Source organism: Pinus tabuliformis, chromosome 7, assembly GCF_031772625.1.
Source record: "Pinus tabuliformis cultivar Carrire ecotype Pingquan chromosome 7, CPIR1, whole genome shotgun sequence".
Taxonomy (NCBI): domain Eukaryota; kingdom Viridiplantae; phylum Streptophyta; class Pinopsida; order Pinales; family Pinaceae; genus Pinus; species Pinus tabuliformis.
The window spans coordinates 370,648,320-370,720,408 of NC_142293.1; positions in this window are offsets into that span (position 1 = coordinate 370,648,320).

The window sequence follows — 72,089 nt, forward strand, 5'->3', positions numbered from 1 at the left end:
CTTATTTTATCTCTTCACTGAAGTTCTTCATGCAATTAAAAATCTCATCTATACGTAATAAGTAATTAGCTATACTTTCATCATTGTGCATTTTGAGAGTTTCATATTGAATTCTGAGAGATTGCAGTTTTGCACATTTTACCTGATTGTCTCCTTCATAGCTTAGAATGATATTGTTCCATATTTCTTTGGCGGTTTTGAGCTACATAACTTTGACAAATTATGATTGCGACAGACTCCCCATTAATGCATTGACAGCATTGGCATTGGTTTCATATTGATTTTTACCTGTCGTATCTATAGGAATTGTTGATGGAAATGTATATCCTCCTTCCATAATCTCCCAGACATTTGTTCCAAGAGATTGAAGATAGGTTGTGTTTCTTACCTTCCAATAAACGAAATTGCTCCCATCAAATATTGGTGGTCTAATGGATCCCTCTCTTTCATAGTTACTCATGATGATAGATTTTCCTTCAAGTGATCAAGCTTCTTTTGAAGGACCTGCTCTAATACAAATTGTTGGAAATAATACTGAGAGGGGGGAGGGGGGTGAATTAGTATTAGCATGTCAATAATATTTCATTTATGATTTATATACGCTACTTCAATTAATCAAGCTTGCGTGTATATGAAACTGTATTTAAGGCAACTAGCGTATACCCTTCAAACTTATAACTTAGTTAATTCATCATATGTTGATCTTTAATCTGTGCATCAGAATTATATAAACAGTAACCAGGTGCAGCAAAAATAGAACAGACAATCACACATATGAACACAAGATATAAGGTGGAAACCCAATGTGCGTGAAAACCACCTACTGCAATCGTCTCTATCTTCTTTTAATAAGAAACTTCTTTTACAATTTTTGTGCTGGTGCAGTATTATACCAGTACGTAGGCTTCTACCTGCAGAAGGCTACAACCTCCTTTCGTTCTCCAGCTTCTCTTGGAAGGGAGCTACAAATCCATAGCTCTTGTACAAGATGATGTGTTTACTAATACGTAGGTGTTGGCCTACAGAAGGCTACAACCTTCTCTTTTCTTCCAGGGACCACATTTCATAAATTTTCAGACTGGATCCATCAATAACATCAATCAAACATCAAATATATTTGCATCAATCAATCTCCTTTGCACCAACCAAAACTGAATCAATCAATCACTTCTCAGAATGTTGTAACCAGAATATAGTAACAGTAACCAGAACCCAAGCTAGAACCCAGAACACTGCAACAACAAACAGAAGTAGCTAAAGCATATTTTATTAGGTATACACTACTTCAATGTGTCGAACCTGCGTACATACACCATTTTCTCAAGGCGAACCTGCGTATACATTGTTTTGATATGCAGAACCAACATGTATACGTGCCTTTGCTAAAGTGAACCTGCATACAGATCTGTAAATGATGATTTAAATTTTACAACAATTCCAGACATTAGTTATACCCAGATCATCATATTTACAGATTACAACACACGCCAGTTATTAAGATAAAAGATCAACACCACACAAAGATACTTCTCTTCAAGCCTTAAGATCTTGACCCATTAATAGAACTTATCCTTCATCAAGTGCTTACGTTCATCCTTGCTTCAGATCCAGCTGTGCACCATAACCCAATAACCTGTATTCTAGATCTTGCTCTTTGTTATATATTCAATTCATTGGTGCCATTGCCTAATGATCTTCTCCTCCTTTTATAGTCTTAGGCCTTACCCAATACCATAGTCCAAAACCACCTAGAATCGGACCGAATACCTAGGGTCAACACTTCAGAAAAGATACCTTGGACCAATACCATGGATCAAAATACCATGGACCAAATACCACGGATCAAAACTAAGTTTTCCAACATGTATGCACCTTTCCTTCCGTGAAAGTGTGTGTGTACGCTATACATGCCTTTTGGTATGCGAGCCTACGTGTACATGTAGCTTGGTCAATGGGGAACCTACGTATACTCTCTTTCATCACTCAGTGAGCCTGAACTATGATCTGTCATCTGTGTGAGTTTCCATCAAGGACAACATCTATGTCATAGTGCCAAATCTATATCATAATGCCAACAATTCACACACATCTTCGTGGGCTAGCTAAGTCACACTCTAAAATGTGAGAGATACATTATGTTGTTTTTTTATTATTTTAAAAGAATGACATGGGTTAGTTTTTTTAAATAGAGACATGAAGCCTTTGAAAAGTTTAAGAATTTCAAGGATATTGTACAAAATGAAATAGAAATGAGGTTTAAATTCTTCAGGACAAATAGAGGAGGAGAATTTACCTCCCATAAATTGAATCAATTCTAGGAACATCATGGAATTAAAAGAAATTTCACTATCACAAGGACACCTCAACGTAATGGTGTGGCTAAAAGGAAAAATAGAAAAATTTAGGATATGGAAAGAACTCTTCTTTTTTAGCTCAATTGTTGGATCAATTCTCAGGAGAAGAAATAGATACAATTGTGTATACTTTGAAAAAGGCTCAAGATATAAATTATGAGTTATGGAAAGAAATACTATCCATGACTAAACATTTCAAATTTTTTGGAACCAAATGTTACATAAAGGTGAATGAAGAAAAACTTGGTAAATTTGAAGCTAGGATGAAGGTATCTTTCTAGGATATTCCTATCGAAGAAATGGGTACAGATGGTATAACAAAATATCATGGGAATTTATTAAGCGTATTGACATAAAATTAGATGAATCACTTCTACATAAAGAATCTCTCCCTAAAACTTACCATAATCTTGATATCTTTCAAGAATCCACATTAGAAGAACAAGAAGATGAATATTTTGAAGAAGTTCAGAAAGAATAACATGAGCATATGCACATAAAGACTCCATCAGGTATGTATGGAAAAATCATTTGGATGATCATATTTTAGGAAAGAAATATGTAGGTGTTCAAACTAGAAGAAAACTTGAAAGTACATCATCTCAAGAGAACATAACATTTATCTCTCTTGTGGAGACACAAAATTTGCTCAAACTAGCATGGATGAGTACTGTGTTAAAGCCATGAATGAACAATTGAATTTTATTGAAAAGAATCAAACATATGAATATGTACCAATAATAATTAGAACCAAATGGGTTCACAAAATCACATTTCCTGAAAATGGACAAGTACTAGGAAATAAAACTAGACTTGAATGCAAAGGTTAGGCACAAGTAAGAGGCATTAATTTCAATTAAACATTTTATCTCATGGCTCATCTGGAGGAAATCAACATATTTTTTTCTTTTTATTATTTCAAAGGGTTCAAGGTATATCAAATGGATGTAAAGTCAAAATTTCAAAATGGAGAATCCAGGGAAGAAGTCTACATGGAACAAATAGAAGGATTCCAATTAACTAAAGGCAAATATTTTGTACTTAAACTAAATAATGCATTGTATAGTATGAAGTAGGCTCCTAAGCATCGTAATCTATACTAGATAGTTTCCTTCATAAAAAAGGTTTCAATAGAGGCTCAAATGATACTAATCTCTACATCAAGTTTAAAGGAGGTAACATTATGATAATTGTAGTCTATGTGGATGATATCATTTTTGGTAGCGATGATGATTTTGTGAGCATGAAGTTTCATAATAGTATGAAGAAATAATTCGAAATTTCCATGCTATGTGAATTATCCTTTTTTCTTGGACTTCAATTTAATCAATCCAAGTTAGGAATATTCATATCTCAATCCATATATCTTAAATAAATATTGAATAAATTTTTAATGGAGACTTGTGCCCTTGTGAGCACTCCTACAGTTACAAGTTGTAAACTTAGAAAAGAAGATGAATCTACTTAATTAGATCATAATATGTATATCTCAATGATTGACAACCTTCACTATTTGGAAACATAAAGACCTGTCATTGTGTAGGTTATAGGATTGGTAGGAAGATTTCAATCATCACCTAAAGAATCCCATGTAAATTTGGTTAAAAGGATATTCAGATACTTACAAGGCACTGCATATTATGGATTATGGTATACTGTAGAAATATATCTTACTCTTAAACCTTACATTGATGCATACTAGGCTAGAAGCATGGATGAAAATAGAAGTATTGGTGGACGATCATTATTTCTTGGAAAATGTTTGGTTTCTTAGCTTAGCAAAAATAATCTTCTTTTTCTCTATCCACTACTGGTGTGGAGCACATTTTTGCGACATGTTGTACTCAGGTAATTTGGAGGAGGAAAACCTCTAAGGATATTTAGGAACATAATTATTTTCCTATTGCTATCATTTAGAATAATACACATTCAATTAATATCTCAAAAAATCCTTTCATGCACTACAAAAAAGCATATTCAATTTAATTATAATTTTTTGCGAAAACAAGTTGCAAATAATTCAGTTAGACTAGAATATATTCCAACTAAGGAACAAATTTCTGATATATTTACCAAACCTATACCAAGGGAAATATTTGAATATCTTAGAAAAAAATATGGGAGTGGTCTTTTCCTCACTAGAAGAGTTATCTCACTAGCATTACAAAATGTTATAGACAACTTCTTCAAACTTATTGTTTGTTGAATTAAAATTTGAAGAATCCATTGTATGTAGGTGCAAGGATCTCTTTGAGGAAATTAGATGCATAAGAAATGGAGAAATATTTGGTGAGAAGTAATATTTATAGCAGGTATGTACTAATGAAGGAAGATTTTCATCACATCCATAGGATCATAATTAGAAAATGTAGGTATGACAAACACTTACGAAAGAAGGAAGCATGATATTGGGGGGCTATTTTAAAAGCACAAGAAAAATTATGAGTATCATTAGAAGTGTGACCTTAAGGGGAGGATCTCTTACAATGGAAGCATGGCAGTATGAAGAAATCATGGTTTAGTTACGTTCATAGGATCATATAGGAATAGTTATCAAGTTTTATGAGATACATAGAAAATGAAAGATCAAGTTCACCCATAAGCTTGAAATTTGTGATAGAAATCCATGACCCTTTGTAATTGATGTAAATTGGGGACAGATTACAAACAATGATACAAAACTTGACATTAATCGAGGAAGGGATTTTTGTAGGGGAGTTTTTTATTTGCTGGCATCAGTGACCATCAATGTCTAGTGGTGTTTCCATCATTAGAGAAATTTAGAGGTATAAAATGGGCCTTCTAAGGAATATTATAAAATAATAGTGGAAATAATAGAATAAGATTAGATTGCCTAATCACGTTTTGGAGGGGAAAAGAAGAAACTACTTTTTCAACTCATATTTTCAACTTAACTCCCTATGATTTTACTCAAATTTTGAGCGGGAGAACTTGTTGCATGCAAAATATAATTTTAAATTCAAGGAGTACCCACGTTACCTTCTTCTAATGAGCCATATTACGAAAAAATGTGAGAAACATGAAAAAAACATCGCTGCAATCACATTTTTCCACCTATTCCACATTTTTTCTTCTAGTAGGGTCCATCAAAAGTATGCAACATGGGTTGTCCTTATTGAAAATCATAACTAGGTTTGGTATTCATTATGATGTAATTGTAATTATTGAATTGTATGTTATTTATAATGAAATAAGAATAAATTTTATTTTATTTTTGGAGTATCGATTTCATACTCAAGTTTGAGTCAAAAGCATGTTCTTCATGCTTTTAGGTGTTTTAGGTCTTTCTAGATCATTCTAGAATAAATAATAATATTTTTCATGTGTCATAATCACATTTGGACTCATTCTAATGAAGAAAAATATTTATTTTGTCAAAAAAATTCCATGGATAAACCCAACGCCAAGTCATTCCAAGGAGTAGATCAAGTCAGCCTAATGGGAGGGAATTTGACCATCAAGAAAAGCTATATAAAGGAGAGTAGTTCGACCCACTTAGCAAACTCAAGCAATTTTGATCTGAATTAGAGAATAAATAAAAGAGTGTCTAGAGGGACAAAGAATAATGATAAAAGTAGAAAAATTTCTAAAGGTCATATTCTCTTGTTTTGCTCTAGGGTTTGTGAACCTGTTAGTTTCAGAGGGCCAAAATTCTACAAAGTAGTTGCAGAGGGTTGAAATTACAACATCAAAGAAGTAGTATCGAAGCTGTGGAGGTTGTCTCATGGAGGATCTTGCTAGGGGCTAGCTTGGAGCTTGAAGGGTTTGTTGTCGTTAGTCTTTCGGTCTTGGAAGTCTCTTTTGTAAGTATATTCTAAAGAAGAAGAGAAACACTTTCCAGGCTTTCCCCTTATAGGGGTTTTGTCATGGATTGGAGCCTATATCTTATGTACTTTGTCTTGTTGTCATATTCATTCTTTTGGTAATTTCTTGTTGAATAAAGATATAATAAATTAATAAAAGGGAAACACATATCACAAGTAATTATCAAAGTTAAGGAAAATGATCTAAAAATGCATAAGTCTCCTGATTTTCCAAAATGGTATCGGAGCTAAGGTTCAAGAAGGAGACTGAAGATCACATCTTTGTTTGCACTATGGAAAGGGTTATAAGGAAGGGTTTCAAGGTTCTTGGAAATATCACTACATATTTCAATAATTTTCTATTGAATATCATCTCCAAGCTCATAAAGGAAGTAGTAGATGGAAGTTTGTTCTTCTCTTTACAAAGCACATTCAAGGATGAGAATGTATGGGTTATTGATAATGGTGCCTCCAAAAATATGAAGGTAGAATGTAGTAAACTCAAAGCCTTATCTGAGGGTAAATCATCTCATTCAATCAAAATTGGATACAACAACATCTATCTAGTGAAAGGAATTGGATCTACTTCATTGGAGCTCATGTCTGGTGCGAGAATTCACCTCAATAGCATTTTATATGTTTCAGGTTTGAGGAAAAACTTAATTTCCATTTCTTATCTATAGGATAATGGTGTTATGATTTCTTTTGTTGATGTCAAGGGTTTGGATTGGGGTAATGGCTTAAGTATTGATGATTCTAGGGTAATTGGGATTTGTGAGAGGACATTGTATAGATTCTATACACCTCTGGTGTAGGCCCAAGTTCACTTGGATGTGAGTCCTTCTGAACTATGGCATAGAAGGTATGGTCACCTTCATTATAAGATTTTTCCATCTATAAGTCAAATGGTCAATGGCATAAATAAGTTTAAGGAAGAAAATGAAGGGACATGTAAGGGATGTTCTCAAGAAAGAACGTAAATAAACCATTTGCAGGTACTGACACCTGATCTAAGGAAATTTTAGATATCATACATTCAGATGTATCTGGACCTATGGTAGTCAAGTCTCTTCATGGAAATGAATATTATGTAATGTTAATTGATGATTGTTAAAGGAAGACTTCATTATAACTTCTCAAGAATAAAGATGAGGTATTCAAAAAATCTCAGGAGTTAAATAACTGAGGGAAAGATAAAAAAATCCAAGGTCCAACAATGGTGGAGAATACACCTCCAAGGAATTAATAGCTTTTTGTAAGGAAGTAGGGATTAAGAGGGAGCTCATTATTCCTTATAATCCTCAAAAGAATGGTGTGCTAGAAAGGAAGAATTGAACTATTGAGGAATGTGTTAGGGATATGCTACATGATCAAAATATCCCTCAATTCCTATGGGGAGAGGCATGCATCACAACCTGGTTTACCTACAAAATTGAAGTCCTCACAACATTGTCAATAGTATGACATCAGAAGAAGCATTTACAGGAAAGAAGCCAAGTGTGGATAATCTCCATATATTTGGGTGTAATGTATCCAAGGACAAGAGAAAGGAGTTAGATCCTACCAATATAAAGGGAAGCTTTATTGGGTATAGTACTTCATCAAAGGCATACAAAATATATATTAAGGAGGGTCTTAGAATTTAAGTAAGCAAGGATGGCATATTTCATGAGATCATAACTTGCAAGTGTTCAAAGGAGCTTCTGGTTGACTCAAATGAAGAAGGGAGACCTATATTTGAGGATATATCTAAGGAGAATGGTGGTCACGATTAGACATCCTCTTAAGATAATATTAAAGGTTCTTGTGAAACTATACAACAAGTAATTATCCCATAAAATTATAAGAGGTTTTTTTGGTTGAAAACTACTCTTCAAGAAGCATAAGGACTGTTGGGACAGGGTCCCCTAGAGATAATTTTGGGGTTAAAATCCCAAATTTTGGGGTAGAAATCTGAAGTTTTCTACGTAAAGTGTAAAGTATCCACAATTTGTGGTCACGTAGTGCATATATGTAAAGTTTCCTAAAGGGTTTTTACCCTTCTGTTTATGTAAGTTGTTTCAACTTTAGAAGATCTATCCATGGTTCGCAGACCATGGGATTGTATAAAAAGGAGAGTCTTAGAAAATTCTAAGGTAGATCAATCATAGATAGAGAAGATGTTATTAGGCACCAAATTTGCTTGTCTTTTCCTTACATTTTCACCTTTCCTTTCATCCTTTTTGCACCAAATGATATGTGTTAATTGTGATAAATGTACAAGGTAAACCTCCCTTCTAACGTCTCTTGGAATATTTAATTTATGAAGTAAGGTCACAGGGGTTTTGCCTATCCGAACTACTAAACATTGTTAATTCCACAGATTCTGGTGAACATGTATTGTATTCACAGCATGCAGCAGTGGTCCCGTGTTTACAGCAACTATTTGGCAATGCTACAACAACACAACCAACTCTCAGCTACTCCCAGGCTTATTTTGGATCCTTCTTGTTCTCTGTCTCTCAGCAATTAATTGTTGTTCTAAATAGTTGTATATTTTTGGGCATTAGTTGCTAGATCTGGGGAATATGTCATTCCCATGTATTCATGTAAAAGAGGTTTTATTCCTGTGCGAAGGGTTAGCCATGCATAGATAAACATTGTAACAATTTCTTATATATTAATCGAATGCGAGAAAGTTTGTTATTCTCTTCTTAGCTGTGAGTTAACGCAGCCTTGACCAGAGAACTGGGCCTTCTCTTCTGATCAGGTGCTACGTATTTTCTGTATGCGTGTTGTTTCTATTATTGTGTGCTAATTTTCTATTTTTGTTACAGCTCTTTATTTAATTGTTGTGAATGCCTTTTTAAGTTCTACAATTTATTTCTAAACACTGTTAGAACGATGCTTTGTTTTTGTAGCTGTGAATCCTTGGTTTATGTTAGATTGTAGACTTTCCCCTACATATACCTTGTGCATTACCTTGAAAATTGTACACACCTCGATTGATAAGTTAATGTGGAAAAGGGTGGAATAGTTATTCACACTCGGACACCAACATTTTGGCGTCGTTGCCAAGGAAGGCTAACAAGGTGCAAGACATGATTTGTATTAACCAAAGGATCAATATATTGTCTTAGGGATGGAAATGCTACCATGCTATAAGCGTCAAGCCTAGTATTTTGATTTCTGTTGCTATTTATTGTATTTGGGCTGAATCGCTTGTTTTGGTTAATTGTTCTAAATTTTTCTAAGTTGTTAAAACCCAATATCTCATCTTGCAGAGGAAATAGTATTTTAACACCCTGCTCTAGATCCTGAGCTTTAGATTTGCTTTATGCGTTTTATTTTCTTGTTTTGTGTCTTGTCTTGGGGAGGGAATGGTATTTTGACACCCTGCTCTAGGTCCTAAACCTTAGATTTCCTTTCAGTCGGTCTTTTTTTCTTGTGTTAAAACCCAACCTCTTGTCTTGAGTAGGGAATGGTCTTTTGACACCCTGCTCTAAGTCCTGAGCATAGTGATTTAATTTGGATGTTTCCCTCTTACCAATTTGCATGAACATATATTCAAATAAGAGGGGTAGAGGAAAAGCCCTGAAGAAAGGAGGACAAGATTTGGGAAGGAACACTTATATCTAACAAATCATCACAAAAGCTGAATCAGAGGCATCTTCTCGTGCTGCTGTGAGGGCAAGGACTCAAACGAAATCAGAGTGACAATCTGTTGAATAGGAAATGCTATCCACAACACCTCCTATTGATTGGACACAACAAACCCTTCTAGTAGCGGAAGAAGTATGCAACAATGTACCTAATAAAGGAATACCGGTGTTGGTAATAGAGGAAGAAGAAGTTGCAAGAAGAAGGTCTGAGGAACAATCCCATTCCAGTAGGGAAGGAGAAGTTGTAAGGAAGGGGTCTGAGGAATCAATCCATTGTGACAGAAAGGAAGGATCCATAAGGGTATTCATATCACCCTGGGATAAGGGGAGTGTTGTTAAAGCAACTCAAACTTCCTTGACAAGACCCCCTCCATCATTCCTTGCAGAACCTGTTGACATTCCCAGTGATTATTGTAGGATATTCATGGCACCCAAAACCTCTATGATTGACTTCCCAATTTGGGATCTTGGGACTGGTGCACCAACAAAACCCATTTCTTTGACAGCTTTACCTAACTTTCATGGGTTGACTACTGAAGACCCTGACACGTTCATTTTTGAAGTTGATATTGTGTGTCGGGGATATGACTACATAACTGATGCTCAAAAGCCAAAAATATTCCCTGCTACATTAAACAGGACAACCCTGCGATGATTTATGGGTCTAAGAGGAAAGACTATCTCCACATGGGATGAAATGAAAACCTTTTTTCTGGAGAAGTATCAAGATTACTACAAATCTCGGGATATTAAGGAAGAACTTTTTAAGTTCATGAAGAAAGAAGATGAGAGTGTTGAGGATTGTGTGGAATGTTTTAAGTACATGCTACAGAGGTCGGGCCATTCTAACCTTGATAAGGACATTTTGAAAATTATCGTACTTCGGGCTTTTCCAGAAGACTCTCTGAAACTGTTAAGCATAGTAGGAAAGGGAGATATATCAAAAGCGGACTTTGACACCATCTGTGAGTTGTGCATCTAGTACTTGAGGGGAGTTGCATGGAATAAAGAAGCAATTCAGCTAACAAAAGTATTTGGTGGCAGTGTCATGATAGCAGAAATTGTAAACCTGATGGATAACTTAAGGACTTATATCTTGAGTACCCTGTCTGCACAAATGGAGACATTGCAAGTAAAACATAAACAATTGGAGTTGGAGAAGACTATGGCTATATTTTTCCCGAAATGCAGAAGGAAGCATCCACCTAGAGAATGTTAATTTAACTCCGTGGAAGAATGTGCAATTTGCAAGTTGAGTCATGCAATAAGTTCATGCCCGTCCTTGCCATGATTGAAGATGGTATTTCAAGGGATAGGTGAAGAGGTGGATCAACTATATTTCATGGGATACAAAAATCCATGGAAACCTCAGCCACCAACCGTAAATCAAGGTATGTTTTAGGATCCATCTCAGTATTTTAACAATCTTAATATGGGTCCTCAGTTCATGCCTTATCCACCCATGTGACCTCAATATCCGTTTCCACCCTAGCAACAGTGGGCTCCTCAAACTATTTTGAATTCTTCATGGGCCCCAAACTAGCATGGGCCCTCTCCTCCTGGAAAGTTTCCGCAACCAATGTCACAACAAAAACTTTAGTTTCCCTCTAACATACCTCTTGGTAATCCGCCTATTCGCCCTCAGCTTCCTATCCATCTCAATCTAAATCTTAACAATAAAGGGTCTTAGCAAGCTAACACCCTCAACCGGCCTTCATACAATATCTCTACCGTAGAAATTTATGAGATGAACTTGAGATCCGGGCGGGTAGTAGATGCTCATCCCTCCCCTATTATTATTGAACAAGTTTGCGGTGAGGTTAAAGAACCAGAAACAGTTGAAGAGAAATCAAAACAAGCTAGTAAAAATCAAACACCACCTCAACTACTAATTACTCAAGAACACCAAGTTGACTTGCCTTATCCTGATAGATTGGCCTTGAGTAAACAGATCCCTCAAGCTGAGTTTGACTTGTTAGGGGAGTTACAAAATCTTTGTTAGGATTCCCATGTTACAAGCTATGAGGGATGTAGCTATATATGCAAAACATCTTAAGGAATATTATGCTAAGAAGCCTAGAAAGAAATCAAGGGACCCACTCACTAGTCATGTGATGGGAAATTTATCATATTTTATGATGGGAAAGGTTATGCCTGTGAAATATGGGGATCTAAGGAACCCAATTCTAACTGTACAAATTAATGGAGTAGAAATTCAAAATGTATTGGTAGATTTGGGTGTTGTTATAAATGTCATTACTGCTGAAGCCATGCATACGTTAGGTCTTCAAAACTTAAAAAATACACCTACTGTGTTAGAACTGGCAGATAGATCTACAGTCAAACCGATAGGAAAGTTATAATACATTACAATATCAATTGATTCATGGCATTACCTTGTGGATTTCCTAGTGCTGCAAACATAGTTCCTAGTTGGTGGTCATCCCTTGATTCTAGGAAGGCCATGGTTGACAACCGGATGCACTTACATTGGGTGTCATTGAGGGAATATGGTTATCTCGAATGGGAAGGTTACTCAAAACTTTGTTTTATACCCTCCTGCAAAACCTAGCCAGTGAATCCATCTAGTCGTAAAAATCCTCTACCAAAGGAAGAGTCTGAATCAGAAGATGAATAATTAAGACTAGTTCTTACCATTGGATAGGCCCTTCAACTAAAAACAAAAACAAAGAATGATACAATTACTACCTTCATTAGCGACCCCTGTTCTATTTCAGATTCAAACCAGCAAATTCTAGAATCTGTCTTGAGCTATTAAATGCAAGAAAGTATCGAAACAACATATGGATTTAAAGAACATCCTACAATCATGTCCCATGACAGCATTTCTATAGAGATAGAGCCAGGAATGACCCTGAATATTAACCCAAATCTGTCAAAGTCCCAAATAAAATAGCTTCTAGATGTTCTCCAAAGTCACAAAGAAGACTTCGTCTGGAACTATATAGACATGAAGGGGATTCCTGCAAATCTATGTACCTATCATATATACATCAAAGAGGATTTTCGTCATGTGAGACAACCTTAGAGGAGAATGAACCCCACCCTGAAAAACATTGTCAAGGAAAAACTTCAAAATCTGTTGGATGTAGGATTTATTTAACCCATTTCGGACAGCCAATGGGTCTCCCCATTGGTGATAGTTCCCAAGAAAAATGGTAAATGGCGGATATGTGTAGATTATGGAGAATTAAACAAGGCAACACATAAAGACCATTTCCCTTTACCGTTCATTGACCAAGTCTTGAATACTTTGGTTGGGAAGAAGTTCTTCTCCTTCCTCGACAAATTTAGTGGGTACAACCAGATCTAGATAGCTCCCGAGGATCAGGATGAAACAACTTTAACGTGCCCTTGGGGAACTTTCACATACCGATTCCTTCCATTTGGTCTCTGTAATGCGCATGGAACATTCCAAAGGGAAATTTTAGGGATTTTATCTGATCTAGTAGATGACAGTGTTCAAATATATAAGGACAATTTTACTCCATACAGGGACTCATTCGAAGAAGAGCTAGAAAATTTGGAAAAATTTCTTGAAAGATGCAAATAGACGCACATCTCTTTGAGTACAGTAAAGTGCCACATGATGATGGAGGAAGGAATAGTTATGGGACATTTTCTTTCAGCTGCTAGAATTCAGATGGATCCAGCTAAGATAAAGGTAATATTGCACTTTCCAATACCCAAAGCACCCACACAGGTACATAGCATTATTGGTTCTAGTTATTACAAGCGCTTTATAGAAAATTTTGCTAAGATAGCACATCCACTTTTTCAATTGTTGACAAAAGATGCAGATTTTGTGTGGACATATGACTGTGATGTAGCCTTTGTGAAGATCAAGGAACTTGTTTGTAGTGCTCTGATCCTTCAAGGGCTGGACTAGAGATTACCATCTCATATCCATGTTGATGCCTCTTAGATAGCAGTTGGGGCAGTTTTGGGATAGCAAGTAGACAAGGTTCCATATGTAGTTTACTATGTTAGTAAGAACTTGGCTCCTGCCGAGTTAAACTACACAGTGACTGAAAAATAATTCCTTGCTATCATCTACGCCATCAACAAGTTCTGGCATTATATTACCGGGTATCCTACCTTTGTACACACTGATCATGCAACAATCATGTATCTAATGAATAAACCCATTACTCTTGGTCGTATTACAAGATGGTTGTTGTTTCTTCAATAATTTGACATCACCATAGTAGATAAACCAGGAAATGATAATGTGGTTGCTAATTTTCTATCTAGGATAGATTATAATTCTGAAAGTACACCCATAGAAAATAATTTTCCAGAGGAACATCTTTTTGCAATTTCTACTAACACTCCGTGGTATGTAGATATTCCGAACTATCTTGCTACAGGGAAGGTACCTTGTCACTTGTCATACAGGGAACAGCGGACAATTATTCATCATAGTACCTGATCTTCATGGATGGTAGGATACCTTTTTCACACACGAGTTGATAAGCAGATTTAGCACTACGTATCTGAGGATGACATTTATGAGATATTGAAGGCTGCCCATGATGGCCCTTGTGGAGGAGATTTTGTAGATAAAAGAACAGGCCACAAGGTGTTGCAAATGGGATATTATTGGCCTTCTATTTTTTTGGATGTTTGAGATTATGTCCAAAGATGTGGCAGTTGTCAGTGCATGGGGCAGCCTGGAAAATCGGATGAAATTCCATTTCATCCCCAGGTAGTCCTCGAGCCCTTTGAGAAGTGGGAAATTGACTTCGTTGGACCTTTTAACCTACCTTCTCATCAAAAGGTTCACATTCTGGTCTGCACTGATTATGTGACTAACTAGGTGGAAGCCAAAGCAATTGCAAAAGCAACAGAACAGGTGGTTTTAGATTTTCTTTTTAAGGATATTTTTTCTCGGTATGGTACTCCAAGGGAGGTTGTTTCAAATGGATGAGCACAGTTCACATACCACATGATAGCAAAGCTTAACCATAAATATGGAGTCAAACACAGTGTTACAACTCCATACCATCCCCAGGCGAATAGACAGGTAGAAAGTAAAAACAAGGTGTTGGAAAATATCTTGACAAAGACTTTAGAAAGCCATCGTCAGGATTGGTCCCAGAAACTTCCTTAAGCTCTCTGGGCATACATGACAACATGGCAGAACACAACCGGGATTTCACCATTTGAGTTATTTTATGGGAAAACCCCCTGTTTCCGGTAGAATTTGAGATCAGCATGCTCAGGATAGCTTTGGAAGTAGGATTGGACTTATCAGAGGCCCGGAAACACCGGTTGGAACAAATAAATGAGTTAGATGAAATTTGTTCAGTGGCTATCTAGAAAACTACTGTTATCCAACAACAGAGAATGAAATGGCATGATAAAGTTATGAAGAATAAGGTGTTTCATAAGGGAGATTGGGCACTACTCTATGACTCCTGTTTTAAAGATTTTAAAGGGAAGCTTCACACTCATTGGATGCGACCCTATGAAGTGGACGTTGTGTTTGAAAATGGAGCATTCAGATTGGTTACAATAGATGATACTCATGCTTCCTTCTTAGTCAACAAACACCGTATGAAATTATACCACCGTCCAACTTCTAAGGATGCCTTCATCAAACATCTCTTTGATAAATCTAGTTTGAGGGTTGTTGGTGCAAAGAATTATTCCTTTGCATTCTCTTCTTAAAAAAAAAAAGAAATATATGTTGTTACTACTTACTTGTTTGTCTTCTTTCAGGAATAATGAGCGATATCCGATGATGAGTAGTTGACAAAATTTTCCAAGTAATAGTTGATGTTGTTACTCCATTGTTGTTGTTACACTACTGGTGTTGTTACTCTACCGCTGTTGTTACTCCTGAACATTTTCTAAGTGTCAGATGTTGTTACTTTGCCACTGTTGTTACTCCACTGATGTTGTTACTCCGCCACTGCTGTTACTCCTGAAAATTTTCTAAGTGTCAAATGTTGTTACTCCGACGCTGCTGTTACTCTGCCAATGTTGTTACTCCACCACTACTATTACTCCTGAAAATTTTCTAAGTCTTAGATGTTGTTACTCTGTCACTGCAATTACTCTGCTAGTGTTGTTACTCCACCACTACTGCTACTCCTGAAAATTTTCTAAGTGTCGGATGTTGTTACTCCGCCACTACTGTTGCTCCGCCACTGTTGTCACTCCTGAAAATGTTCTAAGTGTCTGATGGTGTTACTCCACCGTTGTTGTTACTCCACCACTACTGTTACTCATGAAACTTTTCTAAGTGTCAGATGTTGTTACCCCTCACTACTGTTACTCCGTCGGTGTTGTTACTCTACCACTTCTATTACTCCTAAAAAATTTCCTAAGTGTCGGATGTTGTTACTCCATCGCTACTATTACTCTGTCTTTACTCGACCACCAGGTAGTTCGCTAGGTACATCTCCATTGACTTTTACGAATTCAATAAAAATATTCCATCGATGAGACATTTACGTGTCATGGGAGGCTACATTTAAGTTGGATGGGGTCCTGTCATAGGTAAAGGATGAAATATTTAGAACCACAATAATGACATATCACATATCATTATTAAATCTTGTGCAAACGGTACACCCATAAATTTTGTGATTTCGTAATAGTTATTTTGATGCATTGGAATTTGAAGTATGTACATTCGATAACCAATCATTCTTTTCAATTCATACAAATTAATTATCGTAATCATTTCATTACACTTACCATGATTTGCCATAATTATTTTCATTTTTCAAAAAATTATGGGTCGCTTTCACTGCCTTTTACCCTACATTCCACCATGTTGTTAACAACACTGTTAATTTGGTTGTTGTTACTCTCTCCCAACCAGTCGATTGTGTCCAAGTGCTATTACTGTTTCTACAGCAATGGGTGGGTTGGTTGTGTGTCATGAGCCGGAGGATGCCACCTTGGTCTGTTACAATAGAGAGGTGTGGTAGATTTTTGTCAATGTAGGCTGGGATGTCTACTTTAATAGGTTGCAGGTATTCAACGAGGGGATTACAGTGGAACTCACACTCAATTTGAATGAGAACTGCTCTTGGGTCAGAGGGATAGAAATCCCTGTCATGGAGGAAGTTATTGTAGAAGTCAATGGATTTCCTTAGCAAGGACAGAGTTAGTTTTCACAAAAAACTTCCCTCCCAGAATTCCCAGATTGATTTTTGCAGGCTACCAAGAGCATCATTCAAAAAGGTTGGGGTATGACCTGAATTCTTTGCAGCATCCGTGGGGTGATGTAGGAATTTTTGCTATGAAATACATAACTTGCAAAGGATGGTTCACCAGTGTGTTCAAATACCATTTCAGGGTGTTAGTTTGTCTTCGATTTCCATAGTCAGAAGTCTTCTCTTTGAACATACCCCTCCTTTTGCTAAAAAGCCTCCAATTGATGGTACAGTCTCCCCAGCATTCGCGACAGGTTGTAGTAGTCATCACCAATCACGGGCTGGTTCGAGTACTAGTCCTCCATGCATTGACCCGATTTCAAATTCCTGGGGTGGTGTTTCAGGAATCAATAGAAGAGGAAGTAGTGGCTGCTACAGCTACTAGAGAAGAAGAACCAGAGAGAATGGAGGAAGAACCAGTGTAGGAGGAACCAGCAGAGGACAAATATGTAGACCAAGAAGAGCTTGAAGAAATGGAAATGGAAGAAGAAGAACTGAAGCAATAAAGGGATCTTGAAGCGGAAGAAACAGTCAGTGCTATAGCCGAGGTTGTTACACAAGAACCAACCTTGATTGTGGAACCAATGGAAGAGGAAGAACTAGAGCAAGAAAATCTTGAAATGGAAGAAATGATTAGTGCCACAGCTGAGGTTGATACAAAAGAACTAGCCTTGACTGTGGAACCAATGGAGGAGGAAATTATGGACACAATGGATGGGGTTGATACGGTGATACAGGAATCCACTTTCATTAATGAAGTGCAGGAGGAAGCAATGCCAGTATCATCTGTTAAGGAAATGTTGGATATGGGTGGTGGTGCCACACAAGAACCACCACCAACCCATTTGATCCCTGAAAATTTAGAAAGAATGAGCCTTGAGGTTGACACTGCCCCACAAGAACCAATGTCAACCATGGGACAAGACCAAATACATGAAGGAGCCTCAGACTAGGGTAGAATTATCATAGATAAAGGGAAGGAACTTGAGGTAAAAAACAAGACTTGTATAGACTAGGAAGAAAACATATTTCATTCTCCTTTTTGTGCCACCATACCAAAAGGAGAGAGAGTGTCTCGTTCTCCCTGACACTCAGAAAAGGAGGTTGTTGTCCCTCCCATTTTGAAGTTTGACGGTTCAATAAAAGGTTTAGCTACTGCTAGTTTGTTGGTTGTTGATTCTCAACAAGGCCATTTTGAAGAATAGATTGAGGAGGAACACATGGCAGGGTAACGAGAATAGTGAATCGATGGAGCAGGTGATGTTCAAGTAACAAATGTCTCAGAGCCCAGAATGGAGGAAAAGCAATTACTTCTGAGAAAGGGGAACGGGGTAAGGAAAGCCTAATAGATGGACTGGTGGATACTCCTCCAAGTAATCCACTGCCTGCTGAACCATATGCAGGGCCAGCTAAATTGATTGTTAAGGAAGAAGCAATTTCTTTTGAGAAAGAGGAGTTGAGTAAGGAAAGCCAAATAGGTGGACCAATTGATACTCCTTCACATAATACACCAGCTGTTGAACCAGCTGAAGAGCTAGAAGAATCAATTATTAAGCAGGAATGGATAAAACTGTGTGAGCAGAGGAGGCCGCCCCTTAAAAAGAAATATCAGCTATAGTTCAGAGACACGATGCAGTTGAAAATAGAGGTTTGAAGGCTGAGAAGATAGGTGCATCGACTTAAGAAGTAGGTGAGAAAGTATAAACGATGGGCTAAGAATCCTAAGGTTACGGTGGCCGAAGCAGCAACACAGATGGACGATGTGCCTACAACCTCTGCTACCACCCAAATGGATTCTATCGAACATTTGTTTGAAGGCCATGAATTTTCTTTAACAATTGGGATTCAAACTTGGAAATCCACCACAACCCATTATGAGAATGAGGTGAAAAAGGTCCAAGAACAATCGTCCCAGGCTATCTTTGAGTATATAGAATGAGTGGATATATTACAACTGAGGTATGTGAAGCAGTAACTCAAAGTAGAAAAGTTGGAAGGACAATTACTGGAGTTGAAGACAAACAAAGAACATATGTTCAGTTTGGCACAATAGGTAATGGGATGCCGCCCTCCTGCTTCTAGTTATGCAATGTTCATGCATGAGCAATTTATTTTATTTTGTTTGGAAAGTATTAAGAAGGAGGTCAGTCATGAGATCGAAAAATTTGTACAGTTCCTCCATATACTGGGAAACCATGACTTGGTAACCCAACATCTGATGTGCGAGATTTATCTACATGGATACTTCCTATGCATGGACAAAGAGTTTAATCTAGTCCCATACGTGGGGGCCATTCATTTAAGGCCTCTTAGCTCCTATACTATCAACCAGATAAGCTGGTAGAAGGCTTCTAATATGTTTGAACCAAATCAAACTACGAAGTCTCTTATGATGAGAGGGGAACACAAATGGTCCGTGACTATTTATAATAAGCACACCAACCTTTTAGAGATTGAGGGAAATAAAGAATGGATGTTGAGGACACAGAAGTGGTGTATTGACCTTTGTGTCAAAAAAATAGTCACGTTTCAAGATGAGGCCCTTGATAGTTGTCAGAAGAGGTGAATGATGTCACTTACAACTGTCCAAAACAGGGAACCTTTTGGGGCGCCAAATTTTTCACGATTTCTAAGTTGGGTGCCAAGATATGTAGCATGCATCCAAACATGCAGGGTCTGGTGGATGGGACTCCGGTTCAGGCTCCCCATCATTTGGTTGACAACATAGCATTACACCCCAACTTACAATGTACCAAGTGATTAGTCGAAGGATGTTCCTCTCACAGAAGGATACAAATCCCTGGGAACAGACATGGTATATGAGTATGATCTCACCTAGCTCCACGATAACTACAGTCATTCTAACCCAGACTTGCCGAAGCGGCGAGCTGCATGAGGGCATGCAAAAGGCTAGTTGGGGGAGATGTTGGGCACTATATCTGCCTATCTTTTCCTTACATTTTCACCTTTCCTTTCATCCATTTTGCACCAAATGATATGTGTTAACTGTGATAAATATACAAGGTAGACCTCCCTTCTAACGTCTCTTGGAATATTTAATTGATGAAGTAAGGTCACAGGGGTTTTGCCTATGCAAACTACTAAACTTTGTTAATTCCAGAGTTTCTGGTGAATAGGTATCGCATTCACATCTCGTAGTAGCAGTCCTGCGTTTATAGCAACTGTTTGGCAAAGCTACAACAACATAACCAACTCTCAGCTGCTTCCAGGCTTATTTTGGATCCTTCTTGTTCTCTCTCTCTTGGAAATTAATTGTTGTTCTAAATAGTTGTATATTTTTGGGCATTAGTTGCCAGATATGGGGAATATGTTGTTCCCATGTATTCGTATAAAAGGGGTTTTATTCCTGTGTGAAGGGTTAGTCGCGCAGAGACAAACATTGTAACAGTTTCTTATATATTAATCAAATGTGAGCAAGTTTTTTGTTCTCTTCTTAGCTATGAGTTAATGTAGCCTTGATCAGTGAGTTGGGCCCTCTCTTCTGATCAGGCACTGCGTTTTTCCTGTATGTGTGTTGTTTATGTTATTGTGTGCTAATTTCTTATTGATGTTACAACTCTTTATTTAATTGTTGTGAATCCCTTTTTAAGTTTTGCAATTTCTTTCTAAATATTGTTACAGTGATGTCTTGATTCTGTAGCTGTGAATCCTTGTTTTATGTTAGATTGTAACCTTGCCCGTCCATATACCTTGTGTGTTACCTTGAAAATTGTACACACTTGGATTGATAAGTTAATGTGGAAAAGGGTGGAATAATTATTCACAATCAGACACCAACAGCTGTAATGGGTCAATAAGAGCTAAGAGCGAAGAGTCTTAGAGTATAAAGAGAGGCTCTACAACTGTGTGCACGGAGGCCTAGGGTAGACGTCCCCAGCTGAGTGCACGAACCCCTGCAGTTGAGTGTGCAGGGTAGTTAGAGTATGTAGAAGATCTTAAGCATTGATAAAGAAGATTACTCTGGAAATATTTGTGTTTGATCTATTTACTTCTGTTATGAATGAATGCGACTATGTTATGAGATATATTGGGTTTATGGTTTAATGCTATATTGATGCACAAATCTGTATGTTTTACATTATTATCTAAATGCAACTAATAATATATGTTTACGCGAAGAACATATTAATGCATTATATACTTAAGTTGATCTAGGTAATTATAGAAGTAAGAGTAATTATAGAGGCGCATAATTGGTTCATTCACCTATTTAGGGTCCACAAACGATAGTCGTAGACCTTCAAGAAGGTCTAAGGGGTTGAATAAGATAAGTATATTGATAAGCCCTAATAGGATTATCAATCTATATGAAGGTAGAACTAGGGTATAAAACGACATCACTACCATCTATGGGTGCGGAATCTTGATTCCAGCATCCCCCCATACTGCTTTGGGTGAGAACTCGGTCTGCTCTCCATGGATTGATGTCGAAAGGGCCAGTAGTGTAGGGATTTGTTTATCTAATTTAACACTGAACCTGGGTTAGGGTCCCCAAGCCAACAAATGGTTGCGTTTCTAGGAACAACTAAAGTTGTGGAGATGGTTCGCTCTTTGGATCCTCAGGCCATTGTGCTCCCAGAGAGATCTCTGGGTGTGGAGGTGGAAGCAAAAAAGGCTACTATTAGTGCTCTAAAGAATATTGGTTTGAACTTGGTCGCACTCCCAAGTGAAGTCTTTCACACACTGCAAGCAGATGTGATCGCAGAACATCGGACCCGAGAGCAGCGCATGCTGAGTGTGATCAGCGAGCAGAAGGTCAACAATGAACAAATGTTCATTGAGAAATCGACAACGATAGACACATGGAAGAAGGTCCAGGAGAAGATTGAGCAAACCGCAATAGTGGTAGAAGAAGCATGCATAACCATTATGGAACTGCATATCCTAGAAGAGGCGCCTTTGGAGGCCAAGATTTAGAAATTGGTTGTAGGTGTGCATGATGATAGGACCGATATGGCCAAGGTTTAGTTTGAGTTGAAACTAATATCACAAATCTCAAGTTGAGGGCATAGCCTTTAAATCCACCAGAGGTCAAAGAACAGCGGGAGGCAGCTGTAAAGGATGCAGTCGTTGCAGTAGATGTCACAGTGATGGAATGCACTATGCTTTTCGAGCAATCAATGGAGGTACTCACGAGTCTACAAGAAGACCCCAACCTATAGAGGTTAAATACCAAGGCAATAGAATTACAACAACATTATGACGAAGCAAGAGTGACAGTGCACACCATTGTCATTGCAGAGATATTAGCAAAGCTGCAAGAAGAAAAGCAGTTGAAAGAACACGTGGAAGCAGCACAGTGGAAAGAGGCAGTCCTCAAGGCCAGAGTGGGACCTTAGCTGGATGAGGCCTCTATGCTCTCCACCGCCATTGGGGAGAAATTGGCCAACTTGTAGAATAGAGAGCAGAAGATCTAGGCAGATAGTGTAGGACCAAAAACAAAGCATCTGGTTGAGCAAGTCAACTGGGTAGTTATGCAGTGCACAACCGACATTGCAGTGGTGCAAGTGGAGTTGGGAGGTCTTTGCAACAAGATCTCAGCACCAGCAGAGTGACTCGAGGGTGAGCCACCATATTTGTGTTGGGGGCCTGTTGGGATAGGGTCTAGGCAATTTTGGGGTTAAAAGCCCAAGTTTTGGGGCAAAAAGCCCAAGTTTTGTATGTAAAGTGTAAAGTCTTTATAATTTGCAATTGCAAAGAATGTAGATGTAAAGTGTCATAAAGGGTTTTTACCCTTGTATTTATGTAAGTTGTGTCACCTTTAGAAAAGAGTGTGTTAGAAGAGTCTAAGGTAGATTAGTCATAGATAGAGAAGATATAATGGGTTAGTAAGAGTTAAGAGCAAAGAGTCTTAGAGTAGAAAGAGAGGATCTGCACTTGTGTGCATAGAGGCCTAGGGTAGAACTCCGTAGCAGAGTGTGTGAACCCCTGCAGCTACGTACACACAGTAGTTAGAGTCTGTAACAGATCTTAAGCATTAATAAAGAATATTACTCTAGAAATATCTGTGTTTGATCTATTTACTTATGTTATGAATGAATGCGATTATGTTATGACATATATTGGGTTTATGGTTTAATGCTATATTGATGCATGAATCTCTATGTTTTACATTATTATCTGAACACAAGTAATAATATCTGTTGACGTGAAGAACATCTTAATGCATCAAATACTTAAGCCGATCTGGGTAATTATAGAAGCAAGAGTAATTACAGAGGTGCATAAGTGGATGATTCACCTATTTAGGGTTCGCGAAAGACAGTCTTAGACCTCCACAAAGGTCTAAGGGGTTGACTAAGAGAAGTATATTGATAATCCCTAAAAGGCTTATCGATCTAAGTGAAGGCATAGCTAGGGTATAAAATGACATCACTACCATATCTGGGTGTAGAAACGTGGTTCCATCATCCCGCTATACTGCTTCAGGTGATACTTCAGTCCACACTCTATAGATTGATGTTGAAAGGGCCAATAGTGTAGGGATTTGTTTGGATAATTTAACGTTGAACCTAGGTCAGGGCCCCTTGAGTCAACAAGGACATACAACATCAGGGGTTTGTATGGAAAGTAAGAGACCAAAAATATATTCAGGGTATGCCACATACATGACAAGGATTATTTAAGTGAAACCTTCCTCCTATGAATATTCAGATAAATATCAAGAGTGGATGAATGCTATCGAAGAAGAACAATCAATCATGAAGAACAATATCTGGTAAATTTTCCCTACGCCAAGTGATAAAAAATATACTCACTTCAAAGTGGATTTACAATATAAATTAAATTTCATATGAGAGCATCGACAAATACAAAGCAAGGTTTTTAGAAAGAGGATTCTAACACAAATAACAAATTGATGACAAGGAAACCTTTTCTCCCACAACTATGTATACAAAAATAAGATCACCTGCTTCATTGGCTTCTACTAACGAATGGAACATCCATCAAATTGATGTCAAGACAACTTTCCCAAATGGGACCCTTGATGAGGAGGCTTATACTGAGTAGCCTTAAGGATTTGAAATAAATCAGAGGAAGACTCATGTTTTCATATTGAAGAAGTCTCTATATGGCTTAAACCAAGAACCTAGAGCTTGGTATTTAAAAATGGATGCATACCTATTGAGACTTGGGTTTACCAAGAGTACTACAGCTCCTAACCTATATATTAGGGTCATCCAGGGTGAACCCATTGTCATACTCTTTTATGTGGACGATCTACTAGTCATAGGTGTAGAGCATCAAATTTAGGAATGCAAGAACAAATTAGAACCCAAGTTCAATATGAAGGATCTTGGTATTATGTATTATTACTTGGGACTAAAAGTATGGCAGAAGCCATGAGAGATATATCTTGGTCAAGGTAAGTATGTGATGAACATAATTCAAGAATTGGGCATGATGGATTTTAAGTCTATGAAGACTCCTATGATTACCAATTTGAAGAAGCACAGGTGTTCAGAATATAGTATGGTGGATCCTACTTGCTACAAAAAATTTATTGGGTCCTTGATGTATCTGATAAACACAAAACTAGATATTTTTTTTGTATTGTATGTCCTAGATTAGTTTCAGATGGATCCAAAACATGATCATTGGATTCCAGCGAGGCATATCCTAACATATTTGCATGGTACTTTACATCACTACCTCTGGTACACTGGTAATGAAGTGAAACTCATGAGATATACAAATTCAGATTGGGTTGGCAGTGAATTAGATAGAAGAAGTACAATAGGTGGATGATTCATCCTAGGATATTTCATAGTCTCATGGATTAGTAGAATGAAGGATATGATTTGTTTGAGTAGTGATGAAGATAAATATATTGCTACAAGAGAGGTCTTTCAGGAATCAATTTTGCTCAGGAAATTGTTATTATACTTATTTGAAAGACTTCTTAGCACTACATCGATACATTGTGATAATGAGAGTTTCACAAGGTTGATGGAAGACTTAGTGTTTCATGCAAATACAAATAATATAAGAAAAATGTACCACTACATTAGAATCTTGCTATGAGATGGGATCACAGAGCTACACTATCTACCTATAGATGAAAAAGTAGAAGATATACTGACTAAAGTGTTACCAAACAAGAAGCTTGAGTACTAGAGAGGTAATCTTGGTTTGGTGGATATCTCTTCCCTAATTAAGAGGAAGTGACATCAAATATTTCTTGTTTTTATGGGTCAGGTACTAGACTAGGAATAACAATTGTAAATCTTAGGAAAGGTCATAAGGAAAGTATGGAGTCTAGAGGATTTGATAAGTATCTATATTGGAACTTCTTATGGATTGTAGAATCCAAGGAAAGAATTTGTTGACCGATTCTCTTTGAGAATGAGGTAGGGCATATAAGATAAGAGTAGTTGAAGAGAACCAATATTCTTTGAGAATCTAGGTTTATGAATCCAAGAAAATAATACTCCTAAAAGGACATACCCTGTAGACATCAAGATGGGGTATGTTCCTTGAGAGGTAGTGTGGTAAATCATGTAAAGCCTCCCAACATAATTCTTATAGTTAAAGATGACCTCCTCCAATTAAGGCCTTAAAGGACAATGTCTCATATGATAAATATGCTTCAAAAAATATGGCTTATCAATCTCACTCTTCATATGAGAATTCTTCAAGATTGAGATTCCTCGTACCATGAATACCTCCCTATTTAAGAGTGAGTGTTAAAAATTGTAACTAGGTTCAGTGTTCATTATGATGTAACTATAATCATGACATTTTATATTATTTATAATGAAAGAAAAATAAAGAAAAAGAAATTATAGTTTAATTTTGGAGTATGGATTTCATACAGAAGTTTGAGTCAAAAGCATGTTCTTCATTATTTTAGGTCTTCTTGGTATTTCTAGGTCTTTCTAGGATAAATAATAATATTGATCATGTGTCATATTCCCATTTGGACTCATTGTAATAAAGAAAAATATTTATTTCGTCAAGAAAAATCCATGGATAATCCCAAGACCAAGTCGGCCCAAGGATCATATAAAGTCGGCCTAAAGGGAGGGAATTCAACCCTCAGGAAAGGTTATATCAAGGAGAGAAATTTGACTCATCTAGCACACTCATTCAACCAAGTTCGATCTAAAATAGAGAAAAAAGAAGAGAGCAGCTAGAGGGACAAAGAAGAAGGATATAAGTTGAAATTTTTCTGAAGATCATCTTCTCTTGTTTCTCTCTAGTTTTATGAATATGCCAATTTGAAAAGGGTCGAAGTTCCATTGTAGGGGGTGAATTTGTAGCATCAAAGAAGTAACACCGAAGTTCTATAAGTTATCTCAAGGAAGATTTTGTTGGAGGATGGCTTGGGGCTTGAAGGGTTTGTTGGATTTGTTCTTTGGGTCTTGGAAGTATCTTTTTGAAGAAGATTATAAAGAAGAAGATAAGCATTTTCTAGTTTTTCCTCTTAGACCATTTTTTCTTTGGCTTGGAGCCTATATCTTGTGTACTTTGTCTTGTTGTGGCCTTCACTCTTTTGGTAATTGCTTCATGAACAAAGGTCTATTAAAGTAATAAAATTCCAAAACATATCATAAGCAATTATAAAGTTAAGGAATATGATCTAAATACATGAGTATAATGATTATCTAACACTCCTTGGATGAAAAACTAAATTTAGTTTTTCATCCAATGAGTGCTCCTGCTCGAAATTTGATAAAGTTATAGAGAGATAAGTTGAAAATATGAGTTGAAAAAGTAGTTTTTTTATTTTATTTTTCTAACCTTTTTACCTTTTTACTCCAAAAATGGTGAATCATTCCCCATTGTTGACATGATCATATTGAATCCTATTGGTTCTTATAAATTTGATTTTTGTGGTACATTTTTTTTTTGAGGCACATTTTTGACATCAAAATTTCTCTAATGAAATGACAAAGGGGAAGATTTTTGCACATAGTGTTGTCATTAATGACAAAAAGATGTCATTGGTTTCAAAGGGTTGTTTGTTACAACAATAGTATTATTACTAATGCTTGAACAAGTAGCAATATCCTCTATGAATTAGTATGATAGCTAGGTATCTTACATGATCTTGTCAACTGAAGTTAAAGGAGCTTGAAGTTATTTGCGTTTTTGATGTAGCTCATCAAGTGAAGTTACATGATATGGAAGTTATTTTGACTTTTTATGTATTTACGGTGTCATAATTATCCTATTAACAATATGATTTCATAGTTATCGTCGATAACTTTCCAATGGTATATGTTGCTCTAAAAAACTCTTCCTGAATGAGAAGTTATGACTATTTGAAAATTGAATATTAATTTCGTGTTTAACACTCTTGGGAAAGAACCCACATTTTTAATGAGTTAAAGAGCGCACACCTTTTGAGTTCATCCAGAATTCATTGAGCATGTCAATGATGAATCTCAATAGAGCTGGCATGACATTTAACTAATTAAAGAGTGTGCATCTTTCCACTAATCAAATGAGTTCAAGAATCAATTGAAAAGCTGGATTATGGATGACGTGAGTAGTTGAATGGAATTTAACACATTACTGTCATAAAATGATTACATGTGGACACCTATGTATTTAGCATCTCCAACGTGGACTAGGCATATGTTAACATGTCAAAAATCATGGCAAAATGAGATCATGTTGTCACTACAATCAACATAATGTGTTAGTTGATGATGTCATCACAAGCGATGAGGTGTCACTAGCGGCTGCCACATGGCAGGAAATTTTTGCAAGTTCTAATCGATGAAAAGAACGAATGTGGGTCACATGTGGACCCAGTCATGTGGAACGATCAAATGGACCTTCGTATAAAGTTTAAATCTTGAAGGTATGGTCATATGCAATGATCATACGGTGAAAGGTATAAACTTTAAGGCATGGATGTCATCCCATGGCTAATTAAATTAAACCTTGGACCACACGGATTATATATGTGTGTGTGTGTGGCTAAGAAATTGATCAAATATGTCAATAATGATTAATCCATATTTATGAATGAACAAAATGAAATATATATATATATATATATATATATATATATATATATATATATATATATATAGATATAGATATAGATATATATATAGATATATATATATATATATATATATATATATATATATATAGATATAGATATAGATATATATATAGATATATATATATATATATATATATATATATATATATATATATATATATATATATATATATAGTTCATTAATAAAATAGTACTAAAAATTGTTTAGATGCAGAATGGAAATAAACTAGGTCAGGTGATGGTAGCTTATCTCTGACTAGAAAATATTTGGCAACTACATGCCTTATCAAATATGTTACAATGGAGCTTAAAGGCATATTTATTATTGAGAAATAATGGAAAACCCTAGACATCCAAAAACCTAACCCTAGGTGATGAAGCACCAAAAGTTAGTGGGCCCCACTAGAGTAAATTGGTCATGGGGGCTTCACTGGGGGAGAAATATCATGCCACTTGGGTTCATATCGGGGGATATATATTGAGTAAAAAATGACATAATTTATTGGGGGATATATAGGGGGTAAAGGGTTTTTATCTTGGAAAATATAAAAATGGACCTCAATGTTAATGAAAAAATATAAAGGGGTATAAAAAATGTTAATGAAAAAAATGGATACCTACAATATCTACTGATAATAAGGGTTTTTTAAATTGGGAATTCATATGGGTTCATATTGATAGGGGGTTAAATAATATGATTTTTAGAGGGATTTTCCAATAAGTAGTCAAATTAAGGGTATTGTTTAATATGCCACGAATGCACGTGATATGTCAGAGGTTCACTCAATTAATCCCCCACGAAATTGGTACATCAACTTCCCATAGTCATAACATTGACATACGATCTCCATTTGATGTGTATGATACCTCGTTAGAAATATCTCTCATGTTCGCATTATGATGTATGTGTTGTACTTGATGGAAACCCACTTGTCGCAGAACAACTCAGTTGTATATGGTAACTAGATGGATCTACAAAAGAGATATTGGATGTGATAGAATGCATGACAAGTAGTGTTTATAGATGTGATGAAATGCAGGGCAGATTCAAGGAATCAATTCAGAAGGCAACTCACTCAGATGAAAGATCACAGTACACCAGGAAAAAAACAAAGAATGATAGATCAATCTTCACAGAATGAATAAAGAGAGGTATATGCAGGTTCACGATTGACCAAGCTACATATACACATAGGCTAAAATAATGAAAGGAGTGTATAATGTACACATGCACTTTCACAGAAAGGAAATCGCGTATACCTTGGAAAACTAAGTTTTGGTCCGAAGTATTTGGTCCACGGTATTTTGATCCATGGTATTTGATCCAAAGTATTAACCCCAGGTATTTGATCCAAGGTATTGGTCCTTGGTATTGAGAAAGGCCTAAAACTATAAAAGGAGGAGAAGATCATTAGGCCAAGGCACTCAAGCATTGAGTATCTAATGAAGAGTGAGATATAATATGCAGGTTATTGGGTCATGGTGCATTGCATGATCTAAACCAAGGAGGAACCTTAGCAGTTGATGGAGGATAAGATCTAATGATGGAATCAGGATCTTAAGGCATAAAGTGAACTATCATTATGTACTTTTGTACATGAATATTCTAGATCTAAATACTAACACATATATTATTCTGTAAATGATATGATCTAGGTATAACTAAAGTTTGGTATAGCTGCAGAATTATGAATTAATATTTACAGATGTATACGTTGGTTGGCTTTGAGGAAAGTGTGTATACATGCAGGTTTGGCACAAGAAAGTAGCATATATATTATATTCTATGTTTTAGTTGTTGCTGTTTTTTGTTGCAATATTCTGGGTTCTGGCTTGGGTTCTGGTTACTGTATTCTAGTGACAACATTCTGAAAGATCAGATTGATGGGTTGTCAAAGTGATTGATTGACTTGGTTGAGGTTGGTTCAATAGGAGATTGGTTGATGCCGATATATTTGATGACTGAATGATGTTGCTGATGGATCCAGTCTGAAAATCTATGAAACGTGGTCCCTAGAAGAAAGTAGAAAGTTGTAGTCTTCTGTAGGCTAGCAACTACGTACTAGTAAGCATATCATCTAGTGTAAGAGCTAGGGATTTGTAGCTCCCTTCAAGTAGAAGGTAGAGAATGAGAGAAGGTTGTAGCCTTCTACAGGTAGAAGCTTGCGTACTGGTATAAGGTTGCACCAGTACAAAAATTGTAAATAGATTTTTCTTATTATTAAAAGAAGACAGAGGTGATTGCAGCAGGTGGTTTTCACCCAGATTGGGTTTTCACCTTATATCTTGGTGTTTATGATTGTTGGTTATGTGTGATGCTTTATTCTGATTTTATTGTACTGTCTAATGAATTGCTGATATACTGAGTAAAGTTCACTACATGATAATTTCAGTAAATCAAAAGATCTCTGCATATGCACTGGTTTCATTAAGTATAGTTGCGTATACATGCTAGTTCACTAAGCTAAAGTAGCGCATACAAATAAGTTTTGAAAAATAAATTATTGATCTAATAATACTGATTCACCCCCCCCCCTTCTCAATATTATTTCCAACAATTGGTATCAGAGCAGGTCCTTCAGAAGAAGCTTGATCACTTGAAGGCAGATCCATCATCATGAGTAATCAAGAAAGTGGGGGATCCATTAGACCACCGATCTTTGATGGGAGCAACTTCGTTTATTGGAAGGTAAGAACCACAACCTATCTTCAATCTCTTGGAAGAGATGTATGGGAAATTGTGGAAGGAGGATATACATTTCCATCTGCCATTCCTACAGATACGGTAGGTAAAAAACAATATGAAACCAATGCCAAGGTGTCAATACATTATTAGGAAGTTTGTCACAATCAAAGTTTGTCAAAGTTATGCAACTCAAATCTGCCAAAGAAGTCACATTCAAAGATTTAGCAAAAGGGAAAGAATAACTCAATGAATTAGGACACATTTCAGAAGGAGAAGAAACAACAAAATTTGTCAAGAACCTTCAATGGGGTTCTGAAAGATTCAGAGGTAAATTACCTTTCAAATGTTTTGCCTGTGGTAGATTCGGTCATTATGTTGGCAAATTCCCTCATAAAGATAAATATGATAAAGGGAAGGAATCGGCAAAATGGACTCATGAAGATAGCGGTGGTTTATCAAATAGTAATTACTATAGACTTCTGATGGCTTATGAAGATGATGATTTTTTGGATGATTTAGATGAAGATGACATTTATGAAGAAATATCTAAACTTAAAATCTGTTTAGAAGAAAAGAATATGATTATAGATGCCTTGACATACAAACTTGCTGAAAGCGAAAAACACAATGAAAAACTAGAATGTGAAATTGTGGGTCTAAGAAATGATCTTGAGAAAACAAGAGCTCTCAATCTCAGATTTGCTAAAGGATCAGAAACCTTAAATGAAATTATCAAAGAGTAGCATTCTCCTATGATAAAGATAGGTCTTGGATATACTGAAGAAGCATCTCAATCATAGAAGCCATCAACCTCCACTAAAAGTTATCTTGATGTAGCAAGGAGCAGTGAATAGTTTGACAATCATCAGCAAAGGCATAAAGCAGATCACCAGGTAAACAAGGCTTAATTTACTTAAAGGATGAATAGAAGCGACAACTAACCTCAGGTAAATCATACTCAATTTGCTTCAAATATGAATATCAATAGAAACTACAATCACCGGATCACTAGTTTCGATAATCACAGGAACTTCTTTAATGGTCAATGTTTCTCATGTAATAATTTTGGAGACAAAGCTACTCAATGTGTTGCTTGCCAAAACATCAGGGTTATAGAAGCACGAAATCAAAGGAATGTGACAGGGATCAAGAAAATTTCCTATAATAACTTTTCTCTACTTTAAAATGAAATAGAATGCTCAAACTGTAACAACTTTTGTCATGAAGAATCTGAATGCGGGAGCAAATTTCGGAAAATATCTCAAAGGTAGCAAACTCCATTGAATCTCAAAATATGAAGAAAGAAAGAACCACAAACAAAAATATGTGGTATAGCCTTGTATGCATAAGGACAAGAAAACTAGTGGTACATTGATAGTGGATGCTCAAAACACATGACAGGTGACAGAGAAAAACTACACTCATATAATGCCTTAGAAAAGGAAAAGAGTGTCTCATCTGGGAATGACTCTCCTACTGTCATAAAAGGTAAAGGCTCTGTTTTCTTTAACTAAAAAGTTAAAGCTGGAAATTTTATGTATGTTGATGGCTTAAAACATAACATGTTGAGTGTGAGTCAAATGTGTGATCAAGGAAATGAAGTAGTGTTTCAATCAAATGGATGTACTATTCATGATCTTGATACAAGAGAAACTGTGAATAATGGTACAAGAACTCAAAACAACCTATACATACTCAAGGGAGGACAACAACAGTGTTATCTAAGAAAAATGATGAAAAATGGCTATGGCACAGAAGATTGGGACATCTGAGCTTTTCTCAAATAAGAAAAGCATGCAAATTCTAGGGTGTTCGAGATCTTCCAGATATAAACATTACTAAAAATACTATATTCAAATCATGTCAATTCAGTAATCAAACCAGATCTCAATTCATCGAAAAGGAAGGATCAGCTAGTAAGCCCCTTGAACTTGTTCATACTGATTTATGTGGACCATCAAGGAAAAAGTCACCTCATGGAGAAGAATACTTTATATTGTTCATTGATGATTTTTCCAGAATGTGTTGGATAGGCCTTCTGAAGCATAAAGATGAAGCATTTGAAAAGTTTGAAGTCTTTAAAGCTTTGGTTGAAAATGAATCGAATCGCAAAATCAAATGCCTCAAGTCTGAATGAGAAGGGGAATTTACCCTGGATGAATTCTTTGACTTCTGTGAAAAACATGGAATAAAAAGGAAGTTCTCCACTGCAAGGACTCCTTAGCAAAATGGAGTGGTAGAAAGGATGAACATAACTATTCAACAAATGGCTCGTGCTATGCTAGATGAATCGGGAACTCCTGCAACATTTTGGGGTGAAGCTACATTTGCTGCCATCACTATTCTCAACCGAGAAAATGTTCGGGTAAACAGCACTCAAACTCTGCATGAACTTTGGTATGGTAAAACTCCTACGGTAAAGTACTTCAAAGTTTTTGGAAGAAAATATTACAACAAAAGGACTACTGAAAAATTTCGTAAGTTTGAACCTAGAGCAGATGAAGGCATTCTTCTTGGCTACTCTTCCCGAAGTAAAGGATATAAATGTTATAACAAAGGACTTTTGTAAATTATTGAAAGTATTGATGTTGTAGTCGATGAAACATGCAAAAATCCAAAACAGGTAAAAACCGAAGATCATGACAATGAAGAAGATGAGGATCATTTTCCCACATTAAATCACACTGATTCTAAAGAAGAAACCAATGAAGCACCAGAAGAAGAGATAACGATAGAAGGAAGGACTCCGTCTAGGTATGTTCAAAAAAGTCATCCAGCAACTCAAATTTTGGGGGGAAAAGGGGCAGGTGTGCAGACAAGAAGAACTATTGCCAAAACCTCAAGCTATCTAGCATTACTATCTTCCACTGAACCTTAAAATTTAAATGAAGCATGCAGAGATGAATGTTGGGTCAAGGCCATGAATGAAGAATTTGAGGAAATTGAAAGGAATAATACTTGGGAATTAGTTCCTAGACGTCATGATAAGAATATCATAGGAACTAAATGCATACTCAAAAACAAGTTGAACGAAAATGGAGAAGTTATTAGAAATAAGGCCTGAATTGTTTGCAAAGGATATGCTCAACAAGAAGGTATAGATTTTGAAGAAACTTTTGCACTTGTTGCTAGACTTCAAGCCATTAGAATGTTTCTTGCTCTTTCTAGTTTTCAGAAATTCAAAGTATACCAAATGGATGTAAAATTTGCCTTTCTTAATGGATACTTAGAAGAAGAAGTCTATATTGAACAACCAGAAGGATTCATTCTTGGAAATGATGCAAAACTTGTATGCAAACTCAGAAAAGCTCTCTATGGTCTCAAATAGGCTCCAATAGCATGGTATTACTGTCTTGACAAATATCTTCACCAACAAGGTTTTTCAAAGGGGTCAGCAGATAGAAATCTATATACAAAGATGGACACTAATAAATTTCTAATAATTGTTTTGTATGTTGATGACATCATCTTTGGTAGCAAGTAAGAATCCATGAGTCAAAATTTTGCCTCAGTAATGCAGCAAGAATTTGAAATGTCCTTGCTCGGTGAGCTCACCTACTTTCTTGGTCTACAATTTCAACAAAATAGAGATGGTATTTTTCCCTCACAAACCAAATATCTCAAACAGATCCTGGATAAATACAGCATGGAAGATTCTAAACCAGTATGTACCCCAATCATAACAGGATGCAGTCTTAGCTCAAATGATGAATCAGCAGTAGTACATCAACCAACTTATAGATCCATGATTGGCATTCTGCTTTATCTAACAGGTATTTGACCGGACATCATGCATGAAGTGGGAATAGTTGGAAGATTCCAAGAAAATCATAAAGAAACACACCTTCATGTAGTCAAAAGGATTTTCAAATATCTTCAAGGAACACAGAACTTTGGTTTACGGTATCCTAGAGATACAGATATTACACTTCATGCATATACAAATGCAGATTGGGCAGGAAGTGTTGATGACAGAAAAAACACTAGTGGTGGTGCATTCTATATGGGTTCCAGGTTAGTGTCTTGGTTCAACAAGGAACAAAGTTCAATTGCATTATCTACAGCTGAAGCAGAATATGTGGCTGCTGCATCTTACTGCACACAACTACTTTGTATAAGGCAAACCTTGTAAGACATTCAAATCACATGTACTCCACTCAGCTCCATTCTATGCGATAATACAAGTGCCATCAGTATTTCAAATAATCCAGTCATGCACTCCAAGACCAAGCACCTACCCATTAAATATCATTTTCTACGTGAATAAGTGCTTTATCAAAAGGTCAAATTGGAGTATTTTCCCTCCAAATAACAAGTTGCTGATATATTCACTAAACCACTACCTAGAGAGACATTTGAATATCTCATACAAAAGCTGGGAGTAGTTGTTGCATCATCCTGATATTAAATCCTATCTTCTTCAGAGAAAGGTGGTTATACATCAATCTCATGAAGCGTAGTTGCGTATATACACTAGTTTCTATGGGTACAATCGCGTATATGTTTATTTGAGGAAAAGCAGTGGGTTAGACTCGGGAGAAAGGGGTCTGAATGGTTCAGTGAATTATCTACTCTGCTTGATGATAGTTACAGTCTCTTGATGACATGTGGAAATATGTTGGCTCTCATAAGTTGTTGATATATATCTGATTGATGATGATGCCTTGATATATAAAATAATTAGATCTGACAGTGAACATCTGACACAGGTTCAGGGGGAGCATATGCTTCTAATAATGCATATTGTTGGCATTATTTTAGAAGATCTCGGTACATATTTTGTTTTAGGTGGAACATGTTCACGGGGAGAACATGGTTGTTGGTTTGGATGCTAATTGAAAGATGCTACTAATTATATTTTTTGATGACTACCATGATCTTGTCTCTGTTATATATGTCATATATTTTAATGTATCAATCATGAAAAAGACCTAATTTGTAACCCCACTATGCATGGGATGGATGATGTAATGTTTCTTGTTTTTGACATGTATAAACAATTGATATATCCCCACTTGGTTGGGTGGATGAGTCAAATTTGGTATATCCCCACTTGGTTGAGAGATGGATGCATGTATGAGTCATTAGTGATAGGAGGTTCATTTATGATGCATGTATAGAGTCATGAAGGCTTTGCTTATGCTCAGGGGGAGCATGGACTCAATCAGGGAAACTCAATCAGCACACTTCAACATATCAAAAAATTCAGCATGCACTCAGGGGGAGCATGACCGTTTGCCATTGATATCAAAGGGGGAGAATGACTTGGTGTGGTTGTTGTTGACATCAAGTCCAAAGGGGGAGATTGTTGGAATTATGATGTATGTGTTGTACTTGATGGCAACCCACTTATAGCAGAACAACACACTTGTATATGGTAACTAGATGAATCTACAATAGAGATATTAGATGTGACAAAATGCATGACAAGTAGTGTTTACAGATGTGATGAAATGTAGGGAAGCTTCAAGGAATCAGTTCAGAAGGCAACTCACTTATATGAAAGATCATAGTATACCGGGAAAATAGCAAATAATGACAGATCAGTCTTCACAAAATGAAGAAAGAGAGGTATACATAGGTTCACCATTGACCAAGCCACGTATACACGCAAGTTAACAGAACAAAAGGAGCATATAACGTACACACATACTTTCACAGAAAGGAAAGCACATACCTTGGAAAACTAAGTTTTGGCCCAAAGTATTTGGTCCATGGTATTTGATGTGAGGTATCGACCCCAGGTATTTGATCGAAGGTATCGGTCCCAAGTGGTTTTGGTCCATGGTATTGAGAAAATCCTAAAACTATAAAATGAGGACAAGATCATTAGGCCAAGGCACTCAAGCTTTGAATATCTGATGAAGAGTGAGGTCTAATATGGAGGTTATTGGGTTTTGGTGCATTGTTGGATCTGAACCAAGGAGGAACCTTAGCAGTTGATGGAGGATAAGTTCTAATGATGGATCAGGATCTTAAGGCGTAAAGTGAACTATCATTATGTGTTTTCGCTCATGAATATTCTAGATCTGAATACTGAAGCATATATTATTTTGTAAATGATATGATCTGGGTATAACTGATGTCTAATATAGCTGCAGAATTATGAATTAATATTTATAGATGTATACTCTAGTTGGCCTTGAGGAAAGCACGTATAAACGCAAGCTCGGCACAAGAAAGTAGCGTATAGCTTATATTCTATGTTTTAGTTGATGTTGTTTATTGTTGCAGTATTTTGGGTTTTGGATTGGGTTCTGGTTACTGTATTCTGGTGACATTATTTTGAAAGATAAGATTGATGGGTTGTTAAAGTGATTGATTAACTTGGTTGTGGTTGGTTCAATAGGAGATTGGTTGATGCAGATATATTTTATGATTGAATGATGTTGCTGATGATCCAGTGTGAAAATTTATGAAATGTGGTCCCTGGAAGAAAGGAGAAGGTTGTAGCCTTCTATAGGCCGACACCTATGTACTAGTAAACATATCATCTAGTACAAGAACTAGGAGGTTGTAGCTCCCTTCCAGTAGAAGTTGCAGAGCGAATAAGGTTGTAGCCTTCTATAGGTAGAAGCCTGCATACTAGTATAAGGTTGCACCAGTACAAAAATTGTAAATAGAATTTTCTTATTATTAAAAGAAGACAGAGATGATTGTAGTAGGTGGTTTTCACCCACATTGGGTTTCCACCTTATATCCTGGTGTTTACATGTGTTTCTTATGTGTGATGCTTTATTCTACTTTTACTACACTATTTAATGAATTCTGATATACTCATTAAAGTTCACTACATGATAATTTGGGTAAATCAAAAGATCTCTGCATATATGTTGGTTTCATTAAGTATAGTTGCATATACACGCTAGTTCACTGAGCTGAAGTAGTGTATACAAATTAGTTTTGAAAATTAAATTATTGATCTGATAATACTGATTCACCCCCCCCTAGTATTATTATATGTGTGTGGCTAAGCAATTGATCAAATACGTCAATAATGATTGATCCATATTTATGAATGAACAAAATGAAATATATATATATATATATAAGAGATATAATGAAACAAAAGCTTTAGTTCATTAATAACACAGTACTAAAAATTGTTTAGATGCAGAATGGAAATAAACTAGGTCAGGCGATGGTAGCTTATCTCTGACTAGAAAATATTTGGCGGCTACATGCCTTATGAAATATGTCATAATGGAGCTGAAAGGCATATTTATTATTGAGAAATAATGGAAAACCATAAACATCCAAAAAACTAATGCTAGGTGATGAAGCACCAAAAGTCAGTGGACCGCACTAAGGTAAATTGGTCATGGGGGCTTCACTAAATTGGTCATGGGGGCTTCACTGGGGGAGCAATATCATGCCACGTGGGTTCATATTGGGGGATATATATTGAGTAAAAAGTGAAATAATTTATTGGAGGATATATAGGGGGTAAAGGGTTTTTATATTGGAAAATATAAAAATGGACCTTAAAGTTAATGAAAAAATATAAAGGGGTATAAAAAAATGTTAATGAAAAAAATGGATACCTACAATATCTAGTGATAGTAGGGGTTTTTTAATTGGGAAGTCATATGGGTTCATATTGGTAATGGGTTAAATAATGTGATTTTTACAAGGATTTTCCAATAAGTAGTTAAATTAAGGGTATATTTTAATATGCCATGAACGCATGTGATATGTCAGAGGTTCACTCAGTGAATCCCTTGTGAAATTGGTACATCAAATTCCCATGGTTGTAACATTGGCACGATCTCCATTTAACGCATATGATACCTCGTTAGAAATATCTATTTGATGCATATAACTTTCTACTGCAAACCCTTACCATAACATACAGGTTTTCATGTTTTATAAAAAAAAATCGTTTAAGGCCTCAAAACGAATCCAGAAGTTTAGGACTTGGAAAATTTCCAAAAAATAGTAAATTGTGCTAAAATTAAGGAAGCTAAAAGAAATAATGGTGGTGGTATAGGTGGGTATAAACCAATATACACCTAGATCATTCCTCCCCCCTTAGGAAGAAATGGTCCCCATTGCATTGTGTTGGCTTGAGCAGCCCTGACCCTAGTTCAGTATTAATTAGTGAAGCAAATCCCTACACTACTGGCCCTTTCGGTGTCAATCTGTAGAGTGAATATTGAAGTCTCACCCAAAGAAGTATGGGGGAATGCAGGAACCAAGTTTTCACACACTGAGATGGTTGTGATGTTGGTTTTATACCTTCAACTCTTTCCTTGCGTGGGTTGATAAGCCTTTTAGGGCTTATCGATATATTCTCCTTATTCGTCCTCTAAACCTCCACAAAGGTCTACGACCATCCTTTGCGCAACCTTAACAAGTGGTTTAGGCACTTACATGCCTCTACTGTGTAATTACCATAATTATCTTAAGTGTTGGCCAACTTTAACATGCACTTATAATTATGTTCGCGTAAACATATATCTCTACTTGCGATCATATAACACAGGGAAATATATAGATTTTCACATCAAAATAACAATAAAACATAAAACCAATGTTCAACATAACATAATCGCTTGAAATTAATAGAAATAAAATACACAGGTAATTCCAGAATACTCCTCTTCATTATTGATTCAAATCTCCAATACAAACTCTGACTAACCTGTGCACACAGCTACAGAGGTCTACACACTCAGCTGTGGACTTCTACCCTAGGCCTCTATGCACTTAGCTACAGAGCCTCTTATTATGCTAATACTCTTTGCTCTTAGCTTCACAGACCCAACAATGGCTCGAACTTATCCACTACTGAACTACCTTAGACTCTTCTAAGACTCTTTTTTTATACAATCCCATCATCTGCAGACCATGGATAGATCTCTAAAGGTCACATGACTTATAGAAAAGAAGGGAAAAAAACCATTTTTCTTTGTGTATATCTCTATATAGATATCTATCCAACAACTATTCCTTCGTCAACCATGGATTCTTGTTTTCTTGTGTTGTGACTTCATGGATCTTTCTATCCAACCAATCTTTGATCTCCTTCTTAGTAGGATTCCAATGATGCGAGATCACACATCTCATTATGCATATCCTAGTCCTGACAACAGAACCATTTGTTGGATTGAGGGGCGCTGACCCAGGTTCAGTGTTAATTAGCAAAGAAAATCCCTACACTACTAGCCCTTTCGACATCAATCCATGGAGCGCAGACTGAAGTCTCACTTGAAGTAGTATGGGGGGATGCAGGAACCAAGTTTCCACACCCTGACATGGTTGTGATGTTGGTTTTATACCTTAAACTCTTTCCTCGCACAGGTCAATAAGCCTTTTAGGGCTTATTGATATATTCTCCTTATTCATCCTTTGAACCTCTGCGAAGGTCTACGATAGTCCTTTGCGCAACCTTAACAGGTGGTTCAGGCACTTACGTGCCTCTGTTGTGTAATTGCCTAAATTATCTTAAGAATTGGCTAAATTTAACATGCACTTATGATTATCTTTGCGTAAACGTATATCTCTACTTGCAGTCATATAACACTAGGAAACATATAGATTCACACGTCAGAAGAACAATAAAACATAAACCCATTTTTCAACATAACATAATCGCATGTAATTAATAGAACTAAAATACACCGGTAATTCCATAATACACCTCTTTATTATTGATTCAAATCTCCAGTACATACTCTAACTACCTTGCACACACGGCTGTAGGGGTCTGCACACTCAACAATGGACTTCTACCGTAGGCCTGTTATAGACATATTTGGGCACTACAACCCCAAACTAATATGTCCATAAACTAAGGGCTCTTTAGTCCCTAAAAGTGTTGTTTCACACCTTAAAGGATCATGGTCAATTGATTACATCATTTCCCAGAAGTTCCACCTGAAAAACTACTTCGAACTGGCCAAAGCTGGACCATACTGACTGCTCCATGATCAAGGTGCGATGCATACTGGCTACAACACTAGCCAGGTGTGATGCATAATGAAATGGCCTTCTGTAGGGTGTGATGAGCGAGAATAGACAAATGGAAGAGACATTTTGCTAAGTGGATGATCATGGAATCTTCCAAAAACGGCTCCTGTGACACTTGCCTCTTTGAATTTGCCCAGGGATGAGTAAGAGATCAATGAAATATCCAAGTGGAACCAAGAACTATCAGTGGAATGAAACTAATGAAAAACCCAGAGCTGAAACACACCCTTGCAAGACATCTATGAATGGATCCCTTATCTGAGAGATCTAAAAGTTCGAATTTTGTATTTTGTAAGGAAGTGTTGTTGGTTTGTTGGTGAGAAGAGACATTACATTGTTAGGTGATTTTCTTGTTCATGAGGTGAAGAGGGCTTCTACACTAGGAGGATGATGCTAGATCAGACAGCTGGGTTGTAATCCTCTCTTTCACTAATATTAATAAAGTTCTTCGAGTTTTCCTCCATATAATCATGTGTTTCTGAATCTTATTGTTTATCAATGCAATTGTATGGTCAATGTGTTTCTGATTCTGCATTGTTTATGATGTTTTAGATGGAGATGCTTTGATGGTTTGCTGTTACTTTGGCTCTACAGGTACTCTTTGAAGTGGGACAAGTAGGAGAGGAGTGGAAAATTCTATCAAGGAAAGGCGAAATCAAGCTAGGATCAAAGTAGAAGATCCAGGTTGGTCCTATTTTCTTCCCTATAATCTATCACACTTAAAGGAACTCTTGAAAAGCTTTCATTGTTTGTTTCTAAGATAGCTAACCATCTTAGTGGGACTAGTAGTTCGAATCGACACTAGTTTTCCGTGAAACAAAATGGCGACTCTGCTGGGGATCGAATAGTTTGTTTTGTTTGTTTATTATTTGCTTTATAAACTACAGACAGAGCCTAAAGTTAGCCAGCTAGCCTTCGAAATTCCTTTGCTATGCAATTGCGAAGTAGATGAATGCTGCTTCAGTCAATCTCCAGGTTGGTTTATGAACTGAACATTTGACTTACAAATCATTCTAAGTGCCCTTGTGATAGCTCAAAACCTCATAATATCTTACTCCTATGCTTTGTTTTTACTGTCCATCATTACTCAGCCTAAATCATTGAACCTAGCTGCAAATTTTGGGCAAAAACCAAGATCAGTTTCACTCCCTAGTCCATCGCACTGTCTGTAACTGTGCAACCTAGATGCATCACACCTCCTGTGTGTTGCAGGTCAGATGCATCCTTGTTTCCTTGTGTTGCAGGTGCGATGATTGAGTGATACTGTTTTCTTCTCTGAAAGTTGGTTTTTTCCTCCTTGCTTTCAACTTTATTCAATAGTTTTGTTGTTCATGATCAGTATCTTCTTGCTGGAACCCCATTCCTTCACATATTTAAGCCTCCATCAGTTAGGAATTATAAATTTTTATGTGTATTTTTGAATCATTTACAGTCTTCCTTTGTCGAAAGTAGCTTAATCGAACTGTAGTTTTTGATGCAAGTGTCGTAATTGTCATTTTGAATCAAAATAAGAGTGTCGTAAAGTCTTCCTCTTCTAGATAGTTGATTGTACTTTTATCATTGTACTGGATTTGAGTTATTAGTATTTGAAGTGTCGTTTTGCAGTTTTCAATTCTAAATCGAAAAGTGTTGTCTTAGTCTTCCTTTCATTTTGAAAAGAAATTATTAGAAATGTCGCTTTAAAAGAAAATAGTTCATATATGTACTTAGCTTTTCTTTTTGGCATTCACACATTAAGGAAGGAGAAAACAAATACATGCATGTGCATTTTCATTTTGACTACATGCGAAATTTGATTTAGGAAAGTGCATTTAGTGTGTGCTCTATGCTCTTTTCTGAAAGAAAAATCATAATCTTCTTTCCTTTGTAGCTAGAATTTTCATTGCTAAAAGAACATAAACGACTATTTATCATTTTAGATTACATATTTAGGAATTTTACATCTACATTACACAGTGAACCTTGAAAGACAAACTTCTAAGCAAGATCAACTCTAAAATAAATCTCAATGAACATAAAAACACTTTGGAACCTAACGCAACACATTTAAAAGTCTAGGCTAGAGATGTGTTCCAGTGTCGTAAAACCTGGTAACTATCGTTTTCATCGAAGGTTGGGTGATTCCTCCTCTTTGATATGACAAGTGCCAGTACGGATTTGTGCTCCCTATACCATCGTGTATATATTGGGAGACCACAATAGGCTGATATCCTTTATCCTTAGGAAGTTGTGTCTGCCGCCCTATCGATCGCAGTGCACTGAACACAACATTTGGGAAGATTAACTGTCGTACATAAGTCCCTAGTAATTTCTCTATCATTTATCACTAAGGTGTATTTTGCAACTTTTCAATCAGTTTGGTAATCCCTCTGTCTAGATTTCTAGAGTATTCACGTTTGTTCCTTTTTGACTCCTTAAAAGAAAAGGTCCATTTAAACACTTGTCACTTCAGGCTCATTAAAAATTGAAGGTAACTAGAGTTACCTTTAGCTTTTTCTCGACTCTTAAAAATTCAAAAAACAAGTTGTGTCAAAGTGTTTTAAAATTTATTTAAATCTAAATAACATTCGTGTTCCTTCATTCATCTAAGGTTGAGATAATGGAATCCACCAATCAAGGAATCCCTCTTGGAGGGAATCCTAGTCCTTTCTCCTCTTGGGGAGATATTGGTTCTCCATATATGGCTACATTGACCCTTCCAGGAATCACAATCGAGTTGCGAGTATGGCTTTTCTCGACCTCTGTCATTCAAAACACCATAATTCCTCAATAATCTAATCAGCAACCAGATGATACTGAAGTTACCCCTTCACCTTCTACTTCGTTTGTTTCTCCTTCCCCTTCTTCTTCTTCGCTTGGTGAAACTAGTGACACTAAAAACCAAGTAGCTAAGAAGAAAAAGAAAGGGAAGGAGAAGAAGAAGAAGCCAACTAAACAAGGGAACAACCATGCATCATCTGGCGAAAATCTGCACACTAAACTTTCCAAACCAAAAACTCCATGTGCAATTTGCAAGGGAGACCACTACCATCGAGATTTCCCTTGCATTCCACAGATCTTGAGAGAATGGTCTCCCCGTTTGCACCATTCGGTGTCATCAACCTCTAACAGTCAGGATGACAGCACACCATCAACTAGTGAAAATGAAGTCAATAGACAGAAAGGAAAAGTCAGATTTCCATGTAGGTTATGTGAAGGTGATCATACTCTTCACCGTTTTCCTATTCTAGATGAAGCTAAAAGCATTTTGGATATTTGTCTTGCTTCACCGAAGCATCTTCCACTTGGATACAGGAAACTCTTACCAAGTCCTTCACTAGTTAAAAACCCGATTGACATAACTCAATTTTCGATCGAATCACCTATCATTGAAAGTGAACCTTCTGAGTCCACACCGGACCAAATTCAACTGGTCGAGATGGCAGTCGACCCAGTCTTGCCTTCAGAAGGCCCACCTTTGGATGATACAGTTTCCAAAGAGAATGAGAACGACACCGTTCAAATTCTTTTTGTCGATACAGAGTCTAATGAACTTGGGGGCAATCCACCCATTCCTTCATAATAGGAAGAGACCCCCCCCAATTCATGAGATTTATCAGGACATTTATCCGGTACCTCCTCCAAGTAGTCTAGTCATTTTCTTTGATTGGAATCAACTAGCGAAATCTCGCCTTCCATCTAATGTACCTTTCCGAATCATAGTACAAGTTTACAAAATGATTGTGTCTGGCACTATCATTGATGAAGAGGCTTCAGTGAGTATCCTTTCCTCAACTCTTGGAAAGTCCTTGGTTCACCATCGCTTTTGCCTAAAAAACAAAATTTGTCAGGCTTCAACAAAGGAACCAGTCACTCGTTATGGATCCTTCCAAAGTTACAAATAACTTTGAGAAATAAAATTGTTCATTTGAACGTGATGGTAGTCCCAGGTCCACTAGATTACAATCTACTCCTTGGACGTGACTATATATATAGCGTGGAAGCTATTGTTTCCACATTCTTTCGAGTGATGTGTTTTCCACATGAAGGCAGAATGGTGCAACTTGTCGCCAACTTTCATTTGCTGGTTCAAACACAACTATAAATCAACCATCATCCCTAGATGGTCTCTTTGTGTCAAAAATGTCTCTTCAACCTTCATTCCATCCACCTAATTACCACGGGTAGTTCGGTGAGTGTGATGAAGTTTATGGGGCATGCACCCTAGTCTATTTCGACAGGAGAACCCAATGGAAAGAGAGATTTTCTTGAAGGTGATAATGCCTGTACTGAAGAAACATTCCCGTGTAGGTTATGTGATCATTCTGATACACTTATTTCCTTGTACGATTGTGATTGGAAGCTCACACCATTCACCTTTGTACATTATGTGATTGGAAGCTCACACTAGTCACCTTCGTCTATTTCGATGGACAAAGAAAATGAAGAGTTTTTCTCTGCCGACAGAAACAATCCTACCTAACTGCAAGGACTTCCATTTGGTAACCTGGAAACTCTCCTTTTACTGAAACACCTGGGGGCATGCAAACCTTTGCATGCAAGTGAAAAAAGACCTTTGATCTTCTTAATTTGTAGGTTCTCAACCCTTTAACTTCGTAGCTCGGTTGTTTCTAGCCTGCATAAAAAGGCCATGAGAACACGTTATAGTAGTGTTCAAGCTCATTAAAAAATAAATCTACCAAGAGAAATTATCAAAAGACTAGTAAGAGTAATGTTCCCACAAGGTTCAAGCTCGTTAAAAAATCAACCTGCACTGAGCATAGTTTTCTTCTGATTCAAGCTCATTAAAAAATGAAACCATTTTTGGTAAATAACCTTTGTGATCTCTTTGCTATCAGCGCTTTTGAAACTTGGTTGTGTTCCTACCGCCACCTCCATTGATTTGGCCGACCATATGCTTCCACTTGATTGTTTACCCTTTTGAGGAAAAACTGTGATGAGTGATTCTGATTGCCACCCTCTTAACACTGCCATGTTTTGAGAAGTTCCAAACTTACCTGGAACCGATTGCTATCCTAAAATACCACTTGTTCCTAAGAAACGAGTCCCTTTTAAACTCTTTTAGACTTGTTAAATATAAAAATATTTTCGAGCTATTGGCCTTTCCAGCTTGTTAAAGTAAAGGTAGTGCCATCCCTCTCATATATTTTAATCTTTTTGGACCTGAGGGATTATTAAACAAAAAGATCGAGCACATGTCTTTGTCGGCTCGTTAAAGCTATCGAAAAGTCATCCCTTTCGTATTATTTTATACTTTTCGAACATAAGGGATTATGCCATGAAAAAGGACTATTGAAGTCTCCTTTTCTTCTCTTCTAAAACTCTATAAACATGAAAAGGACGAAGTTATCTTTTTCGTTAAACTCATTAAAACAATAGCGACACACTTGTCTGCCTAGACAAGAACGAGTCTCACAGACACTAGGCTCGCTAAACACAAAGCGACAGGTTTTCCCAAGGGAAAACTATAGACCAAGCATATGTTATCCTCCTCAATCTTGGCAAAAATAAAGAGGTACTGGTCAGCAATGACTGGGGAAAAATGGGAAGAAAACTTGAAGAATTTTATTGGTAGCAGGTTGCTCTTGAACATGACACTTTCACTCCATCACCATGATTGAGTTGGGTTGGGTTTTTTCGTTCACCATCACCATTGGTCCTCCGTACCATCCATGGGGTTAACGCTACTAGTCCATATCAGTGTTGCTAACATGCTCAAGAGAAGTCATTCAGAGAATTCACCATCCAGCAAATGCGTCATCCACTGTAATACCTCCACCCTTCATTTTTCATGACCTGCATTCCTGAACCTTGTATCATCAGATCGTTTTCACCTCCACAAAAATCATTTGCTCCATTTCGCGTCATAGATGTGGGATACATCAAGGCCTTCCTACGATGGGTCACTTCTTTTCAACATCAGCTCATTATCTAAGAATTTGACTTAGAAACAAACATTTCAGTACTTTGAATCTTGCATGCCTCAACGACAAGTTTCTCACTTCCAGCAATAGGTTTACATCAATGACCTCCAACCGAAAGATTTTACATGGTGTTCGACATCGACTCATATATTCACATCACGCGAATTGTACTGTAGTACCTTGAGGGTCGTCATAATTATCGGTGACTCCTCTCATGTCTGTTAACAGCTTACATTATTAGCTCATAATCAAGCGATGTCTTTCCATGCTCAACTTCAAAACATCTTTCCACATGGATCGACTTGTACATCGGGTGAAGATTAAATCAGTTTTGAAGACCCAAGATCTAGTTTCATCCATCCAAGCTGCGATATATTCAGGAAAACAAAGACATCAATTGTACATAAAAGCTTCATAGATAGTCATCTAAGCCAGGGAAGATGACTCTTCATGTGAAGAATCACCAGTCTACAACAGCATACGATTGTCTATCCTATGTACATGAAAATGAATTTATAAAGCTGAGCATGGGAATGCCCGCCTTAGCTAGATCATGAAAGTAATATGATGATGATGTATTTTATTGTATCTTATACAGGTCGCCTTCCAGTATGAATACCTCAGATCCTCATGATAAATCATTTCACCTGACATCAGAAGATTTACAACCTCATGCTTTAGGGGGCAGCTGTTATAGACATATTTGGGCACTGCAACCCCAAACTCATATGTCCATAAACTAAGGGCGTGTTAGTCCCTAAAAGTGTTTCTTCACACCCTAAAGGATCATGGTTAATTGATTACATCATTTCCCAAACGTTCCACTTGAAAAACTACTCAGAACTGGCCAAAACTGGACCATACTGACTGCTCCATGGTCAAGGTGTGATGCATACTGGCTGCAACACTAGCCAGGTGTGATGCATACTGAAATGGCCTTCTATAGGGTGTGATGAGTGAGAATAGACAAATGGCAGAGACAGTTTGCTAAGTGGATGATCATGGAATCTTCCAGAAACTTCTCTTATGACACTTGCCCCTCTGAATTCGCCCTGGGATGAGTAAGAGATCAATGAAATCTCCAAGTGGAACTAAGAACTATCAATGGAATGACACTAATCAAAAACCCAGAGCTGACTCACACCCTTGCAAGACATCTATAAATGGATCCCTCATCTGAGAGACCAAAAGGTTGGAATTTTGTATTTTGTAAGGAAGTGTTGTTGGTTTGTTGGTGAGAAGAGACATTGCATTATTGGGTGATTTTCTTGTTCATGAGGTGAAGAGGGCTTCTACACTGGGAGGATGATGTTAGATCAGACAACTAGGTTGTAATCCTCTCTTTCACTACTATTAATAAAGTTCTTTGAGTTTTCCTCCATATAATCATGTGTTTATGAATCTTATTGTTTATGAATGTGATTGTATGGTCAATGTGTTTCTGATTCCGCATTGTTTATGATGTTTTGGATGGAGATTCTTTGATGGTTTCCTGTTACTTTGACTCTACAGGTACTCTTTGAAGTGGGACAAGTAGAAGAGGAGTGGCAAATTCTATCAAAGAAAGGAGAAATCAAGCTAGGATCAAAGTGGAAGATCCAGGTTGGTCCTCTTTTCTTCCCTCTAATCTATCACACTTAAAGGAACTCTTGAAATGTTTTCATTGTTTGTTTCTAAGATAGCTACCCATATTAGTGGGACTAGCAATTCGAATCGACACTAGTTTTCCCTGAAACAAGGCCTCTTCCTACACTAACACTCTTTTCTCTTACCTTCATAGACCCAACAATGACTCCAACTTATCGACTACTAAACTCTTATTGACTACTCAACTGCCTTAGACTCTTCTAAGACTCCCTTAGATCTCTAAAGCTGACATGAGTTATACAAAAGAAGGGTAGAAAACCCCTAGTAACTCTTTACATCTTCGCGCTTCGTGGCCACAAAATGTGGAGACTTTACATTATTTCATACAACATTTGGGCTTTCTGCCCCAAAATTGAGCTTTTAACCCCAATACTGACCCCAGGGCACCTATTCCCGATACATTCAGCGCCTCCATGAGATGAACTTGGTCCCCCATGAGCCACTTGCCTCGGTGCAGGAGTTAACCAACTTTCACAACCCAATATAGTTGGATCTTTTACTAGAGAGTATTCTTGATATGCATATCCATGATCTAACCAATTTTGGCATGTTTCATGGAGTCTGGGTTTAGCTCTATGGTTTGAGGTGTTATGCAATGTATAATTTGTCCAGTAATGGTGGGAATTATGGCCGAAGGCGGTATGCATTGAACACTAGGTGTAGGCCAAGTAATGGGGGAGTGGTAAGCTCAAACGAATTATCTCCCACAACATTTTTGAGGGAGTAATTCTTATATCGAAGTGATATAAGCTTCCAAAGGGCTCCAGTAATGCATTCTTTTTGCTAATGCAACCAAATTTTGTCGCCCACCTGAAACTTGTGTGGGATCTGATGTTGATCATGTTGCTACTTGTACTTGGAATTGGACTTATCTAAGATGTTTTTCACCAGTTAGAGGATGTGTTGGATGCATTCAATAAAATAGGTTGCTTTAACAACCTTAGACCATACATGTGTGGATTCTATCTATGTAGTTGCATGAACAATGGCAACATCAATTAGACACAATGGTTGAAAACCTAGACCCACTTGAAAAGGATAGCAACCTTTCGAGCTAGGAAGATCTCTGTTATAATTGTGTTGCAGATAGGGAAGGGTCTCATCCAAGGATTTATGGATTCTTGGAGTTGTACATGAGTAGTATGTGCACTACCATCCCGTTGGTGACCTTTCTCTAGACATCATTCTAGCAATAGATTGCAGTTGACTTGGTGAGCTTAGTGTCTAGTAATTTCCAAAGGCTCTATTAGAATATGCTTAGGAAATTTCTATCTCAATCTGACATAATGGTCTATGGGATTTGAAAATGTACCCATACTCATTCAAAGAAGAGTTTGGCAGTGTCCTTTTTTGTGATACTCTTCTTCTAAGCCGCCAATATAGCCATCTTAGAAAATTTGTCTACGACCACAAATACACAACCATTACCATGCTTTGTAGAAGAGAGGCCTAATAGATAGTACATGCAGAAAAATTTACAAGGCTAGCTGGGAGTAGGAAGTGGATTATATATGCCTTGTTTCTTGATGGTTGGATTGGAGACGACACGGGCAGTGCAGGATCTGATATATTTTCCAATTCCTTGTCAGATTTTTTGCCAATAAAAATACTTTTGTAGTACAACAACATTTTTTTCCACACCAAAGTGTCCTACGACCCAACTATAGTGTTCCTCTCAAATCATCCTGGTATGCTCACTTGAAGGAACAAAAGGTTTCCTAGGTAGCATAATAATGTGTCTTGGAGGTGGAAATATCCAACTTGATTGCAATCCAGTAGCATCTAGTATGTGGTTATTGGTATTATGGTGAGAATGGATCAAACTAGCTCATATTGGCATCGGTTCATGATGGCAGCTAGCTCATATTGGAATTGATGTCAACTCTTGATTTCATCATTTTGATCTGGTTTAGATGATGGTTGGAGTGGTTGATAGTTGTTCATGTACTAGTGGTGTTCATGACTTATGCAAGAACCTAGTGCAGGAACCCATGGAGATTACTTGTTGTAGTGTGATGACCTCATCTTGATAATGGAGATGTGCTATAGTGTATTGGAGTTCCATCAGTGGTGTTTTAGCTTGTTCAGACATATTTTGGAGAGTGGAGGACTTGTTGGCACTCTTTCCAACTTTGTTTGATGACTTTTTAGGTCAAATTGGTAGTGACACTTGGTTGACTTGTTTTATCCACTTGTCGATGTGCTACTAAGCTTAATAGAGGTTTGAAGGCTTGTATAAGAGTTTAAGAAAATGATCCAACAAGTGGCAGATGTTGTAAGTTAGGGGCTTGTGGTTTTTCCTTATGCTCTGCCCCAGTCAATCTCATAGTCCTATAAAAAGTAAATAAATAAGGGTGAATTTCCTACGCAAGGAGGTGAAGAAAGCAACTCCACTAGGGGTATTGTCCAAGATCACTAGAATTATAGTAATGTTTGTGTTCCTGAAGTGACTCAATTGGCATGTTGTCTAGGCCCGCTGGCAACGGAGGAACACCAGATATGAAAAACTATACTCTGAAGATCTAGATCTTGTGAACTACATTACTGTTTCTTGTTTCGAATAATTGTGATATTGTTGGTCTTATGTTTGTGTTTAGTCAAGAAAATGGATTAAGCGGACTTGTTTATGCATGCGTTAAGTGGGGAAGCTAGGGTAATCTAAATGATGAATAAATACTCCCTGAAGAACTAGACCATGCATGAAAGAATTAACCAAGGAAGATAAGTTGGAGTTCTTCCAGTGTGTTTCCAAGTATTGTCGTTGATACAAGACCCTCTAAAACTTTGGCCTCTATTCAATTCTCCAGCTTACTTTGTATTTGCATGTTGTCATCAAAATAATTAAGTTTCTTCACACATTTTTTCTATAAGTACTCACGTTTATTTTTGAATAAAATCAAAGTGTCGTCTTTTAGCATAGGAAAGCATCAAATGTAGTGTATATGTGGTTTTGGCTAGTTTCAAGGGATAATATTTATGTTAATGAGTGAATTTTACTATGAGAACATGTATCATACTAATTTCCAAAGTTTTAAGCACTGTCACACAAGTGTCGTCATCATCATTGTAATGTGTATCTTTGGTCTTGCACTTGGGGTAAGTCGTCACAATATTTTCGCATCGAGGAGAATATGTTTTTCAATTGTTCTAGGTGATATATGGTGTGTTGTCAAGTATTCTAAGTGTGTGACCATACGCAAGTCTTATCATTGTTCACTTTGGTTTCACTAATCCCACACTTAGTTAGATCTGAAGAACCTCTCGATCGAGCAACTTAGACTCACCTAGCTCTACTAAACTACACACTGAGCAGTCTTAGTCCTCAAGCCTCAGTCTTAACTCGTTGCACTATGCAATGCATAGTCCCCACCTCCCTGAGACTTTCACTACATAGTCATTGTGCTCAATCCCGACCCTTGAGCTCAAGAATTGCACAATCCTTGCCCTTAGTTAGTCTTTTCTATTCACTGCATAGCATCAAGTATCAAACCTTATACATGACATCTTGAACTATGCAAATGTACAATCCCTCCACCTCTTCCCCTCTGGAACTATGTAACGGTAAACCTCAAGCCTCAAGCCCTTAGCTTGACCTCTTGAACCCCTCAACTACGTAGATGACAAGCTCTAGTCTACTTGAATTGCACAGTGTGTAGTCTCAAGGCTCAGTCCTTGATCCTCACATCCTGAGTTGCATAACTGCACAATTCCTGAGCCTCATTCTCAACCTATTGCATGGTTCCAGATTAGTTAATTGATCGTTATGTATCATGTTTGGCTAAGGGATTTTCAAATTGATGTCGTCTTGTCATTAGTGGATTTCAGTTGTAGGTATTCTATCATGTTATGAGAAGATGTTGATGAAGGGAATGAAGAAGGAGACCTTGCTAGAAGGCACTTTTGAAGCTACAAGAACAAGTCGATTGATCAAGAGATGACAAAGGGACATTATTTGTGAATGTGGTTGGAGATTAAGTTTACATTGAAGACTCCTATCTTCAATCCATAAGGAAAAAGAATGGGACTGTGTTCATCTTTCAAGAATACACAAAGAAATAAGTAGCAAGGAGTGGCTTGAAACTACCACATCGGCATGAAGTCCATGTCATCAGTTTCATGTCATGTAATGAGTCATCATGTGCCACATCATTTCATGGAATAGGTAAATTATATATTGGAAAATGGAATATAAATTAGAAGTCCAAGAGTCATCCATGTAACGTGAAAAGTCATGTAGCAAGTTGAAAGGTCACAAGGAAGTCAAATAATCATGAGGGTAGTCCAAGAGTGACAAGGGAGGTGAATGATCACCCATTTGTTATATATACATCCTCATTGCTCATGTAAAGAACATTTCACCTTAGCTACTCCTAATAGACATTAGAGAGGAAGATAGTTCTTTTGGAGGAGAAATTGGTTTCTCTAACGCTCCACTATTAAGCCTAGTGGTGTTCATTGTTTGATGTATCTTGGAACTTTCTCTTAATTCAAAATCTCATTTAACCATCAAAATTTCCTGCGTATGCCATAAATATTGTAAGACTATTCTTTGAATCTTTGGGATGTATGTAGTCTTCATCTGTACTAAGGAAATTGAACTATTTCGCTAGCTTTGGTACTTATCTTGTTGAAGTTGTGCTATATGTGTTTTAACAATCATTGATTCTAAGTGAACTATTTCTCTAATTATCTAATGTTTCATCCATATGTCATGCTCATGTATATTTTTACAGTAGTACTACTACTTTTCTTTAAAAGGCTTACATTTATCTCGCTTTTTGGTAGAAGAACCTTGATACATTCCATAGCTAAACAACAACAAGGCATACTCACTTGTTGACCCAAAATTACCTATGTATAACTCTCTCATGCTGAAAACTAAAGCTAATGCATATATTTAAGAATACATGGTAGTCGAGCCTATATTCTTGAAGGTATCCCATACCAAACAGTGCTAAGTCTAATTGGTACTTTACATCGGGGAGACCCCCTTGCATGTTGGTGATATCCAACAACATCAACAAAACTCAATGCATGATCAATGTTGTACTTTATTTTTAATCTAAGATCATCCATAAGAATTTATAATTCCAATGTAATGGTGTTTATGAATGGTCATAGAAATTGTAACAACCCTGGTAGAAAATTTCATGTAATAAAAGTTAATAAAGGAAAAATAAGACCACTGGTAAGGGACACTTATTCCAAGCTGAAAGGTGGGAAAATATATCCTAGTGGACATCACTGGATGTGTGTTTTGGCTAAGGAAAATTGGAAAAGGCTAAGGCAAAGGCAATAAAAGGAAAAAAATCATTTCGACACATTTATTTATGAAAATAAAGAAAACTAGGAGAAAAGGAAGGTAAAAGGTCACAGGTTGCATGTGAGGAGGAAATTGAAGGAAAATAATGGAAAATAAAGAAATTAAAGGCCTCATGTAAAAAAAGGCTTCTAAGGACCATTTCGAGGCTTTTTGGTAGCTCAACCTTTGGTTAGTTTATGTTTGGAGCTCACTCATTATTCTCTCTCTCTCACTCACTCTCTTCGTCACTTAGAGCTTTCTTGGAGCACTCTAGTTCAAAGCAAGGAAAGGAAAAGCAAGCAAAGGAAAGGAAGGAAAACAAGGAACTGTTGGGTTGTGTTATATTCTTTCCATGACTAGCCTCCCTAGTTAACTAGGGGTTAGAGGGTGGGTGGAGACCCATTCGTTGCGCTGACTATGCACCGGGGGGGTCGTAGGGGGTTTGAGGGGGGTAGTTAGCCCCCCTCTATGAGGTCCGGGGCAGCACCCCAGGGGAAAATTTTTTGGACCCTATATTAGGTTGGGCGGACCTACCTATGGTTTTTTGCATGGGTTTCACACATGGTTTTGGACACGATGCTTTTCGGTCCATGGTTTTGGACGCGATGGTTTTCAATCCATGGTATTGGATGCCTCGGCATGTATAAATATGTATTGTAACATTGAAGGGAACATAATGAAAAATCAAGCTGGTAGTCTGAGTTTTGGGATCTAGGGGAAAATCTCTATGTATATGTGTTTTATGTGTTATGCTCTCACATTGTTTATTTTCTGTTCTTAGAATTCATATGAAGGTAATTTCTATACGAGGTTAAAACCTACATTTGGTATCATAGCTATTTTGGCTTCAAGGGGACGCCTTTGTTGCTGAGGGGTTTCGCTCAGGCCTGTGGTAGACCTTGTTCAGTGGGAGATCTGCGGGATCAATGCTAGTGGTGAAAGAAGATGGCAAGAAATGGAAAGATAGAGATTGAGAAATTTAATGGTCAGAGTTCTAAGTTGTGGGAACTCAAGATGGAGGATCTGTTGGTGGATAAAGATCAGTGGATCATGGTAGATCCTAGTACTAAACCAACGGGAGTGTCCAATGAAGAATGGGAAAATTTCTATTGGAAGGCAAAGAGCATAATATGAATGTGTGTCTAAGATTAAGTATTGTTGAATGTATCAGGGGAAGCTACGACTAAGGCTTTGTGGGACAAATTAGGGAATTTGTACAAATCTAAGTCTTTGGTAAATAAAATGTTCCTACAAAAAAATCTGTATAACCTGAGGATGAGAGATGGAGACTCAGTGACAGAGCATATGAATGCATTTAATACTGTGGTAATTAAGTTATTATCTATTGATATTAAAATTTCAGATGAAGATAAGTGCATCATTTTGTTGTGTTCTCTACCAGATTTGTGGGATAGTCTGGTTATTGCAATCAGTAGCAATGCAACTGCCTTGCAGTTTGATGAAGTAGTCTCATCCTTGCTGATGGAGGAGATGACGGAAAAATATGGAGAGCCAGAATGGTGATGCCTTGTCTGTATGAAGACGGTCCCATAGTAGAAAAAAAAATAAGTCATCAAGTGGGAGATCTAAATCTAGAGGGAGATCTAAATCTCTAGGAAAACCTGTAAAGGTGGTTTGCTAGAAACGCGGAAAGGAAGAGCACTACAAAAGGGAATGTAAATCTATAGCTCCTAACAAAGGAAAGGGACCTGATGATGCTCCTTTTGCAGAGGTGAAAACCACCTCATATGAAGGTGGAGATGTGTACTTGGCTTCTTCAAGTACACATGTAGATCATGAGGCATGGTTGATTGACTCATGTGCATCCTTTCACTTCACTCCCCATAGAGAGTGGTTCTGCAAGTATGAGAAATATGATGGTGGTGATGTCTTACTCGAGGATGATAGGAAGGCTAGAATTGTTGGTCATGGAAAAGTAAAGTTGAAGTTGCAAGGTGGAAGGGTTAGAACACTTCCGGTTGTTTTGCATATTCCTGCATTGGCTAGAAATATGATTTCTGTAAGCAAGCTAGATGATGCAGTTGTAAAAACAGTGTTCAAGAAGGATACCTGCAAGATGGTTTGAGGAGCATTGGTTTTGATGCGGGGAGTTTGGATTGGAACTCTATACAAGTTGCAAGGTAGCACTATTGTTGATGGGTGCAACAGTTATGTGGTTCCTGAAAGTGGAGAAGAAAATCTAGTGGTCTCTGGAGAGAAGACCATGCTATGGCATCAAAGGCTTGGACATATTGGAGAGAAGGGCCTTCGAATACTTCATGGTGAAGGTATGGTAGAAGGCATGAGTAATAGCTCTCTGTATTTTGATTTCTATGAAAATTGTGTATATGGGAAGCAGAATCGGGTGAGATTCCCCTCTGGTGGTAAGAGGGTGAAACAGATATTAGAACTTGTGCACAGTGATGTGTTTGGACCTATGAAGGTTCCATCACTGGGTAAGTCTATGTACTATGTATCATTTATAGATGACTTCTCAAGGAATCCATAGATATATTTCCTTACAAAGAAATCTGAAGTCTTTGACAGGTTTAAAGAATTTAAGGCTCTGGTGGAAAACCAGAGAGAGAAGAAGATAAAGGTGTTGAGGATAGATAATGGTGGAGAGTTTTGTAGTAAGGAATTTGAAGAATTCCATAAGAAGTGTCGTATAGCATGGAAGAAGATGACTCCATACAGACATGAGAAAAATGGAGTTGTAGAAAGAATGAACAAGACATTGATGGAAAGGGCAAGAAGCATGTTGAGCAGTGTCGGGTTAGGACAAGAATTCTAGGGATAGGCAGTGGAGTCACCATGTTACCTGGTCAATAGGTCACCTTCATCGGCGTTGGAGGATAAGACTCCACAAGAGGTATGGACTAGTAAGAAACCCTCTCTTTCACATCTGGGCATATTTGGATGTGATGCATATGTACATGTTCCAAAGGAGAAAAGAACCAAGTTGGATAGTAAATCTGAAAAGTGCATCTTTATCAGGTATAAGGATGGTTTAAAGGGTTATAAGCTTTGGAACATAGTAATAGGGAAGGTTGTGTATAGTCGAGATGTAGTGTTCAGAGAAGTGAAAGATGTTATTAAACATGAAGTCCAACCAAAGGAACCTGAGAAGATAGAGATTGAGCTTAAGGAGGAAGAATTAGACTCTACAACAGAGAAGGAATCAAAAGATGAAGAGCCACAAACTGCGGTGTGAGAAGATTAGTTCGAGAAAGAAGGCAGCCAGAAAGGTATAGTCCAGCTGCTTTCTGTTTAAATTTTTATTTATCTGTTATTGATGATGATCCCAAAACTATGAAGGAAGCAGTAGATTTAGAGGATGGCAAACTCTCAAAAGAGGCCATGGTTGATGAAATGGCATCTTTGCACGAAAATGAGGCTTGGGATCTAGTGGAGTTGATGGCTAGAAGGAAACCCATTGGCATAAAATGGATGTTCAAGAAGAAGATAAATGCAGAAGGAAAGTTTGGGAAATACAAAGCTCGGTTGGTAGAAAAAGGTTATTCCCAGGTGTCGAGAATTGATTTTGGCAATATTTTTTCTCCTGTTTCCAAGGTAGCTTCTATTAGATTACTTTTATCTGTTGTTGTTACTTTTGATTTTGAGGTAGAAAAGATGGATGTGAAAACAACATTTCTTCACAGGGATCTGGAAGAGGAGATCTACATGAAGCAACCTGAAGGTTTCACGCTGAAGCATAAGAAAGAACTGGTATGCAAGATAAAGAAGTCTTTGTATGCGTTAAAACAATCACCAAAGATGTGCTATCAGAAATTTCATACATTTATACGGGGACTTGGCTTCACCAGAAGCAAAGCAGATCACTGTGTGTATTTTAAATTAATGGGTGACCGTGTTATTTATCTGGTCTTGTATGTGGATGATATGTTGTTGGTTGGAAATGATAAAGAACTTATGCAGGATTTGAAGACCCAATTTTCCTCCAAATTCGACATGAAAGATCTTGGTGCTGTAAACTATATTTTGGGCATGGAAATTAAAAGAGATGAGGCAAAGAGGAAGCTCTAGTTAAACAAGAGGAAGTATGTTGAGAGAGTACTACAGAGGTTTACTATGCAGGATAGTAAATCGGTGAAGGTTCCTATTCTTGTAGTTGTAAATTTATCTACCGAACAATGTCCCAAGACACAAGAAGAGGAAGAGAACATGTCTCGTGTTCCATATGCAACTGTCATTGGTAGCTTGATGTATGCAATGGTCTGTACTAGACTAGACATTGCACATGTAGTGGGAGTATTTAGCAGGTTTATGTCAAAACCAAGGGAGGAGCATTGGACAATAGTGAGGTGGGTTTTCAGGTATTTGTGTGGCACAAGTGATTATGGTTTGTGCTACCCAGAAAGACCAGGCTTGGATAGAGTGTTGGATATTCATGGCTTTGTTGATGCAAACTAGGCTGGAGATTTGGATCAGAGAATATCTACAAGTGGGTATGTGTTTAACCTATTTGGATGTGTAGTCAGTTGGATGAGTAAGAAATAGTCTGTAGTGGCACTATCAATTACAGAGGTAGAATACATGGCAGCCACTCATGCAAGCAAGGAAGCAGTTTAGTTGCAGAGATTGTGTTCAAGTATGGGGTTAGTACAGGGAGCTATAAGGATAGACTTTAATAGCCAAAGTGAAATTTTCTTGGCAAAAAACCCTGCTAATCATTAAAAGACAAAGCACATTGATGTTCAGTATCACTTTGTGAGGGATATGATAGAAGACAAAAAGGTCTTGTTGGTAAAGGTGGACACTTTGAAGAATACTATAGATGAATTGACAAAATATGTGAGCTCTCAGAAGTTCTCTTGGTTTAGAGAAACAATGGGCGTTTCATGGCTAGATAAATGTGTTAGGGTCCCACCCTAACCCCCTTATTTATGTAATGGGATCACGTCATAGTCAAGAGTCAATAAAGCCCATATTAATAATTGTAAGTGGTTAATCCGCAATTAATGACGGAACCACAGTTAGTTGCAAATGAGACGTAGTATTAGATAGATGGTATTAATGAAACCCACGGTATTGGCCCATGGTATTGCATGTATGAGTCATATATAAATTATAGAGACTCCCTATGAGGAGCATCGTGTCTTATTTTGTAGTCGAGCTCTGCTCTATTGGAGGTTGCCCCCTCGAAGAGGAAAGTGAACATTACTCTCTGAATAATAAAATCATTGCTATTCTGTGTTCTGGGTATCTTTTCTTCACATATTCTGTATTTGGGTATCATTTTGCAGGTTAAGAGCATAACAAGTGGTATCAGAGCACTTTCCAGGGCCGGTGGGATCTCCATTTCTTAGCAATTTTTTTTTTTGGCTAGAGACGTGTTCTGGCGTCTTTAAACCACGGGATCTGTCGTTGAGCAGATAAACCTGCGGATTTGGGGAGGCATGCACACAGGAAATACAAGAGGTGGTCACGTCTGTTGGACTCCCTTGTAACCCCTCTGGGTACCCCTTCGAGTAGTAGCACATTAGACAGAACCGCGCACGGATTGTCTTCCATGTACCCTCTGGGTATATCGGAAGCCCCCTAGGCTCCCTTGAAACCTTGCCATAGATAAATCGTCGGCCGTATTGCGGCTATAGTACACCGAGAACAGCACTCGGGGAGATTACTCGCCCGTACGATAGGGTAGTCAGGTTGTACGGCTAAGGGTACGGTCGATCCTCCTTAGTTAGAGCCCTGAAACATTGGGCCGAGTACTACTGCCAGACCCTTATGTATATTACGATTTGTAGCACCTGACACTCCTCAAGACCTTAGTTCCCTTTTCTATCGGGGAATCACACAACATCTCTTCCAGATCCGCCTTTGCAAAGGGGTGCAGCAGCCGTAGAAGCAGTCTGTTCCACCATTAGATCCTCCATTCAGATCTCTCAGATCCCCCAGATCGGAGTCATTGTGAAGGGTTCCTATAACGGGGTATAATTTTCGCAGGAATTTGGCCGCATTGACATTTTGAGGATTTGGCCACTACAGTATTGATAAGGAAGGAGTAAAACTCTGTTAGGAGTCTGGGATCTTTCGAGGTGCTTATTGGTGATCTAGCCCATCAGAATCAAGACGACGAGATGAGCACGGTGGTACCATTCACTTCTTAGTGAAAATTTTTTTAGGCGGTCCCAATTTTCGAAAAACCCGGTTGGTGTATGGTAGAAACTAGAGCTGAAGTGATGGCCAATGAAATGATGGACAAATTTGAAGAATCAATGCACAACCTCCACCTTCAGCTTACTAGACTATGTAACGTGGTCGAGAAAATAGTCTCGAAGGGCAAGGAGCAAGCCCACGAGGAGGAGTATAATGGCACTGAACACAATGAGGGTGAGTCCAGCCACTCTCCTCACATCTGGCACGCCCACCCACCACCCAGTCAGCGACCTCCCAAGTTGGATATGCATAAATTTGACGGCTCTCACCCGTCGGCATGGATAGCACAAATGGAGCATTATTTCAAACTGAACCGCATCTTCGATGATGAGACTCAGCTTATGTTGGGGAGCATGTACTTGGACAATGAAAGGTGGCAATGGTGGGAATGGCATCAATGTTGCACTAGACCTTTTAAGACTTGGACCAAATTCACCAAAGCTCTTCAAGACCGCTTTGACCAGGAATCATCTTTTTTGGGTCGTCTTACTAAGCTTCGATAGACTGGTACAGTGGATGAATATATTACATCTTTTGAAGCCTTAGCCTTCCGCACTTGGGGTCTCTCAGATGTGTTCTACACGGAATGTTTTATCAGCGGTCTTAGAGAAGCTATCAAAGCCCAAGTCCTACTGCACCACCCTCCCACATAGACGGAGGCTTGCAAGGTCGCTCGTAACGTGGAACGTGCATTAGCAGCCCAATACAATCGCCCAAATTTCTCCGCTAAAGGTCGCCCCCCACAGGCTCACAACACGACTCAAACACTTAAGGTCCAAAAGGTGTTACCTACAGAAATGGCCAAAAGAAGAAAGCAAGGCCTATGTTACTACTGTGATGAAAAATACTCCCCAGGTCATAAATGCAAGGAGCCCAAATTTTTTCAAATTGATGCCACTGACTACAGCTCAACAGAGGAAGATCCACCACTGGAGGAACATGAGCCGCTAGAAGAAGACAACCAAAAGGACAATGTCTCTTATGAACCAGTTATTTCGTTGCATGCTTTGGCAGGGATTTCTTCCCCTCAAACTTCAAAATCAGAGGTTTTATTAAACATTGCCCAGTAGTAGTCTTGATTGATAGTGGAAGTACACATAATATCATCCATCAAAAAGTCGCAGAAGCAGTGCATTGTTTTGTACGAGCAGTTTCTAACTTCCAAGTTCAAATTGCGGATGGAGGCACAATGAAATGTGAAGGCTGCTGTGAAAATGTCAAACTTCAAATGGGGGATTATCAATTGAAAACTCACATGTTTGCCATACAAATGGGGGATTGCGACATTGTCCTCGGCGCTGAAGGGCTCTGCACTCTTGGGCCAATCACAATGGATTTCTAGGAGTTATATATGAGTTTTAAGCAGAACAACTACACACATACCGTCCGTGGACTCCAGGCGGGATCCCCCTCTATCATCAGCTCGCATAGGATGGAAAAATTGTTAAAAAAGGGCAGTCATGGAGTTGTAGCTCAATTTAATGCCATCCAGGCAGTCGAAACCAAGCCTCTGCCAATTCATCCTGAGATGCAACAGATTTTAAATAACCATCTGCCAGTCTTTGACAAGCCTCATGAGCTTCCACCCTTGCGAGGGGAACATGATCATAGCATCACCTTGGTTCCAGGGCCCCAACCCCCAAATGTGCGCCCATACAAATATCCGTTCACCCAAAAGAATGAAATAGAAAAAATCATCAAGGAACTTTTGGAAGCAGGCATCATTCGTCCCAGCATTAGTCCTTATTCATCCCGAGTGGTCATGGTGCTCAACAAAGATGGGGAGTGGTAGATGTGTCCCGACTTCAGGGCCCTCAACAAGTTGACAGTCAAAGATATATTTCCCATCCTGGTGGTTGATGATCTGCTGGATGAACTCAATGGGGCTCAATTCTTCACTAAGCTGGATCTTCGCTCAGGCTACCACCAAATTCGCATGAAGGAAGTCGACATCCCCAAGACTGCTTTCCAAACTCATGAAGGCCATTATGAATTCCTGGTCATGCCATTTGGTCTTTCTAATGCCCCCTCTACTTTTCAGAGCCTTATGAACCACATTCTCAAACCATATCTCAGGAAATTTGTCCTTGTCTTCTTCGATGACATCCTCATCTATAGTTGCACTTGGGCCGCACATCTTCAACATGTAGATCTACTCTTGCAACTGCTCCGCAAGCATAAATTATTTGTCAAGATGTCCAAGTGTTCATTTGGCATGGCAGAAGTAGAGTATCTGGGCCACATTGTGGGGCGTGAAGGTGTCAAGGTGGACCCCAAAAAGATCCAGGCAATGTAGGAATGGCCTCAACCTAAGACCTTGAAGAGCTTGAGAGGATTTTTGGGTCTCACAAGCTATTATCGTAAATTTGTCTACAACTATGATCGCATAGCGAAGCCCCTCACCCTACTCCTAAAGAAAAATCCATTCTTCTGGAATGAGGAAGCACAACAAGCCTTTAAAGCTCTAAAAAATGCCATGTGTTCCACTCCAGTCTTACCACTACTTGACTTCACCAAATCTTTTGTCATTGAATGTGATGCTTCGGGTACAGGTATTGCGGCGGTCTTAATGCAGGAAGGGCGACCATTGGCCTTCACAAGCCAACAACTCAGTGGGAGGAATCTGGGCCAATCTACCTACGAGAAGGAAATGATGGCCATCTTACATGCAGTCGAGACCTGGCGACCTTACTTATTGGGGCGACGTTTCCAAAACCGCACAGATCATCACAGTCCTAAATATTTTTTGGAGCAACACCTATCCTCCCCACAACAAAATAAATGGCTAGCCAAAATGTTGGGATATGATTATGAGATCATTTACAAGAAAGGGAAAGACAATAGTGTAGCAGATGCATTATCTCGCCAATTTGAGGAGGAAAGTACTCTGCTAGAAATTTCCCTCCCCATTCCAGAATGGATTGAAGAGGCTCTTAGGGAATGGTTTTCACACCCCGGGCTCTCCCAACTCATTTCTCAATTGCAGGTAGATCCAAATTCCACCAAGGGCTACTCGTGGTAGGATGATATTCTTCGCTACAAGGATAGAGTCGTAATATCACCAACATCCACCCTCAAAAGTCACATTTTGGCAGAATTGCACTCATCTCCCATTGCAGGACATTCGGGCTTTCAGAAGACGTATGCTCGCACCAGAAGATCATTTTTTTGGACAGGCATGAAAAAGGACATCCTTACTTTCGTAGCAGAATGCGATGTCTGTCAACGCCACAAAGGGGAAACCGTCAACACACCAGGCACATTACAACCATTGCGCATTCCGGCATCAATTTGGATGGAGGTTTCTATGGATTTCATTACAGGTCTTCCAAAGTCAAGGAACAAGTTAGTCATCATGGTGGTTGTGGACCGATTGTCGAAGTATGCTCATTTCTGCACCCTACCCCACCCATTTACACCAACTTTGGTTGCTCAATCTTTCATGGATCAGATCTTCAAATTGCATGGCATGCCCACTTCTATTGTGTCCGACCGCGACCCGATCTTCACCAGTAATTTTTGGCAGGAACTCTTCAGAATACAAGGCACTCAACTACAACTCAGTACTTCCTATCATCCGCAAATAGATGGTCAAACTGAAGCCGTCAACAAATGTCTAGAAACCTACCTTAGGTGTTTCACTTCAGAAAAGCAACACCTTTGGGTATAGTGGCTACCTCTGGCTGAATGGTGGTATAACACCAACTATCATGCCACCACCAAAATGACTCCCTATGAAGCAGTATATGGTCAACTCCCGCCTTCACCTACTTCGTATCTCAAGGGATGCTCAAAAGTACAAGCAATGGATCAACTCCTACAACACCGCGCAACCATGCTTGCCCATCTTCGAGAGAATCTTCATCAAGCTTAGAACCGCATGAAGCAACAGGTAGACCAGCATCGCTCAGAGTGCCAATTTCAAGAAGGGGATCAGGTCTTTTTACGGCTCCAACCATATAAGCAAACATCACTCAAAGACAAGGGGTGTCGAAAACTCTCTCCCAAATTCTACGGACCATATCAAGTACTTCAGTGCATTGGAGAAGTGGCCTACAGGTTGGCCTTGCCACCTACTACAAAAATCCATCCAGTTTTCCATGTCTCATGCCTCAAGAAAGTGATTGGGAACAATTGCAGAATTCAAACCAGTCTACCTGAATTAGACGAAGAAGGGTCCATCTGGCTTCAACCCGAACAGGTCCTAGACACACGAGACAAGCAACTGCGCGGCCGCATGATTAAGGAAGTCCTCGTCAAATGGAAAGACACCTCTCCGGAATATGCAACTCGGGAACTAGCCACTATTCTTCAGCAGTTTCCGCAGCTTCAGCCTTGAGGACAAGGCTAGTCTTAAGGGGGAGGGCATGTTAGGGTCCCACCCTAACCCCCTTATTTATGTAATGGGATCACGTCATAGTCAAGAGTCAATAAAGCCCATATTAATAATTGTAAATGGTTAATCCGCAATTAATGACGGAACCACAGTTAGTTGCAAATGGGCCGTAGTATTAGATAGATGGTATTAATAAAACCCATGGTATTCGCCTGTGGTATTGCATGTATGAGTCATATATAAAGGATAGAGACTCCCTGTGAAGAGCATCGTGTCTTATTTTGTAGTCGAGCTCTGCTCTATTGGAGGTTTCCCCCTCGAAGAGGCAAGTGAACATTACTCTTTGAATAATAAAATCATTGCTATTCTGTGTTCTGGGTATCTTTTCTTCGCATATTCTGTATTTGGGTATCATTTTGCAGGTTAAGAGCGTAACAAAATGACTAGGCTTTTCCTCCATGTGACCTATGTCCTCTACTCCCTTGGACTTGGAAATATGCATCCATACATGTGTTCTTGCTCTTTCTTTCTCAAGCTCAAAGAATAATGGGATGTAAAAATTTTCTGGAATGACCCTACCCCCTTAACTAAACCTTTAGTAGGAGTTAAGGTTAGGTTGAGGACTAGGTTCCCTTAGCTATGGATCCTCCTTCTTTGTTTCTTGCTGCATACTCCCTTCTTTATCCAATTTCTGAGTTTCGTGTAGGTTTAGCAGGGTTTCCTATAGGATTTACTCTGCTTCCTATAGGTCCTGCTGTGTATCCTGTAGGATGCACTTTCCTTTGGATGAGGCAAATCTACTCACAGGCCTTCTCACATAAGTGATAGGATACTTAGGGGAGGTTTGTCCTCAGGATCCTTTTCCTTGAGTTTTCATAAGAGCAGCCATCTTCTCCTATATTTTAGGTGAGTCTTCAATAACAATGGGAACCTTGGTGGGAGTTTGAGGTTTCCCCAGCATTATTCTTGTACTTTTTCTTGTCCTAAACTACAATAGAGTTTGTCTCTATCTTTTTCCTCTTTGTTTGATAAGGGTGCTAAGGGTAGTGAGGGTAGTTGCTCCCTCTTTCTCAGTGGGTTTTGGAGACACCCTGGGTGACTCCTCCTTGTCTTTTTCCTCCTCTTTTCCATTCCCCTTTTCATCTTTGTCTTTCTCCTCTTCTTCTCCCTCTAGTTCCTCACTTTTTTCATCAGTTTCCTCCTTGGCATCTTCTTTTGTCTCTTCACCACTTTCCTTCTCTTTTTCTTCCTCTTCTTCCTCATCTATTTCCTCTTCATCCCTCTCTATTTCTTCTTCCTCTTTTCCAATTTCTCCTTCATCCTCCTCTATTTCTTCTTCATCTTTTTCACTAGCAGTGGGGCTCTTGTCATATTCAAGGGCTTTTATATCTCCCTCTATTTGCATGTCTCTAAAAGTTTCCCATGTGATAGGAATTCTGAGGTTTTGGAGGGCATATTCTATGATGAGTCTAATTAACCCATGATGGGCTAGCTGTTGATGGTTTCCTTCCTGCACCTTCATGCTCATATCTATCATTGATTGAAGAAGGAAGTAGGGTATGCTGAGTTTGTATTGAGGAGGTGTGTCTGTCCCAAACCTCAATTCTTCAAGAAACCTAAACTGGTATCCATATACCACATTATACCTACCTTCACATGAGATGTACTTTATAAGGTGGTAGCTAATTTCATTCCAAGGATAGGGTAGGCTTGCTCTCTTCACTCCATTTTTGTCTTCCATGGACTACTGTCCTTCTAAAAATAATTTCTTCTTTGCAGTTTGGCTATTTCCCTTATCCTCCTTTCTCCAAGGCACTCCTAAGGGAAGTGTGGTAATTTTCCCTATGAGTTGAGGGGTGAGTTCTATGGAGAGGCCTCTCATCACAACATTGGCATGGGTCCTATTCAGTAGAATGAGGGAGAGAGAAAAATATCTCGCTACTTCATCATCATACCCACTCAATTTCTCAAAGAAACCCATCCAATTTTGCCTTGTGAATATCTCTAGCACAGGAGGGTGTTGATGAATCCTCATGGTGTTGATGGGCTCCTTCTATTAAATCCCCTGTCATTTTCTCTGATGGATGGAGGAGTGTAGATGTCTGATACAAAATTTAATGGAGGAAATTTAACTGAAATTTCTGTGTATACAATTCCCCTATACTGCAATCAATTTCAACAAACTAGAAGATTTTTTTATGTTCCTTTCACTTGGAGAAATGTGGGAAAATGTAGAGCCTACCTCCTTAACACTACTTGATGAAGCCACCCTCTGTTTTTCCCTTCTGAAGCTGCTCACTGCCAATCCTGTAGACTACCTGACTGTATCTTGTAGGATCTAGTAGGATTTCCTGTAGGATCTTGTAGGTGGTCCTGCGCAGGAAGAAAATGAAATTTTCCTTTCCTGTAGACTGCCTGAGGGCCGAGAGCAATTTTGCTAGTGTGAGCCTTGATAATGTGAATGCTTCTATGCATGGGGATCAACATTTATTTCCTCATATGGGTGACTTGAGTGAGGTGGTGTGTTGGCAGCCGTGGTACAAATATTTATTTTTGGACCGTTGGTCCCACTACCTCATCATCATTCTCCTCACCTCATAATAAACACCCACTTCAAGCATCCGTAGCTTAACTACTTTCGACCTCATCCTTCTTTTCCTTGACTTGACTATTGCCATGTGTGGAAGGACTAGTTGCTTTGTCCTCATTGACTGAATGAAGGTGGCCAAGTTAACTAGCCACCTTTCGCTTATAAACCATCTCTTTCACAACTTTTACATCATTTGATCACATTATGCAAATGAGAGAGTGGAAGAAAGATAATTACCTATCGTAATGATACCTTGATGCAATTTGTTGAACAAATGAAGTCTTTGTTGTGTGTTGGTTGCATGTGATTTTCTCCCTTTTTTTTATTGTCACTTTGATGATTTTCTTTGATGTGCAGGTACCTGGTGTTGATGATGATGATGTTTATGCTACTGCTAGGCTCTAGAGGGGATTCTTATACCTTTGGATATCCATGCTTGAAATTGACTGCAATCTTTGATTTTTGTTTTGTGGGATAGCCTGCTACAAGATTTCCTATAGGATGTCATGTAGCTACTTCTCCCTCAAAATGTTTAATCATTTTCTACTATTGTTACCTGAGGATGATTGGCATGGGTAGAGAAGGGTTCTAGGAATTTGTGCATGAAGAAAAATAGCCTTCAAGTGTTGTCCACTTTCTCTTTGTCTTCATCCTCTTTTCTCTGTGTTTTTTCCTTGAAAACTATAATGTTTTTGAAAACTGACTTCTGTGATGAATGCAGGGGTGATCATGGTGGAGAGAGGTATGGTGATGAGATGGTGAAGTAGGGATTTATTGTTTTACATGGGCATGTCATTCCGTTGATCTAGGGTTACTTCTTTTAGGATTCCGAAGCCACTATCATTCCTACAGGATCATCCTGTAGCTTTTCAGGGAATCCTATAGGTTTACAGGAAATCCTGTAGAAAAAATAGAACCCTTAAAAACTGTGGCAAATGAGTGGAAAAATGGAAGGAATGATGGAATGATGGAGGATAAAGAATGGAGGAATAAAAATATGAGTTGAATAGGTCCCTTTTGATTCTCTTTTGTTTCTCTAATCGTCCTCCTGCTGACCTGTAACCAATATTTTCATAATTTCTCTTATTTTTTTATCTATTTTTATTGAAAACAACTAGTCTGCCTCCAAGTGGTTTTCATTCTAACTGCTTGCCCTGGGTGCCTCAAGATAGGTTTTCACCCAGAGATCTTTTTATCTCTTTTTGTTTTTTGACACCATTGGGCTACCTCAAGTAGTTTTCAACCCAACAGTGGGACTTAGGCGCCTCATGGAGGTTTTCACCTAAGTCTCCTTATTTTTCTCTTTCATTTTTCTTTTTCTTTTTATTAGTGGCTTGATGAGGTAGGAGATGAGACTTTCCCCACCGCCATCACTATTTTACTAATACCATCAATGAACTCTTGCTTTGGCAATGGCCTCTTGTAAACTTTCGATCTGTGACCATTAGCAAGTAAAGGAATGGCCTCTACATCTATGGTTCTAATCTGCACTGAACCATTATCATGGCATTTCTCTATGACATAAGGAATTAACCATTTAGCCCTTAACTTACCCTTAAAGTCTTTATATTTGGAATCAAATAACAAAGCCCGATCAGCTTCTTGAAATTGACTTTCCTTTTTGTTCTTTTCATGTAAGATCTTCCTCTAAATTTGAGTTACCTCTATGTGTAGGAGGGCCTGCATTCTCAACTCATCTAACCCATTCAACTGGAGAAATATCCCTCTTTGTGCACTATTGAGATCTAGATGTAGTTGGGTTTCCATCCTCAATGTATTGTACTCAAATTCAACGGAAAGGAAGGCCTTCTTCCCATAGACCAACTCATAGGGTGTGAATCAAGTGGTGGTGTTCCAGGTGGTATTGTAGGCCCAGATGGCCTCAACTAATCTATCTACCCAATGTTTTTTGTTGTTGCTAACCACTTTGGTCAGAATTCCCTCCAATGCTCTATTGGTCATCTCCACTTTCCCATTATCTTGCGGATGATAGGGAGTGGAGGTTCTATGCTTGTGTTAGGCCCCTATACTACTAGTGTAACCCCTTATTGTTATTAGTACAACCCACTTATTATATTGATGTACCCATGTAGTGCCCATATTTTTACTATTGTGCCCCATAGAAGCCCACTATTGTTATTATTGTGCCCTTACATTATTATTGTTATGCCGGCTCTCATTATGTTATGACCCCTTAGACTCCTATATATAAAAAGGAGGTCTTTTCATTTGCATCATCCGAGAATTGTTCATTTGTGTAATTTAAAGGAGTTTTCCCCCTCGGAGGCTAAATTCTAAGGCGTTGATATCTCTTTTCTATCTTTTTGTGAGCTGGTTTCATAACATTTGGTATCAAAGCTTGGGATTCTAGGGTTTCGCTGCTCCAAATAGGTCATCGTGGCATTTTCACTATAAATTTTTGTCTGCGACGTTTCAGAAGCTAAAAAGAAAACCCATTTGAGAATAAATCGCACTGAATCTTGGATCCAAATTTCAGATCTTTTCGTGCTATATTTACAGAGATGTGATCTTAGGAAGTTGGTCTTTTTGCAGACTCCTGAATTACATTCCAAACAGGTGACCTGGGGAAAATCGTCATAACGTTTTCTCTGAGCATGAGACTGAAATTTCGTAAGAAGGTACAGAAAGAGGATGGATTTTAGTTTCTTGTATATCTTTTTCAGAGCCAAAGATTGAAACAGGGACACGTGGAATGTCGTAAAAGTTCGCTCTACTGAACTAGTTTATAATCAGGTCATTGTGGGAGATTTGACATAACTCTTCCTTGGAGAATCCAATTGGGATCATACTAGTGGCATTGGAAAGAGGACACAGAGGGCTACTACAAGTCACAATTTTAGAACTTAAAGATCTGAAAGTACAGAGTTATAGTCATTTCAAGATCGAGCTCCTAAAATCAAGAAAAAGCAAGATGAAGAAGTTTGATGGCAAGGATCCAATAAATTGGATACTTCAGATGGAGCAATATTTTGATCTACATGGTGTACCATTGTTACAAAAGGTATGTATTGCATCTTCATATTTAGAACCAGATCAATTTTTATGGTATGAAGGGCTTTGTTCTCATAAACAACTTGTTACATGGTCAATTTTCATGGAGGAAATGATAACACATTATGAGGATACAAAGAGCAACACCTTCTTTAGAGCAACAATATAACAATTGGAAATAGTAAAAGGGCTTTGTGGCATAGTGGAAAGCAAAATTATGGGAACCAGGAAGCATAGCCCTCACAACTATAAATATGGAAGTGTTGTTTCTCCTAGCCTTCCACAACCTACAAGGGTCACACCACAACAATTGGAAGAAAAAAGAGAAAAATGGCTTTCTTACAATTGCGATAGCAAATGCACTAAAGGTCATAAGTGTGCTGAGAAGAAATTATTTTACATAGAATATGAAGAAGAGGAAGAAAAGGACCAAGAAACATCAAAAGAAGAAGATATACACCAGGACCCCACCCCAGAGAAAGAAGAAATGAATCAGACCATATCTTGTAAAGCATTGGCAAGAATTACCACTCCTCAAACTCTCAAGATAGAAGGAAATATCAAGAAGAAAAATGTGCAAGAAGTGAAAGATCACATCAATAAAGAAGAAATGAATCTAACCATATCTTGTAATTCATTGGTCGAAATTACCACTCCTCAAACTATCAAGATAGAAGGACATATCAAGAAGAAAAAGGTTCAAGCAGTGAAAGATCACATCGAGCATCAACAACAAGTTCTCTAACTTTTAAAGGATAATGCCACTTCGGTGAAAAATCAAATGAAACAACATGTAGATCAACATCGTAGTGAAAAATGTTTTGATGTAGGTGATTGGGTATTTTTACTGCTACATCTCAAGCAAGCTATTTATGAGAAGGAAATGTTGGCAATACTACATGCACTAAAAAAAATGGTGACCTTACCAAATGGGAAGACTCTTCAAGGATGAGGATGTGGAAGCATTGTTTTGTGCTATTTCTATTATCCAACCAGATTGGATAAACAAAGCAAGGGATGAATGGAAGAAGGACGAAGAAGTATGGCCACTTATTCAAAAGTTGCAAAATATCCCAATTCAAACAATATTGCCAGAAATTGAAGAGGAAGGAAAAATCATATTGGAACCTGGAGTAGTCACAGAAACAGGAACTCGGCAGCTACAAAATCGATCAATTTCAGAGTATCTCATCATGTGGAAGAATAAACCGGTTGAACATTCCACATGGGAGGACAAGAATTTTATACAGAAGCATCAAGAACTACTCAAGCATTGAGGACAACTCTTTTTGAAGGAGAGGGGCATGTTAGGCCCCTATACTACTAGTGTAACCCCTTATTGTTATTAGTACAACTCACTTATTATATTGATGTACCCATGTAGTGCCCATATTGTTACTATTGTGCCCCATAGAAGCCCACTATTGTTATTTGTGTGCCCTTACATTATTATTGTTATGTCGGCTCTCATTATGTTATGACCCCTTAGACTCCTATATATAGAAAGGAGGTATTTTCATTTGTATCATCCAATAATTGTTAATTTGTGTAATGTAAAGGAGGTTTCCCCCTCAAAGAGGCTAAATTCTAAGGCCTTGATCTCTCTTTTCTATCTTTTTGTGAGCTAGTTTCATAACAGCTTGAGCTTGTGCTGGATTAGCAAGTCTTCAATCATGTTGGATGTAAAATGGCTGCATTAAGAAGTGACTAGTTCTCTAGGGTACCCAAACTTGTAAAAGACATTTTCCCTTAAGGACTCAACCACTTTCCCCTCTGTTGATGACTTGATTTCCTCGGTTTCAGCCCACTTAGTCAAATAGTTAGTGCACACAATGATGTACTCTTTTTTCTTAGAAGGAGGGTTAATATGTCCAATGAAATCCATGCCCCACTAGTCAAATGGCTCAAAAGTCACTTGAGGTTGTAGAGGAATTTCATCCCTTAGAGTAGACTTTCCCATCCTTTGGCACCGATCACACTGACTAGTGTATCTTCTCAAATCCTGGTGAAGAGTGGGCCAATAATAACCAGCTTGTAACACGTTGAATGTTGTCCTCTTGGCTACAAAGTGACCTCCACAAGACCCATCATGAAAGGTAAGAAGGATGTCAAAGACTTCCACCTCCCTGACACATCTTCTCAGAATTTGACCTAGGCCTAGTTTGAAGAGGTTGTCCCCAATCCAAGTGAATGGAGTGCTCTTCCTCACAATATTTCTTTTTTCTTTAGAGGTCAAATTTAGTGGGAAATGTGCAGATACTAAATATTTTTCTATGTCAGCAAACCATGGAGAGAGAGCTAAAATGGTGAATAAGTGTTCATCTGGTAACTGATCATCAACTATTCCTTTGATAACCTATAATGTAATGCCTAAATTTGTT